Source organism: Eschscholzia californica, unplaced genomic scaffold, assembly GCF_041429995.1.
Source record: "Eschscholzia californica isolate CP2 unplaced genomic scaffold, dmEscCali1.0.p SCAF_1, whole genome shotgun sequence".
In the NCBI taxonomy this organism is placed as follows: Eukaryota; Viridiplantae; Streptophyta; class Magnoliopsida; order Ranunculales; family Papaveraceae; genus Eschscholzia; species Eschscholzia californica.
Window position 1 is genome coordinate 63,837,575 of NW_028238198.1, and position 62,235 is coordinate 63,899,809.

The 62,235-nt window shown below is 37.4% G+C and overlaps 2 protein-coding genes and 2 long non-coding RNA genes across 9 annotated transcripts; 1 reads left to right on the forward strand and 3 right to left on the reverse strand.

The window, feature by feature from the left end:
- Nucleotides 1–14,995: 14,995 nt before the first annotated feature.
- On the reverse strand, nt 14,996–18,373 carry LOC147568175 (uncharacterized). Of its 2 annotated transcripts, XR_015238130.1 has the most exons (9): nt 18,289–18,373; nt 17,964–18,000; nt 17,091–17,234; nt 16,928–16,967; nt 16,715–16,821; nt 16,256–16,317; nt 16,033–16,130; nt 15,788–15,882; nt 14,996–15,154 (listed from the first exon to the last, which is right to left on the reverse strand). It is a non-coding gene; the product is annotated as an uncharacterized LOC147568175 (long non-coding RNA). The 2 variants fall into 2 exon arrangements; XR_015238129.1 differs by having other exon boundaries at nt 15,788–16,130.
- A 15,157-nt stretch (nt 18,374–33,530) lies between these two features.
- Nucleotides 33,531–44,953, reverse strand: LOC147568176 (uncharacterized). Of its 2 annotated transcripts, XM_086654604.1 has the most exons (6): nt 44,811–44,953; nt 38,687–38,768; nt 38,549–38,608; nt 36,969–37,073; nt 35,874–36,115; nt 33,531–34,570 (listed from the first exon to the last, which is right to left on the reverse strand). In XM_086654604.1, exons 4-5 carry the CDS (start codon nt 37,063–37,065, stop codon nt 35,892–35,894), a joined length of 321 nt encoding a protein of 106 aa, XP_086510730.1. In that variant the 5' UTR covers nt 37,066–37,073; nt 38,549–38,608; nt 38,687–38,768; nt 44,811–44,953; the 3' UTR covers nt 33,531–34,570; nt 35,874–35,891. The 2 variants fall into 2 exon arrangements, with proteins under 2 accessions (XP_086510730.1, XP_086510729.1); XM_086654603.1 differs by lacking the exon at nt 38,549–38,608 and having other exon boundaries at nt 38,661–38,768.
- A 1,162-nt stretch (nt 44,954–46,115) lies between these two features.
- Nucleotides 46,116–48,175, reverse strand: LOC147568177 (B3 domain-containing transcription factor VRN1-like). Of its 2 annotated transcripts, none has more exons than XM_086670668.1 (4): nt 47,950–48,175; nt 47,393–47,696; nt 47,083–47,306; nt 46,116–46,714 (listed from the first exon to the last, which is right to left on the reverse strand). In XM_086670668.1, the coding sequence occupies exons 1-4, from the start codon at nt 48,043–48,045 to the stop codon at nt 46,316–46,318; spliced, it is 1,023 nt and encodes a 340-aa protein (XP_086526794.1). In that variant the 5' UTR covers nt 48,046–48,175; the 3' UTR covers nt 46,116–46,315. The 2 variants fall into 2 exon arrangements, with proteins under 2 accessions (XP_086526794.1, XP_086526802.1); XM_086670676.1 differs by having other exon boundaries at nt 47,083–47,294; nt 47,950–48,132.
- Nucleotides 48,176–55,004: 6,829 nt separating this feature from the next.
- Nucleotides 55,005–58,506, forward strand: LOC147568178 (uncharacterized). 3 transcript variants are annotated; one of them, XR_015238136.1, is made up of 5 exons: nt 55,005–55,334; nt 55,520–55,607; nt 55,847–55,883; nt 56,369–56,771; nt 58,073–58,506. It is a non-coding gene; the product is annotated as an uncharacterized LOC147568178 (long non-coding RNA). The 3 variants fall into 3 exon arrangements; XR_015238135.1 differs by lacking the exon at nt 55,005–55,334 and adding an exon at nt 55,341–55,409; XR_015238134.1 differs by lacking the exon at nt 55,005–55,334 and having other exon boundaries at nt 55,416–55,607.
- Nucleotides 58,507–62,235: the final 3,729 nt, after the last annotated feature.

A 62,235-nucleotide genomic window follows, 5' to 3' on the forward strand; every position in this document is an offset into this window, starting at 1 on the left:
TCGGCCGAGGTCTAGGACGCGTCCTGGCCGCAACCAGGACGTGTGGCCTGGGTCCGGACGCTTCTAGATGCGTCTGGACCTCAGGCCGAGCCATATGTGTGTCTCGGGCGGTGACCGGGACACCCTAAGCCGTCCCAGATGCAACTGGCCCCTTTGGCCGCAACTCCTCTCTACTTGATGTGGTAGAGTAAGAAAGCTCTAAAAGAAATTCCACACCTTATTCTCTGCCCTAAGAGTCTTTATATAGAACTCCTAATAAGAATCCACCTCCAATTAGGTTTCCTAAAAGACCCTTTAGAATAAGATTTAAGGAAATTGCCGAAAATAGCAACTAGTTAATATTTTCTCAATTACTTGAGGAGGTGACGCCCAAACCCATCCAAAATTGGCAGATTTAGTGTTCCTTAGGAACCAACCTTCCAAAAATCAGCCCAATACGAGCCCTAAAAGTGCTCCAATCGTTTTAGGCCCAAAACCCCGTTTTCGGGCCTTTTTGCTATTTTTTGCCTAAATTCTCTTCAGGCCTATGAGATATGTTTATAGGACACTCTCATGGTTATATCTCACTCCCATTAGTCATATCATCCGATTAAATACCCATTCTTATGTGTAACCTGTTGTAGGATCCGATCGAAGTTAGCCGCGAATTACTTCGTAATTTGACGATCGTAGTTGGTTTCTAGTTAAACACTGCGACCCCTAAATCAATCGGAATTGATGATCTTATTTATCAATTTTCCTAGCCGAAAAATTGCTCGCGTTGCAATCTTGATCGAAGGACATCTCCTTCAGTTCTCGGTTCTTCGTTTTCCGATCTTCCTTCTTCTCCTTTTTGCTGACCTATTAGTGTCTTTTCTTTTTAGAACTATCAGGCTAGTCGTGATGTCGCGTCCTATTTGTATACGATCGAGCGTCTGGAGGCCCCGCTTTAGAAAGCTAAGCGGGAGGTCCTGTCCTATAAGGCTGAGGCAGAAATCTTGACTAATGACCTGCAGATAATCTCCGCCGAACGAGACTCGTGGAAGCTGGAGGCAGAACAATCTAAAGCCAATCTACACTTCAGTATTCTCAGTTTGACGTTCGTGTTTCTGTTTTGGAAAAGCGACTCAAGGCCCTCTAGGAGAAGGATGCTGCTTTGGTTCTTCAGAGAGAAAAAGACAAAGTCGTTTTGCAAGTCGCGCGTTGGGATTCCAGGTTGCCTGGGAAGCGGCTCGTCGTTTTTATACTCCCAAGGATTCTTCCCCTTTGCGCCACATTGACAAGGATCGAGTTACCATGTTTGTCAATGCCGTGTCCGTCGATCGAGGTATGCAGAAGGACTTTGCTTTTAGTGATGATGAATGGGATCTTGAGGCCGCTACCTCCATGATTCAGGTGGGTGATGATTCTGATGAGGGCTCTGCTTTCTCTGTCCCTGAGCTTGGCCCCGACGATCGTCGCGATCCTACCCCCTCTGGCGAAGAACTATAACTTGCCTCTCCTTTCGTTTCTCTTTTGTTTCGTGGATGTTATCTTCATTCCCTTTTACTTGTTCGAACTGTGGTCTTGTTATGATGACCTAGGCTTATTATTTCTTTCTGCAAAATAGAAACCAAGTTAGCCATGTGTAAAAGTTTCGAATATTTCGTGAATCTGAGTTCCACCCCTGGTCGTGGCTTTCGCTATCAGCGCTGGCTTCGTTGGACTAGGCACAACTAGTTTAGCTAGGACTTCTCGTTGGACCCCTGGTCGTTGCTTACGCTATCAGGGCTGGTTCCGTCGGCTTGAGCTCGACTAGTTCTGCTAGGACTTTTCCTTAGACCCCTGGTCGTCGCTTTCGCTATCAAGGTTGGTTTCGTTGTCTTGGACACAACCTGTTTAGCTAGGACTTCCCCTTAGACGCCTGGTCGTCGCTTTCGCCATCAGGGTTGGTTTCGTTGACTTGAGCACAACTAGTTTTTACCGGGACTCCTCCCGTGCCCCTGGTCGTTGCTTTCGCTACCAGGGTTGTTTTCTCAGCCTAAGCATGAATAGTTTCGCAAGGACTTCTCCTTATACCCACGGTCACCTTCGCCAGGGTTGTAGTTTAACTAGGACTTTTCCTTAGGATCCTCAATGGGGACCACGTTTTACTCGAGTAAAGTTTCAGTTTAACTAGTACTGCTCCTTTGGGCCCTCGATCGTGGCTGTAGCTATCGAGTGTAGGATTATGTGTGTATCTAATACACCTATCTAGTGTTCTAAGCGGAATCTCAAACATCATATGTTAACACTAGAATACCCAGAATCATAAGCATGAACTAGAAGTGGGATAAATACCTTGAACGCGTTTTTCCCTCGAACCTTTCTAATCGCGTATGAAGATAGAGAGCTCCAATTGTCGCTCCTCTACTTGAGACACTGAGTGGGTTGACTTGAACTCCCTTCCTTTCAGACTGCTAGGACTTATTAGAAGGTTGAGAAAAACTCTTCTTCTTGACTAGATTGATAGAACGGGAACTTTTTCTCTACAAACCTCTCTCTCTACTAGCTGTATATTGAGAGAGAGAGAGCTGTATATTGAGAGAGAGAGAAAAATCCACACCTTTTATGTTCTTTAATGACCCTATATATAGAGAAACCCTAATTAGAATCATATTCAAATTAGGTCTTTCTATTTTCGGGTCACAGAAAAGATAATTACCAAAATACCCTTTTACGGTAAGGGTATTTTGGCTATCCCCTTTAGTGTGGCCGGCCAGGGCAGCCCACTAAGGGCTTTATATGGCCGGCCAAAAAAGCCTTACTCCGGGCACCCCTTTTAGGCCCGGTTCTTTCTATCTTGTTCCGAATCTCCATTCGAACCTTTTCGGCCTTTTTAGTTGGATCCAATCCATCTTTAGCCTGTTCCCGTCTAGTCAAGTCTCTCCGATCAAGTTACCACTCTTATGTGTAACCCGTTGTAGGATCCGGTCTATGTTAGCCGCGAATAACCGAATTGATCCGATGATCGTAGTTGGCTTCTACCAAAGCATTACGACCCCTAATTGGACCGGACTGGATGATCTTCACAGTATAGTCATCGTTATCCTAGCTGACAAATTGATCGCATTGCCTGTAGGGTTTTGTGTATCTCATACACTACCTAGTGTTGTAAGCGGAATCTCAAACATCTCATGTTTAACACTAGATTGCCCAGGATCTATATGCATAAACTAATCAATAAACTAGAGAGGGATAAATACCTTAACGCGTTTTTCACTCGAACCATTCCAATCGCATGCAAAGATCGAGAGCTCCAACTGTAGCTCCTCTACTTGAGACACCGAGTGAATAGACTTGATCTCCCTTCCTTTCAGACTGCTAGGACTTAGTAGAAGGTTGAGAAGAACTCTTCTTCTTGACTAGATTGATAGAATGGGAACTTTTTCTCTATATTCCTCTCTCTCCAATAGCTGTATATTCAGAGAGAGAGAAAGCTGTATAATTTTCCTTAGAGAAAAACCCACACCTTTTCTGTTCTCAACTGACCCAATATATAGACAAACCCTAATTAGAATCTCATTCAGATTAGGTTTTCTATTTTCTGGGTCACAGAAAAGATAATTACCAAAATACCCTTTTTGGGGTATTTTGATAATCCCCTTAAGTGTGGCCGGCCAGGGCAGCCCACTATGGGCCTTATATGGCCGGCCCACTTACTCTGGTCGGCCATCTCATGGCCGGCCCAAAGAGCCTCCTTTCTATCTTGTCCCGAATCTCCATTCGGACCCTTTTGGCCTTTCCAGTTGAATCCCATCCAACTTTAGCCAGTTCCCGTCTAGTCAAATCTCTCCGATCAAGTTACCACTCTTATGTGTAACCCGTTGTAGGATCCGGTCTATGTTAGCCTCGAATCAACTCCTTGATCCGATGATCGTAGTTGGCTTCTAGCAAAGCATTACGACCCCTAATTGGACCGGACTGGATGATCTTTACGTGTGGTCATCGTTATCCTAACTGACAAATTGATCGCATTGCCACCTTGGTCGAAGGACACTCCTTCGGAAGGACATCTCCTTCAGACCGAACGGATAAATCCTTCAGTCTCCCACTTGTACTTAGAACAAGTGCAATGCTCGATTCCCATGTCGCTTAGTATCCCATCTGACACGTCACACGTTTCAGACTTTCTTGATCCAGAGAACAACTGTCAATTCAAATGATTAACTCTTAATCCATTTGAGTGCGGCCACACATTTCACAGTTGCTTCTCCTCAAGTGGCCCGGAGATACTTATTCCTAACTTAATAGGAGGACATCATCCAGTCTTGCACTCCCACTTAACTTCATGTCTATTCTGTCTCCCCCAGTATGCTGCCTTTATAACCTCCTTTTACGGCGCGGCGTTTGACAGTACCAAAGCTCGACATTCCTTACATAAGATGAGTGGAGCACTCATGTTTACGGAATCTCTCCAATCTTGCCTATGAGAGTTTGTGACGCCTTTTTCAACTTCTTGAAAAAACTCTCATCTTTGGGTTAATCCAATGTAGATTCCCCAATCTACATCCATGTAATTGACTTAAATACCATATTCCTATAGCCCATGGAACTGCGCTATCAGTCAATTCCCATGCTAGTCTTCTTGAGTCATTGTTGTCCATGCAATGACCTGGACTAGGGACTCAATAATGAATCTATTCCATGTTCACTTAGTAGGGTTCCATTTACCAGATCACGTATCTGATAAACCTACCTGGAATTCCTCATTATTTTGGACCGTCATTAAACACTAAACCATTATTTAACGACAGAAATAAACTCCTCTATTTCTTTTTATTGAATGTAGCTAATTGATTACATGAAAACCCCTTTTCATTAATCCAATTACAACCTAAAGCCATTCATCGATGCGCTTTATACCTATGCCCCTTCTATGACTCTCATACTTGGGCTGAGGCAGTGGTTTAGTTAACGGATCGGCAACGTTGTCGTCCGTATCGACTTTGCAAATGACCACATCCTTTCGCTCAGTGATTTCCCTAATCACGTGGTACTTCCTTAGGATATGTTTGGATTTCTGGTGCGCCCTTGGTTCCTTAGCCTGGGCGATAGCTCCATTGTTGTCACAATACAGAGTAACCCCATTTTCTATGCTAGGAACTACACCAAGTTCGGAGATAAACTTCTTTATCCAAACTCCTTCCTTCGCTGCTTCCGAAGCGGCAAGGTATTCTGCTTCTGTGGTAGAGTCTGCTACAGTAGTCTGCTTTGAGCTCTTCCAGCTTACTGCTCCTCCGTTTAGACAAAAGACATAACCCGACTGCGATCGGAAATCATCTCTGTCCGTTTGGAAGCTCGCATCCACATGGCCTTCCACGATTAGTTCGTCTTTCCCGCCATACACCAAGAAGTGATCCTTAGTCCTTCTCAAGTACTTCAGGATATTTTTGGCTGCGGTCCAGTGTTTCTCCCCTGGATTAGATTGGTAACGACTACACATACTCAAAGCATATGAGACGTCTGGGCGAGTGCAGACCATGGCGTACATGATAGATCCTATTGCCGAAGCATAAGGCACCTTCTTCATGCGTGCTAGCTCATCAGGATCTCGGGGACACTGAGTCTTGCTAAGGGTCGTACCATGTGTCATGGGTAGGAATCCTCTCTTAGAGTCTTCCATCTTGAACCTCCCAAGAACCTTATCTATATAAGTCTCTTGACTAAGTCCAATCATCCTCCTCGATCTATCTCTATAGATCTTGATGCCCAATATATATTCTGCATCTCCTAGGTCTTTCATTGAAAAACACTTCCTAAGCCACTCTTTCACGGAGTCAAGCATAGGAATGTTATTTCCAACGATCAGTATGTCATCCACATACAGGACCAAGAAAACTAGGTTGCTCCCACTAACCTTCTTGTATACACAAGATTCCTCTTCATTCTTCAGAAAACCAAACTCTTTGATTTTCTCGTCGAATCGAAGATTCCAGCTCCGACTTGCTTGCTTCAACCCGTAGATGGACCTTTGAAGCTTGCAAACCTTTCCAGCATTCCCGGAATCCTCAAAACCCTCAGGCTGTGTCATGTACACATCCTCTTCCAGCTTACCGTTCAGGAAGGCGGTTTTGACATCCATTTGCCAAATCTCATAATCGTAATGAGCTGCAATTGCTAGAATAATCCTAATGGACTTAAGCATCGCGACAGGGGAAAAGGTTTCTTCGTAGTCTATACCCTGGACTTGTCTGTAACCTTTTGCCACCAGTCTAGCTTTGAAAACGCTCACGTTTCCATCCTTGTCTGTTTTCATCTTGAAAATCCATTTGCATCCTATGGGTTTTACTCCATCGGGCAAATCAACCAAGTTCCAAACTTGATTTTCAGACATGGATTCCATTTCGGATTTCATGGCTCCCAGCCATTTTTCGGAGTCTGGGCTCGTCATAGCTTCTTCGTAGGTGCTGGGTTCGTTATCCTCTACCAACAACAACTCTTGTCGTTGAGACAACTCAATCAGCCTTGCGGACCTACGCGGGGCTTGAACAACAGGTGAGACACTCTCAACTCCTTGAGGGTTCTCCTGCGAATCACATTCGCTCTGCGCGGGAGGATCTCCGAGATCTACCATCTCATCCCCTCTTTCCTCTTCTATCGGCTCATAATAGTTAGGAATCGCGACTTCTGACATCGGTGCAACGGTGCCAGTTTGTTGCTCAGATCGAACCTCTTCGATCTCTATATTTCTCCCACTTGTCTTCTTGGAAAGGAACTCCTTTTCAAGGAAGACACCATCACGAGCAACAAACACTTTGTTCTCTGACGGGTTGTAGAAGTAATACCCCTTTGTCTCTTTCGGATAACCGACGAAGAGACACTTGTCTGATCTTGGTGCTAGTTTATCTCCTTGTAAACGCTTTACATAAACATCGCAACCCCAGACTTTGAGAAAAGACAACTTTGGAACCTTTCCAGTCCACATCTCATGTGGCGTCTTTTCTACAGCTTTTGACGGAGCTCGGTTAAGTGTGAAAGCAGCCGTTTCTAGAGCATACCCCCAGAAAGTGTTAGGAAGATCGGCTAAGTTCATCATCGATCGAACCATGTCCATCAATGTTCGATTCCTCCTCTCGGACACACCGTTCATCTGAGGTGTTCCTGGAGGAGTGAGTTGTGAAACTATTCCACAACTCCGAAGATGATCCTCAAACTCTTGACTCAAATACTCACCACCTCGATCCGATCGAATGGCTTTTATTTTCTTGCCAAGCTGATTCTCCACTTCATTCTGGAATTGTTTGAACACTTCAAACGATTCCGACTTATGCTTCATTAGATACACGTAACCATATCTAGTGAAGTCATCAGTGAACGTTATGAAGTAGCCATAGTTACCTCTTGCAAGTGTACTCATAGGTCCGCATACATCCGTATGTATCAGTCCTAAGGGTTCACTCACCCGATCTCCTTTCCCCTTGAAGGACGATCTTGTCATCTTGCCCACTAAGCATGGCTCACATGTATCGTACGATTCCAAATCACACGATCCCAGAAGTCCATCTGCATGAAGCTTCTGCATGCGTTTCATGTTAATGTGACCCAAACGACAATGCCAGAGATAACTTTGGTTAGAATCATGAGTACGAAGCCGTTTCGTGTCTATGTTCAGGATTTCGTCTTCTATGTTCACAACATAAAGACCATTACGCAGCTTAGCACTGGTGTAGAACATCTCACCCTTGTATAAAGAACAACTCTTGTCCTTTATTATAGCGTGATATCCCTCTTTGTCTAACACCGACGCAGAGAGATTATGTTCCTTGATATAGTCGGTACGTAATAGCAATTACGTAGCACTAATATCAACCCAGTCTCTAAACTGAGCTCGAAAGTTCCTACAGCCACAGCAGCAACTCTTGCCTTGTTTGCGACTCGTAGAACCATCTCGCTCTTTGTCAGATACCTGACCTCCTTGAGCTCATCTAATTCTGAAATTATATGAGCTCCACATCCGGTATCATATACCCATGAGGGAGAGTCAGCCATATCTGCCAAATTGACCTCTATAACATAGGCACCGACTTCCACTTCCCTTTCTGGAAGCTCTATTACGCTTTCTTTCTTTGAAGCATCGAGAACTCTTCTCTGATCTTCCTCCCAATCTAGAAAGTCGTATAGATCTCTATCTAAACGTGAACTAATCCTATTTGCCATCTCTACTCTACAGAAACAAAATAAGGATTTTGCTAAGTACTACATTCAATGTTTACGCAAAAACACTTTTTGCCATATTATTCAACGAAAAAACGTCCCCCTATGAATAATACGATTCCAAGACCCCATTCCTGTGAAGCTAAGCGTACTTTGGCACTGCCCTTAACTTCACCCTCCTGGGTGAGTAACTCCTTACTGATCATATCTCATATGACTCTTGGTTGATGAACAACACTTATGTGTTAAATTCATCCTTTTGCCTCGAAATCCAAAACTCTTTTGCTGACTCGTTGAGAATAACCATTTAGACATGTAGACCTCTTCATAGGTCTACCCGTATTGTCCCGAGGTAAAAGATGGCACCCTGCTTTGGCATGACCCACCATCGATGAACAAGGGCGCAACAGGTGTCTTAATCTGGGTAGGCATTACTCAAAATTCCTTTTGGGGACTCTTACGTTTTTGTTTGCATGCATTACTGTGAACTCTAACATAATCATACATCACACAAAACGTAAATAAGTAAATGCGCGCGAGAAAATAAATCAAGCAGATATGATCCTAGTATGGCCCCTAACCTAAAAGATCTAATCTTCTTAGGTTCTTTGCTTGTTTAGCCTCCGTTCGCCTGGATCTCCATCCTCGAACATCCATTGAATTCTCCCACTCGAACCACGATCTCATCCTTTGGCTCTTCAATGGACTCAATTGTACCCTTAAACTCTAATTACAAGACTCAACGATTCGCAGATCGTATAAAACTTGAAATTAAATTAATTACAACGGGCACCCATCCGTGCTTAAAAACAAGATAGAACGATTCTATGGCCATACTAGAACCCGCATTCACATCCATACACACATAATAATATGACATTCATAAAACACCCAAGTATGTATGAGATTCGCTTACTCAGGTCGAATCTAGGTTTGCTATGTTCTAGATAGCTATTCGGGAGATACTACCGACATCTCTATGTCTAACGTGCCTTAAGTCTAATTATCTCATAATTCTGACTAATGGCTCGTTCTGGTTTTATCCTAAAAGATTTTGAAATTATTTTGGAAAAACTCCGATTTGGGCTTTGGTGGGCCCGGGTCGCTTTCGGAAAAATTATGGTCAAAGTTGGCAGAAGAAAATAACCTCCCACTTAAGTCAAGGCCCAAAAGACCCGAGTCTAACTCCAAAGACTTAAGTCAAACTTGGTCAAGGGACCCTTTGACTTGACCCAGTCAAGTCTCGGTCAAGGTCTGAACCAAGGTCAGACCCGGACTGGCACGTTCCAGACCGTGCCATGTCCCTCGGGTGGTCGCGTCCTGGCCCTAGGCCAGACGCTTCCAGCCCAGCAGACGCGTCCCAGACGCTCTGCCCAAGTCTGTGCTCCTCGGACTCCCAGTCCGAGGTAGCTTCTGGTCTCACCAGACGCGTCCCAGACGCTATATAGAAGGTCTGTCCTGGTCGCTTTCGGATTCTCAATCCGAGACGCGTCCGGACATGTCTCTGTGGTCGCGTCTGGAAGACGCGACCTCACGTGCTGGACGCGGATCCTTCGGGATCCCTGTCCGAGACGCTCTCGGACTCCCAGTCCGAGACGCTCTCGGACGCGTCCTCTGTCCGAGAAACTCTCGGACGCGTCCTAATCCGAGACGCTCTCGGATTCCCAGTCCGGGAAGGACTGGGACGCGTCCTGAGCGTCCGCGACTGGCCAGACGCGTCCTGGGACGCGTCCTGGTCAGTCCGGTCTCTGGACAGCACCCAATTTTCTTCCAAATTTCTCAAAAATTCCAACTTTTTGCTGTTTTTGATGAACTCTTCATCCAAAAATCAGCAATTTTGAAAACTCTTTTCAAAAAACCATCTGCTTTAAAATTTTATTTTGAAAACTCTTTTCAAAAACACCAAATTTTAAAGTCTTCCCATTGAAACTCTTTCAATTTTCTATCAGATTATGTCTAAATCTAATTTAAACTAATCAATTCTATGTCTAAATCCCTATTTAAACATAAAATAATCTAATCAATCAAGCTCGAATCTAATTCGACTAGTCAGAGATAGTTTCATGCAACCGGCTCGTGATGCCACTGTAGGGTTTTGTGTATCTCATACACTACCTAGTGTTGTAAGCGGAATCTCAAACATCTCATGTTTAACACTAGATTGCCCAGGATCTATATGCATAAACTAATCAATAAACTAGAGAGGGATAAATACCTTAACGCGTTTTTCCCTCGAACCATTCCAATCGCATGCAAAGATCGAGAGCTCCAACTGTAGCTCCTCTACTTGAGACACCGAGTGAATAGACTTGATCTCCCTTCCTTTCAGACTGCTAGGACTTAGTAGAAGGTTGAGAAGAACTCTTCTTCTTGACTAGATTGATAGAATGGGAACTTTTTCTCTATATTCCTCTCTCTCCAATAGCTGTATATTCAGAGAGAGAGAGAGCTTATAATTTTCCTTAGAGAAAAATCCACACCTTTTCTGTTCTCAACTGACCCAATATATAGACAAACCCTAATTAGAATCTCATTCAGATTAGGTTTTCTATTTTCTGGGTCACAGAAAAGATAATTACCAAAATACCCTTTTTGGGGTATTTTGATAATCCCCTTAAGTGTGGCCGGCCAGGGCAGCCCACTATGGGCCTTATATGGCCGGCCCACTTACTCTGGTCGGCCATCTCATGGCCGGCCCAAAGAGCCTCCTTTCTATCTTGTCCCGAATCTCCATTCGGACCCTTTTGGCCTTTCCAGTTGAATCCCATCCAACTTTAGCCAGTTCCCGTCTAGTCAAATCTCTCCGATCAAGTTACCACTCTTATGTGTAACCCGTTGTAGGATCCGGTCTATGTTAGCCTCGAATCAACTCCTTGATCCGATGATCGTAGTTGGCTTCTAGCAAAGCATTACGACCCCTAATTGGACCGGACTGGATGATCTTTACGTGTGGTCATCGTTATCCTAACTGACAAATTGATCGCATTGCCACCTTGGTCGAAGGACACTCCTTCGGAAGGACATCTCCTTCAGACCGAACGGATAAATCCTTCATTGCCATCTTGGTCGAAGAACACTCCTTCGGAAGGACATCTCCTTCAGACCGAACAAATATATCCTTCAGTCTCCCACTTGTACTTAGAACAAGTGCAATGCTTGATTCTCTTGTCTCTTCGTATCTCATCTGATACGTCATATGTTTCAGACTTTCTTGATACGGAGAACAACTGTCAAAACAAATGATTAACCATTAATCCATTTGAGTTTGGCCACACATTTTCAGTTGCTTCTCCTCAAGTGGCCTGGAGATACTTATCTTATCTTAATAGGAGGACATCATTCAGTCTTGTACTCCCACTTAACTTCATGTCTATCCTGTCTCCCCCAGTAATCCGTCTTTAGATCCTCCTTTTACGGCATGGCGTTTGACGGTACCAAAGTTCGACATTCCTTACATAAGATGAGTGGAGTACTCATGTTTAAGGAATCTCTTCAATCTTGCCTATGAGCGTTCATGACGTTTTTCAACTTTTGAAGAACTCTCATGTTCGGGTTATCCAGTGTATATTCCCCAATCATACACCCATGTCATTGACTTAAATACTATATTCCTATAGCCCATAAAACTGCGCTATCAGTCAATTTCCCATGCTAGTCTTCATGAGTCATTGTTGTCCATGCAATGACCTGGACTAGGGACTTAATAATGAATCTATTCCAAGTTCACTTAGTAAGGTTTCATTTACCAGATCACGCATCTGATAAACCTACTTGGAATGTTTCACTATTTTTGGAATGTCGATTAAATACTAAACCATGATTTAAGGCGAAATAATTAACTTATTTGTGATAATAAGAGTTTGTAATATTGAGCCTTCCCGTGTAACTCTTACACCCTCAATCTTACTAGTTTAAGCTTAAAGCTTAATGTCTATGACCTTAGTATTACTTCCATACTTAGTTGAAGGTGACAGTATAGTTAATAGATTAAATCTATATGGATTTTGCTTGTTATCATCCGATGATAATCTTTAGTATTACCGTACTAAATTAAAACTTCCCAAGTTTTAACTACTTTCTTTTATTTGTAAAGCTTGCAACAGTCTCTGCCTGGAACCTTTCCAGCTTACTATTCTTCCAAGTCAAGATTGTCATCTTATTCTGGAAGTTTAAAACATATGACTTTTCAACCTTTTATTTTCATACCGAGATCTCACAAGTTCTTCTCAAGTACATTATGTGATCCAGATCAGCTCATCTGGATTTGATTGGTGACGACCATAAATACTCCAAGTACTTTGCAACGTCGAGGCGAATGTTAATCATGTCTCACATGACCGATCTTATGCCTTTTGCATAACCATCTTTCTCATGCGTGCTTGCTCATCAGAATCCTTCAAGTTCCGAATGTTGCTAAGCTGTGTGCCATGAGACTTGGGTAGAAATACTCCGTTTGAGTGTTTCACATTGGACTTTTCAAGACCTTTTCTTGAACAAGTCTTATCACCTTCTCGATCTATCTCTGTAGATCTTTGGTCCCCAAAAGCATTTCACCTTTATGTGTAGTCCTTTCATTGAGTCAGTTGTAAACTGTTTTTCAACATCATAATGTTGTACTCAATTTCTAGTATGTCGTCTACATACCGGACCGAAGAAAATTGGGTCACTCCCACTAACCTTCTTGAACTTCTTAAATTCAAGATTTTTCTTCATTCCCAAAGAAAACAACTCTTGTATACTTTGCTGAATCAAAGATTTCAACTCCTATTTGCTCGCTTTAATCCCTCGATGGATTTTGAAGCTTGCATTTTCACTAGCTTTAGAAGAATTAACTTCCTCCTGAATGTGTCATGTACACATTCTTTTGCTAGTAATGGATCATTATGGTCTTTGAGCATTGTGACACGAGGGCCGGTCTTTCCTGGTCCATACCACGAATTTTGTGACCTTTAGTCATGCTTAAGGAAACACCAATGTTTCCATCCTTGTCTGTTTTTCACTTTGAAAAACCTATTTGAACTTAACAGGAACCCTTCCTTTAAGTAAATAGACCAAGTTCCAAACTTGATTTCAGACATGAATTCCATTCTGATCATATGGCTCCAAGCCATGTTTCGGAGTGATTCCATCACAGCTTCTGTGTAGATCTCATTTTCTTCTTCAGCCGGATCTCCATCCTCTGAGACAGATTTATGAGCTTTCAAGGTCTATAAGGGGTTTGAACAACTTTGAGATGTTCTCAACTCTTTGAGAGTTCTCCTGCGAATCTAATTCGCTTTATGCGGGAGGATCTTCGAGATCTTCCATCTCTACCTCTCTTTCCATGTCTATTGGCTCTGAATAGATAGGAACCGAAATTTCTGACATTTGTACATCACTGTCAGTTTTGTTGCTCAGATCGAATTTCTTCGACATCTAATATTTCTCCCACTTGTCTTCTTGAAATAACTCTTATTTCAAGGAAGACACCACTATGAGCAACAACCACTTTGTTCTCTGATTGCTTGAGGAAGAATCCCCAATATTTCTTTACCCCGGAAAGAAATATTTTGTCTGATATGTAAACTTGGTTCTCAGAAACCATTTACGTTAATTTCATATCATTGGACCTTTAAGAAAAGACCACTTTGAAACCATTCCAAACTCATACTCTTATGGTGTCTTTTCAGCATTTGACAGAATTTGGTTAGCTAGGAAGAACGACCGTGTTTGAGAATATATCCTAGAAAGTGTTCGGAAGATTGGTTTATACCCATCATCGATCGACTAATATCTAACATGTTCGATTACTTCCACTGGACTCATCGCCCATATGATGTGTTTGTGGAGCAAGGTGAGAAACTATTTCTCAACTTCTTTTGATGGTCATCAAATTCTCGATTCAAATATTCATCATTTCGATCCAATCGAATGATTTATATTTTGTCAAGTGGATTCAGGTTGACTCTAGTTAGTGTACCAATAGTTTCACATACATCCGTATGTATGAAGACTATTAGTTCACTAGCCATTTCTCCCTTTCGAAAAGGTGACTTAGTCAAATAGCACTTTTGAACAAAATTCACATATGTCTTATGATTCTAAAATCATTCAGACTCAGAAGTCCATACCATTGGATCCTCTTTCATGTGTATTATGTCAATTCTTCCAATGACAAAACCGGAGTTGAACCTCTTTTAATCCTTTGATTATAGCCCATAGTATCATTGTTAATGCTCTTGGTTCTCTAAGAACCTCTTTGTCAATTTAGCACTGTTTTAAAACATTTGATGTTTCTAGGCGAACATAATAACGCTTATTAAGTTCCACCTAGATTAGTGTCTAAAAGAAGACTTTGACCCCTTTCAGCATCCTTAGCAACACTTTGCTTCTGCTCTCTCTTGGATCTTTCTCCTTTTAGTCAAGTAAATAATTTCCTTGGGCCACTACAAAAAATATGGCCATTAGGGACGGTAGAAAACTGTCCCAGAAATGTGAAAACCGTCCCCATTAGTTTATTGGGGATAGTTTTTGTCCGTCCCAGCAAGTGGCGTCCCAAATAGTATTCGGGACACATGTAGCGACGGATAGGACCTGTCCCCAATAATTCTTTGGGGACGATGTATATCTGTGCCTATAGCTACAATTATTCGGGACAGAGATAAACTGTCCTTAAATATGTGACTGAAATTTTCTCTCATTTACTGTGGGGACAATGAACATGTGTCCCAGAAAATTTGGTGGGAACTTCTCTTGCTTGTTTTTGTGAATGTTCATAGGCATCATTTAATATATACAGATTCTTTATTTAAAGGTAATTCACATCCTGCTTAAAACAAACTTTTAAAAGTAAATTTCCATACATTGATTACTTAACTAATAATGTTTAACAAAAGATTCTTTCTTGTTACAACATCAACTAATTAAAGCATATAAACAAAATACATTCACAACCATGCCACATGTTGAATCGCTACCAGAAAACACTATTGCCATTAGCGCATCAAAGATTTTATACTCCCTGAAACGAAACAAAATGAATCCTGTCAAATCACATACACTACATATACACATAAAGAAAACAAACCCAAAATTTATGATGTATAGGAAATCAGCTTTAGCAAAGAAAAACTAATAAGACAATTGAAGTTGTAAATTAAATGGTTGAATAAGTATTAACAAAAGATAAATGTTCTTAAACAAGCCCAATCGGTTTGATCTTACGAATACTAACATGTATAATATCTGGGTATCAACTATCAAGTACAAACAAGTTAGACTTAAAGGGTGAGTAAAACTGAAAAACTTTTGTTGTAACAGTTTGGAGTCATAAACATCAAGAGATTAAACGATCTAAATAACTCAACTTAAGAAGTAAATTAGACAAAAATAATCGGAATTATGATTTTGGGATCGTTAAAAATAAGTTAGCACCTAAATTTTCTTTATTCTCATGTTCAAATTAGAACTACTGCTAACATCTATACCTATTGGAAATGACAAATTCACCTAAAATTAAGATATTTTGACATTCGGTATTCTAATGTAATGGTGATACTATACGATAATAAATAGGAAAAAAATTACCTTATTTTCATATTAAGCTTTATCAACCTTCAAAAAGTAGAACAGAAAAGATGAATCAAAAGTGTACCATATTTAGCAAACAAATAGCAAGGTTCTCAATATCTTCCGTCGATGCCATCTCTTGGCATTGTTGATTTTTAGATGATGTGGTGCTGCTTTCAGCTGTTTTGAACAGAAGAAAATTATGAGTTAGTAACATATGTAAGTAAAGCAACCACTAATAAGCTAGATAGGTGAATAGATGTTTCCTCTTCACTAGAAATCCTTGATGTTGTAAAGATAGTTGATAATGATATCTATAAGTCGAGAAACCTCAGTCTGGAACTCTAACTTCTCTGAATTGATGTGGATAGATCTCCTTGACATTGACTATGTCCCCCCTGAATCAATAGATTCACATTTCCAAAAATCTGGTTCAATAGTTCATTCATTAGAATGAAAGAGGTAATTTTTAGCTGAGCAAAAATAAGAACCTTTTAGCAACAACAGAATTTGTAAACAACCGATGAGGAAAAGGATCAATCTTATCTTCAACCTTTGGTGGATTTACTGGCTCGTCTGATTCACTTCCATCGACATTAGCTTGTATCTTATGGCCTGCAATAACAATTATCAAGATCTATAAACACTAAATGCATATACTAGCTAGACTAAGAGGACTAAGGAAGATTGTGGATCCTTGATTGAGCGGATAAAGATTAACAAAGTCATCAAAGTGTTAATAATAAGAAATCGATTTAAGTTTCAAGAAGCACAAAAATAAGAAAAATTTCATCTGACCCGTAAGATTGTCACAACATAATAATGTTAGAACCATTAATCTAGATCTAAACGAATCTTAGAAGCAAAATCCTTATTGGGTCCAAATTAATAATCATCTTCTTTGATCTCAAACAAACCATGCTCTTTTTTCAACAAAAAAAACAAAGATGTGGTCATTACTGCTAGCCCTGATATTGGTATTGTGATGGAGCTAAAAATCAGGAATTCTCACCACAGTAACAACTAGTTACTCTTCTAGAAGATCTTCTATAAGAACTGGGCCTTTTCCGGAGCTTCCACGATTTAGTCCGTAGTTCCCATCATCATTAGCTTTTGACCCTGGTGTAACCCAAGAATTTTAAGCACCGGCTTGCGCAGTTGCACTAAAAAATCAAAATCACGGATATACCAGAATAAGGTTCAGAAAGTTTCATTGAGAAACTACCTCTTTTACTCCTATATAAAGTCGACCAATCAACATCATCCTGCACAGGTAAGGTTCATGAGAAATAAATTAAATGAAATAGAGTGATATAACAACCAGGTTAAAACAACAAAAAAATTTGTTACTAAATGCCTTAGAATATTGTAAAGAACTCTCTTGTTACCTTTAGTAAGCCACCTTAAACCATAATCTTCTACCCTTTAGGAGGCATTCCAGTTAGATCATACAACTAAAATTTAAATAATAAATGGGGCAAACTTGTGTCGATTTCAACTCCATTAAACAACTCCTTTTGGCATTTCACACACTGGAAAAGAAAGAGACAGACGCAACCAAGGCGATTTTTGAAATAGGTAAGAGAACATTAGCATTTATAGTAAAACAAGTCAATAGGGGAATGCTACTTATATAATACTGAGCCACAAAGATATATACAACTTCATGGTGATTTTCTTTATCAAGTTAAAACGGTCTACTAGTTTATATATCCTAACATTGAGCTTTTTAATGTTTAATACAACCTCTAATGCCCAAATCTAGGATTTTATTTTTTCCAGAAAGAATAAGAATCAGACTCTGGTATCTCTACTTGAGACACAAACATGTTACTACTTACTACTTAATTAAATCGAGCTCCATAACCAAATATAGGATCTTTATAACCAAAAAACAACTGAAATTAGTTACACATGACATGTTTGCCAAATATACTAGACCAATTCAAGCAAGAGCCTTCTGCCTAACAAAAACCTAAGTAACCCAACTCTTGTATGAACCCTTAATCCATCACGACTTAATGAAGATGGTTCACACACACACACACACAAGACTTAGTAGATGAAGTTAACTTAGCTCTATATAGGAAATAGGAAAAGGGAAAAAAAGGAACAACCTTTATCTCTTTTTAAAGTAAATTCAAACAAGTAGCAGCTAATTGAAACCTACCCATTAGCTACCCATAAGCAAAAACATCAAAATTATGGTGTTAAAATGAATCTAATACTCAATCAAAGAAAAAGAAACAAGAAAAGGTTACCTCTCTATCTCTGTCTACTTTTTCTCTTTGCTCGAACCTACCCAAAATCAACATACATCAGCTATTTAAGATGGGTCAAAAAAATCATAATAAAATAAACATCCTGAAATTGGAACAGTTAGAGTTATATAAACTCCCAAATTGAAATTTACAGCCAAATAAAGTTATATAAACTCTTAATTGGAAGAAGAAGAAGAGGAAGAACACAACAAACCTGGTAACAACTGAGTTATGTAAACTCTGAAACTGAAAAATTTGCTTCTAAAGCAAATTAGGGTTTCATGTTATAAAGCTTTATCTAAAGAAGAGAAGGAGAACAACAAACCTGGTGGCAGGAGATGCAAACGAACTGTGATGCCGCCAGAAAAAAAACAAGAAGAAGAAGACGAACCAATTGCAGAGGAGAGAGAGAGAGATCGAAGAAGATGAAATCGAGGACGAGCACGAGAACAAGAAGAAGAAGATGAAATCGAGCACTAAAATGAGAAGATGATGAAATCGAGCCCTAGTACGAGAAGAAGATGAAATCGTGCCCTAGTACGAGAAGAAGATGAAATCCAACCCTAGACCGAGAAGAAGAAGATGAAATCGTGCCCTAGAGCAAGAAAAAGGAAATCGTGTACAGAAGAGGAAAAAGAGGAGAGAGAGAGAAGAAAAGAAAATTAGGGATATTGGCGTACTAATTTGCGCCATTTTTTTGTCCAAAACTTTTTCGCGCTAAATTATTTTTTAAAAGCCGTTCCCAAAACCAATTTATTTAGTTCCTCTTCTAAATTTTATAGGGACAAATGTTACAAAATTGTCCCTATTTTGAATATATTTGGGACATATGTAAAAACCTTTGTCCCTATTGACCGTCTTTTTTGTAGTGGGCTCCCACTGAGCCGCACATCCGGTCTTAAACACTTGATGAAGGGAGTCTACAATACTTGCTAGATTAACCTAGTTAACAAAGATATAAGAATCGGAATTCATAATTCCCTTTCTTTTGTCTTCCAGGTACTTAGGGTAGTTTCCTTGAATGACCTAGCCATTTCTTTAGAAACCTTTACGTCGACCCTTTAACCTTTTGAATTATAAGAATTCTTCTTATATTCTTTTGGTAACTGAATCTTAAGAATGTTTCTTAGATTCACTTTTCCTCAATATTCTTTTCAAGACGACTTTCTTAGAGGCACCGTCCTCTCCATTCACGACTTCTAGTGGAACTCTTCCTTTAGTTGTCGAATGGTTGTGTATGCATCCATATTATTAATCCCTTCGAGAGAGAAGAATTCTATGGATGTTCACAAAACAATTTATGGATAATCATATCCTAAGTCGTTTGAAGTGGTAGTGAACATCGGGAATGGGATATTCTTGGACGTTTCCTTTGTTACGAATTCGAGAGCGTTTCTCGGATTCTTTACCAATCGTGAAAATAATTTCGTTTAATTCCTTCTGAAAGAATTAACGAAGGTTGGAAAACTATTTTTCTAGTTGTCATATATACTCTACATTAAGCAAAATCCTAAAACTTATTATCATTGCAAAAACACAGTTTTTGCCACATTATTCAAAATCGTCCCCGGTTGAATAATATGATTCCAAGATCCCATTCCTATGGAGTTAAGCGTACTTTGGCACTGCCCTTAACTCCACCCTCCTGGGTGAGTAACTCTTTACTGATCATACTCCTATGACTCTTGGTTGATGAATAGCACTTATGTGTTAAGTTCATCCTTTTGCCTCGAAATCCAAAACCCTTTTGCTGACTCGTTGGGAATAACCATTTAGACGTGTAGACCTCTTCATAGATCTACCCGTATTGTCCCAAGGTAAAAGATGGCACCCTGCTTTGGCATGACCCACCATTGATGAACAAGGGCTCAACAGGTGTCTTATCTGGGTAGACATTACTCAAAATTCTTTTTGGGAACTTTTACGTTTTTAGCATGCATGCATTACTGTGAACTCTAACATAATCATACACGACATAAAACGTAAATAAGTAAATGCGCGCGAGAAAATAAATCAAGCAGACATGATCCTATTATGGCCCATAACCTAAAATATCTAATCTTCTTAGGTTCTTGCTTGTTTCGCCTTTGTTCGCCTGGATCTCCATCCTCGAACCTCCATTGAATTCTCCCACTCGAACCACAATCTCATCCTTTGGCTCTTCAATGGACTCTATTGGATCCTTAACTCTAATTACAAGACTCAACGTTTCGTAGATCGTATAAAACTTGAAATTAAATTAATTACATCTGGCACCCATCCGTGCTTAAAAACAAGAATAGAACAATTCTATGGTCATACTAGAACCCGCATTCACATTTATACATACATAATAATATGACATTCATAAAACACCCAAGTATATATGAGATTCGCTTCCTTAGGTCGAATCTATGTTCTAAGTAGCTATTCGGGAGATACTATCGACATCTATATGTCTAACGTGCCTTAAGTCTAATTTTAGTAAAATTCGGACTAATGGCTCGTTCGGTTTTATCCTAAAATATTTTGAAATCGTTTTGGAAAAACTCCGTTTTGGGCTTTTGGTTGGCCCGGGTCGCTTTCGGAAAAAAATTATGGTTAAAGTCGGAAGAAGAAAAGTCGAAACCTCCCACTTAAGTCAAGGCCCAAAAGACCCGAGTCAAACTCTAAAGACTTAAGTCAAACTTGGTCAAGGTCCAGCCAAGGTCGGACCCGGATTGGCACGTGGCAGGTCCCTCGGGTGGACGCGTCCTGGCCTTAGGCCAGACGCGTCCCAAAACCTCAGACGCGTCCTAGACGCTCTGTCCAAGTTTATACATCTCGGACAAGAAGTCCGAGATGATCGGGATATGCCAAACGCGTCCTGGGACGCGTCTGACCTAGGATGCATCCTAGGTCATCTCGGACTCCAAGTCCGAGATGGCTCTGGTTTCTCCAGACGCGTCCTAGATGCGTCTGGAAGGGATAGTGTCAGCCGCGTCAGTCCGAGACGCTTTTGGACTATGCTGGTCGCGTCTGCTGACGCGACCTTACGCGCTAGGACGCGGATCTCTCGGGATCCCAGTCCGAGACAAACTCGGACGCGTCTGCTGACCGAGATATTCTCGGACGCGTCTCTGTCCGAGAGGGACTGGGACGCGTCCTGGTCAGTCCGGCTCTTGGACAACAGCTTCTCCCTTCCTATTTTTCTGTTCTTACCAACTTTAGCTGTTTTGAAAACTCTTTTCAAAAAATCATCATCTTTTAAAACTTCTTTTTGAAAACACTTTTCAAAAACTCGAAATTTTAAAGTTCTCCACATTGAAACACTTTCAATTTCTATCCGATTACGTCTAAATCTAATTTAAACTAATCAATTTCATGTCTAAATCAAAATCTAAATATAAAATTATCTAATCAATCAAGTTCGAATCTAATTCGACTAATCAAAGATAGTTTCATACAACCGGCTCGTGATGCCACTGTAGGATTATGTGTGTATCTAATACACCTATCTAATGTTCTAAGCGGAATCTCAAACATCATATGTTAACACTAGAATACCCAGAATTATAAGCATGAACTAATCAATGAACTAGAAAAGGGATAAATACCTTGAACGCGTTTTTCCCTCGAACCTTTCCAATCGCGTGTGAAGATCGAGAGCTCCAATTGTCGCTCCTGTACTTGAGACACCGAGTGGGTTGACTTGATCTCCCTTCCTTTCAGACTGCTAGGACATATTAGAAGGTTGAGAAGAACTCTTCTTCTTGACTAGATTGATAGACCGGGAGCTTTTTCTCTACAAACCTCTCTCTCCACTAGCTGTATATTGAGAGAGAGAGAGAGAGAGAGAGAGAGCTTTATATTTTTCTTCCAGAAAAAAATCTACACCTTTTCTGTTCTCTAATGACCCTATATATAGAGAAACCCCAATTAGAATCATATTCAAATTAGGTCATTCTATTTTCGGGTCACAGAAAAGATAATTACCAAAGGGTATTTTGGCTATCCCATTTAGTGTGGCCGGCCAAGGCAGCCCACTATGGGATTTATATGGCCGGCCCACTTACCTTGGTCGGCCATCATGGCCGGCCCAAAAAGCCTTACTCCGAGCACCCCTTTTAGGCCCGGTTCTTTCTATCTTGTTCCGAATCTCCATTCGAACCTTTTCGGCCTTTTTAGTTGGATCCAATCCATCTTTAGCCTGTTCCTGTCTAGTCAAGTCTCTCCGATCAAGTTACCACTCTTATGTGCAACCCGTTGTAGGATCCGGTCTATGTTAGCCGCAAATCACCGAATTGATCAGACGATCATAGTTTGCTTCTAGCAAAGCATTACGACCCCTAATTGGACCGGACTGGATGATCTTCATAGTATGGTCATCGTTATCCTAGCTAAAAAATTGATCGCATTGCCATCTTGGTCGAAGGACACTCCTTCGGAAGGACATCTCCCTCAGACCGAACGGATATATCTTTCATCGAGGCCATCCTGTCCCTGGTCGTGGCTTTCGCTATCAGGGTTATTTTTATCTTAGAGCCCTTGGTCGTTGCTCTCGCTACCAAGGCTACGTTCGGGGTCCCCTGGTTGTTGCTTTCGCTATCAGGGCGACCTGCTCGACCAGAGCGAAATGAGTTTAACTAGGGCTCCTTCTTTTATAGCGCTTCTTGCTAAAATATTTTGTTTTATAATACAATATGTAACTTGTAGCACTACTTCTCCGGCCTAACGGCTTTTATTCATAAAATAATTTGAATGAGGTTAAAGGCGATGCTGACCTTGGTGGCGTTATTCCTGCATGTCTGTCGCGCATCCGAGGTCAGTGACTTCTCTATTGCTCGTGAGCGTTGGGACCATTGCCTGTCGTCGGCAATGTCGAGCTGAAACCGCGTAGCATTCTCTGGCGGCTGCCTGATCTCCCTTTATCGTGCCCACGCGGTTTGTTCCCGGGATTGGGAACTTCATCGTCAGATGGTTCAGCGAGATCATGACCCTTGATTCTTTTAAGAAATTTCTTCCCAAGATGATGTTATACGCATGCAATTCGTCGATGATTACGAAGTTTAGCATGAATGCCCTGTTGCACGTTCTCTCCCCAATAAGTATGGGCAGGGTGATCATCCCCCCGACCTGCACTCGGTCCTGCCCAAAAACCCGTTAGGTAGCGTTCATAAGTTTTGGTGTGATGTGCCCTCACCTGGAGCTTCTGGAGGCAGGATCGGCTTATGATTTCGGCGGAGCTGGCGGTGTCAATGAGAATGCGTCTTATTCTCCAATTAGCCACCAATGCTGTTATCACCAGAGGGTCCGCGTGAAGCGTGATTATTCCTTTCAAGTCTTCGTCCGTGAAGACTATAGGAGGTGTTGTTGCGTGGTGTATCGTCATGATCTTGTTGTTTCTCCGACGTCGTTTGTTACCCCTGTCTTCTTCACGGGTTGGCCCGCCGGATATGACGTTGATGTTTTCCTCGCTTTCGGACTCGTATTCTGCCTCTTCCCCTGTGAGTTCTTTCGTCAAAGTTTCCAACACGTTATTGAAATATTTCGCCAGTTCTGAAAGGTGTCTGGCTGTTGTCTTAGCGAGTGTCATCTTTTAGGGCGTTCGCTTGTCGATCTGACTTTCCTGGCTCGGGTTAATAGTTCCTTTATCGGCTGGTTTCCCAAAAGCTTTAAGAAAGATCTGGGTGAGTTCCGCAAAGGTTCCTATAGATCCTGACGTCAGTGATCGATACCATTCCCTAGCAGGCCCTCGTAGCGCGGTAGCGAAGGATGAGCACCAGTCACCCATGTTGGTTTTGTGGAGGCTCATTATCGCGACGTAGTTGTGGATAAACTCCCATGGGTCTTCAGCTCCTGAGTATAACCCTATGCCTGTGATCGGGGGTCCTACTAGATCGTCTGCTTCTATGGGATTTTCCCTGAGCAGGGATCCAAGTGTTGCTTCTGCGATGTTCAAATCCCTTTGAAGCCTCGTTATTTTCTCCTCCTGCTGCCTTCTTTCGGCCTTAAGTCGTTCGAGGGCAGCCATGAGTACTATGAGGTTGAGGGACCTTTCCCGGTTCTCGCCGGGTGTGTGGTCCTCTGTCAACATGTTTGCCTGAGGGGCTCAGGGAAATAGTTAGTTCTGAAAATAGTATTGAGTGAGGTTCGGGTTACCGAATCTGATGATTTGCTGGAGAGAACCCGTCTTCTAGCGCCAAATGCTGATGTCGAAAAATGGTCTTCCGTTAGACCAGCATGAAAAAGGGAGTTGATGCATGACAACCTCCGTTATGATGGTATATTCTGTTATGAGGGGTGAGATTCCCCCGATCAGTTCTGCTTCCACCTCTTGTTTCTTCTTTTCTCCTCTGTTCCAGCTCCTCGCTCCTTGCTCCTTACTCCTTGCTCCTTGCTTTTTGTTCATGTTCCTGTTCATCTGTTCCTAAGGGGGAAAAACCTACAAAGGGTTCGAAAACCGTTCCGACGCTCAAGACAGTCAGGGTGCTCTTTGCAGTAAAAGAATGAATATTGATCGATCCTTTTGGGGGGCGAGTTATGGGAACTCTTGGTGTTTTGTGATCTTTTTAGGGTAAAGAGATCGTGTCCTGTGAAGGATGATGTGGGGGGCCTTTTATAGGCGATGATAGGCCGGCTATGATTAGTGGCGGTGGCGAGGCGGTTGCCATCAAACCGTAAGGGAAGTTTCCTCTTTTCCGTATCTAGGGTTTATGTTCGAGTCTATCCCGGATCTTTGATAAGTGAAAGTTCCTAATTTTAAGGATACTTCGTAAATATCTATCCTGAGTGATAGACGCTAAAGGAGACGTTTCCTCCTTTAGATACGTACAATCCAATCGGGCTTAAACACTTCGAGATATGTGGTCGACTGAGATCTTTCTGGAAAATTCGGGATTAAGTCGGTAGGTCACTTAGGGCTGCTATCTCCCCAGTTTTGGGCGTAAGACATTGGCCGAACATGTGTAGACCCCCTTTATTCCTTTTAAGATCCCAGGGCTGATTTGTTCATGTTAAGGGCGTTCCGCAGAGCTGGTTTCTCCCGGCCGACCTCCCATTTAGGGGAATACTTGGTGGACCATCAGGTGTTCAACTGTCCTGCTGCCTTAAGCCGAATTGACTCAAGAGACTTCAGGTCTGATCTTGATTCTTCAGACGTTAGTCAACGCCTGGAAATTTTTTGCATCATCACATGCATCGAGATGGAGGCAGTGGTGGTGGCGGCAAACCACAGGCCTGGTGGTGGAAATAATGGAACTAGAAGAAGAAACTCCTCTGGAAATCGAGATGCAAGAAATGAATGAAATTCAAATGATCAATGCATACCAGAATTTAACATCAGTGGTAGCACAAAAAAGCACGAGAGGTGATCGAAAAATGTTTGTACGAAAAGAAATATGAGAGCCCGACTGTAAGAGAGTAGAGGTTAAAGCAGCATAGACAGCCGTGTACCTCTCGGCAAACATGACTAAGTCGGCTCACATTCGAGCCTTAGAAGCAGAGGTCACACAGTTGGGCTACGTTCTATCAGAAGCAGAGTAGCAAGAAAAAAAATATATTACAGAGACTGGTTGGCCAATCTGGTGTCAGTTCCCAAGAAAAATAACACGTGGACAATGTGTATTGACCACACCAACCTGGACAAGGCTTTTTGAAAAGAAAGTTTCACTTTGCCATCAATAGATCAGTTAGTAGACTTCATAGTTGGACATGTTTTACTCATGTTTATGGATGCTTTGGCTGACTATCGCTAGATAGACATGCACCTAAGTTTGAGGAGCACACAACATTGAGAAATGACAGGGGGGCATTTATCTTCCGTAGTATAACTAGTTTTTGTGATGTTTGAAAATACTACTCAATTTTTTTCTTAAGTAATAATGTTTCGTTAGTACACACAATGCAGAGCCGTGCTTGGGCCCGTGCCGGCAGGGCGACCGCACAGGATCCCCCATCGACAAGGGTTCATTTGCAATAATAATCTTATAGCTATTGTTTAAAAAATATAGATACAAGCATATCCATAAAACATCTCTTAGCCGGGCTGGTTGGAAGTGACTAAATCTACCCATTTGACGAGGGTTTGAAACCCACTGCTTGCAAATTAATTTTGCTCTTTAGCCAGTTTTGTAATTAATGTTGATGGTACATTGCTAATTGACCCTTTATTTTTTTTACTTTGTTACACTTCTTTTTACCATTTTGTTACGTGTTTGGGTTCGTTTTTTGAAGTATTTTTAGAAATAGATATCTAAAATTCGTAAAAAAAAACTCGAAGGTATGTATGTGAAAATCATGATACAAAAATTCTACATCCAAAAACCCACTTTTAGATTCTATACTATATCTTGTACAAAGAAAGAATACATTTTAACAAAGAAATTATACTTTATTCAAATTTTGGTTGTAATTTTGGTGGTGTAAAGAAGGTGTATAGGAGGTGTAAATGTAATTTTGGTTGTGTTGTGTTTAGGCTTAAGTAGAGTCGGCTACACTATATCATGACTCCACAACTGCCTAACCAACTCTAACAACTTTCCTAACCAACTCTAACAAACTCTATCTCTCTATATAAGTTGTAATTCTTCATTTCATCAATACAAGCTTTCATTAGTTCGAATATGGTATCAGAGCTCTAGAAGCTCATACGAGCAAAATTGATCCTTCTCTCTCCTCTCTCTTTTTCTTCTATTTTCTCTCTCTAGGTTTTCGATTACTGTCTTCATCTTCTTCTTTCTTCTGCAACTTTCTCTCACTACGAATCAAGCAAACTTAGCTTCAAATCATGGAAAATCCTAAAATCAGTTTTGTTCTAGTGAATTCAATGGCAAATGCGATACCTATCAAGCTTCAAGGAGACAACTACATCGCTTGGAAATCTCTATTCCTTCATATACTTAAAAAGTATAAAGATCTTGATATAATCGAAGGTACAAGAGCTTGTCCTTCTCAATTTGATGGTGATGATGATCAATCAGTGAATCAATCATATCTTGATTGGATCGAAGAGGATCAATCTCTTCTAATTTGGTTGAATTCAACACTTTCAGATTCTATTATTCCATATGTTGTTGGTATAAATTCTTCTCGAGATTTATGGCTAACTCTTGAAGAAAATTTTGCTGCGTCTTTTACCACTCATATTCTTCAATTACAAAACAAATTAAGAGATATAACGAAAGGAAATCAATCTGTCCAAGAATATTTAGGTCAAATAAAAAAGATTACTGATAGCTTAGCCGCAGCTGGTTCACCTTGTTCTAAAAATGAGGTTATGATCACCATATTAAGAGGTCTTCCATCTGAATATGATGCCTTTTCTGCAGCAATCAGAGTTCGTCATCCTCCAGTAACCATTAATGAACTTCATAACCTCCTGGTTAGTGAAGAGATCACTGTTTCTGATAAGATTAAACAAACTTCTTCAATTGTTACTCAAGCATTTCTTGCTCCTTCTCGAAATACCTCAAATAGGGGTAATTATGATAACAAAAGGTCTTATGGAAGAGGAGGTGGTCGTTCCTCATATCAATCATCTTCTACTCATCAATCTCGACCAATTCAATCAAATTCTAATTCAAATCAATACAAAAATCAGCCTAACTCGGGCAATTCAGTGCATTCTTTCTCAGATAGACCACCTACAAGATGTCAAATTTGTAACAAATTAGGTCACAGTGCCTATGAGTGTTACCATCGAATGAATTTCTCTATCCAAGGAAAGAATCCTCCTAGGAATCTATCAGCAATGCTTGCTTCTGCTAATATAAATGGGTTTAACCCTTGATTTGCTGATACTGGGGCTTCTGAGCACATTACCCATGATTTGTCTAATGTTGCTTCCACTTCATCATACAATGGCAATGCCACAGTGAATACTGCTAGTGGTCAAGGTATGTATATCTCTCACATTGGTAATTCTTCATTTCAAGTCAATAAGCACAATTTTAATTTAAAAGGTATACTTCATGTTCCACAAGCATCACACAATTTACTTTCCATTTATAAATTCACAAAGGATAACAATGTTTCTGTCACTTTTGACCCTACTAAATTTCTTGTAAAGGATCTTCATTCACAGAAGATGCTCTTCCAAGTACCAGTTGAGGATGGTCTCTACCCAATCCCTATTAAAATTTCACAATCTCCTGCTGTCTCAGCACTTCACACTACTACTGCTTCTTCTACTTTGTGGCACAAGAGACTTGGCCACCCATCCTTTCAGTCTATGCAAAGAATAAAACACATTTTACCTTTTTCTGATGCTTGTAATAAACCTATGTTCTGTGGTGATTGTCAATTAGGAAGAAGTACTAAGCTTCCTTTTTCTATGTCAAACACTTCTTCTTCTAGAGCTTTTCAATTACTACACATGGATGTATGGGGTCCTACTAATGAACCTTCTATTTCTGGTTTCAAATATTATGTCAATGTGATTGATGATTGGAGTAAGTTTTGTTGGGTTTTTCCTCTTACTACCAAGTCTGAGTTTAGACATGTTTTTCTTCAATTCAAGGCAAGAATTGAAAACCATTTTAAATGTACTATTGATACTATTAGAACAGACAATGGTGGTGAGTTTCTTCATGGTGAATTACAATTTTTGTTAGCATCTCATGGCATCCTTCATCAAACCTCCTGTCCTCATACACCAGAACAAAATGGTGTTGCTGAGGTTAAACACATACACCTTATTGATGTTACAAGAACTCTCCTTATTCAGGCTTCTCTTCCATCTTCTTTTTGGTGTGAAGCTCTTCTTACTGCCAACTACCTAATAAACAGACTCCCTACCAGGTCTATTTCCTTTCTAAGTCCTCTAGAGAAACTATATGGTGTTATTCCTGATTACTCTACACTCAGAAATTTTGGTTGTGCCTGCTACCCATGGCTAAAACCTTATGCTCCTCATAAGTTGGCTCCAAGGAGTGCTCAATGTGTCTTCTTGGGGTATTGTCCGACTCAAAAAGGTTATAAGTGTTGCGATCCTAAAACTAATAGGATGTATACTTCTAGACATGTTGTTTTTGATGAATCCTATTACCCTATGGCCAACTCTGCTCCATCCACCTCTAAGTCCAATGACTCCTCTATCAATACTATTCCCTTACCCCCAATTCCTATTTTTACACATTCTTCTCCTGTTTCTTCAGCTCAGCCATCACAAACACCTATTACCCAAACACCTATTACCCAAACACCTATTACCCAATCACCTATTACCCAAACACCTATTACCCAAACACCTATGACCCAAACACCTATTACCCAAACATCTATTTCTCATCTCTTAGAACCTACTTCTTCTGCTTCATCCTCACCTATTATTCCTTCTCCACCTCCTGAGTCAACTCTCAATGCTCATCCTATGGTTACCAGATCAAAATCTGGTATATTCAAACCCAAAATTCTTCAAGCTAGCAAACATCCTATTCCTCTAGCATTATTATCAACTTCCTTACCAGCTACACCTACTTGTTTTACACAAGCCAATAAGGTCCCTCATTGGAAAGAGGCTATGCAAACTGAGTTTAATGCTCTCCAAAAAGCTAGTACATGGACTCTTGTTCCTCCAAATGATTCTCACAATTTGGTAGGTTGTAAGTGGGTTTTCAAGATAAAACAACACTCAGATGGGTCTATTGAGAGATATAAGGCTAGACTTGTAGCCAAGGGTTTTCATCAAAAGGAAGGTATTGATTTCTCTGAGACATTTAGCCCAGTAGCTAAACCTACAACAATTAGAGTGATTCTTTCTCTAGCAGTTCAAAATGATTGGCCAATTAGACAGTTAGATGTTAGTAATGCTTTCCTGCATGGTAATCTCAAAGAAGAAGTCTATATGGTTCAACCATCTGGATTTCAAGACCCTATTCATCCTTCTTATGTATGCAAACTTCACAAGTCCTTGTATGGTCTTAAACAGGCTCCTAGAGCCTGGTATGAAGCTCTAATGGATGCTTTATTGGGTCTTGGTTTCACTACATCTCAATCAGACTCTTCTTTGTTTGTCAGCTTTTCTCAAGGTATAATAACCATTGTTCTCATTTATGTTGATGATATACTTGTCACTGGCTCATCCCCTGCTGCTTGTAGAACTCTTATTGATCAACTTGGTACTTCATTTTCCATGAAAGATCTTGGAGATTTACATTACTTTCTGGGGTTAGAAGTTAAGAAAAATGCTTCAACTTTAAGTCTTACTCAGACCAAATACACTTTGGACTTGTTGAAGAAAAGTGATATGTTAGGTGCTAAACCATGTAATTCTCCTGCTGCTGTTGGTTCTAGACTTACTTCTAATGATAGTCCTCTACTTTCAGATCCTACATCATATAGATCTTTAGTGGGGGGCTCTACAATATTTAACTTGGACAAGGCCTGATATTTGTTATGCTGTGAGTCAAGTTTGTCAGCATATGCACTCTCCAACTGAGCTCCATCTAGCTGTTGCAGGCCCGTGTGGTGAGGAGTGCGGGCCGTGCGCCCGCACTGGGCCCCCCACCACAAGGGGCCCATCTTTTCATTCTCTCTCGTACCATACTAAGAACTTTTGAGTTCCTTTTTTAAGCATTCAAGTTTTAACAGCCTAGCTGGTTTGGGGCCTGGTGAGTTGCGTGTGTGAGCCGGGTTCAAGTCCGGGAAGATGCATTCCTTTTTTCTTTTTTCCCTCTAGTAAGTATGGCATTTGACAATTGACACAGTACATGCAATTAAGGATATTACACATCATAAATATTAAAAAGTCCCACGTTAAATAACATTTTTTCTCTTTTTCTCATAAGAGATGGCAATACTTCGAGTTTTTTTTGTTGAGTAACTGATACTTTATGTTAGTTTAAATTTCTTCAGAGGAATATTTGAATAGTATAATTTGATAGTAGACCAATTTGACATAATATATGCAATTAGTTTAGGCACTGCAATTCATAAATATCAATAAGTCCCACACGAAACAAATTATTTCTTCTACAAATATTTTGATAGATAGCCTGACAGTCCGACATAGTATTTGCATTTCAATTAGACGTTATGATCAAAAATTTAAATCTTGTCATTTTCAAGCAAATAATATAGGAAGATATAAGTCAAAACGCTAATATAGATAAGATCTCATTGAGAAGGCGAAAACATACTCCAAAAACCTTACCAAAGAATAAAGACAGGAAGGATGAGTAAGAAACGATAGGGGTGGGAGGAGATGAAGACGTTTTGTTACGCAAAAGTTGTCCCTTCAAAATTTTGTACTTCCAGATTTTTTTTTTCCAACATTTTATGGAAAGTTATTAATGAAAGAACCTACATATGAAAAAATCTTAGCTTAGCGATATAAAGAGGTCATACATAGAGCTCGCATTGAACTCCAATTTAATATAGTAGTTATTTTTTTAATTTAGATTTCGTTCCTTTGGGTAAAAAAAAGATTACGAAATATTTTTGTACAAAGGGCCTCGACTAAAGTTTAGCACTGGGCCCCTGAATTGTCAGGCACGGCCCTGAGCTGCTGTCAAGAGAATCCTAAGATATCTCAAAGGTACTTTACATCATGGATTAACCTTTAGCAAAGGTTCAACATCTCTAACTGGTTATTCAGATGCTGAGTGGGCTGGGGATCTTTCCACAAGTAAATCAACTGGTGGTTATATTTTGTATCTTGGTCCCAACCCAGTGGCTTAGTCAGCTAAGAAGCAGTAGAGTGTCTCTAGGTCCTCTACTGAGGCTGAATATCGCAGCTTAGCTCAGTGTGCTGCTGAGTCTGTCTAGTTATGCACTCTTCTTCATGAGCTTCATGTGTTTCTTAAGGATCCACTTGTTCTTTGGTGTGACAATATTTTGGCTATCTCTCTTGCTTCTAATCCTATTTTCCACTCTAAAATGAAGCACCTTGCCATTGACTATCATTTCATTCGAGAATTAGTTTCCAATGGTCGTCTCAAGGTTCACTACATCACCTCTCTTGATCAACCTGCTGATGTATTCACCAAGTCTTTAGCTTCTCCAAGATTTCAAAGTCTAAAAGGCAAGCTGAAAGTTCAACAATGTCCCTTTCATCTTGAGGGGGAGTAATAGTCGAGAGTGTATGAGTGGTGTAAAGAAGGTGTATAGGAGGTGTAAATGTAATTTTGGTTGTGTTGTGTTTAGGCTTAAGTAGAGTCGGCTACACTATATCATGACTCCACAACTGCCTAACCAACTCTAACAACTTTCCTAACCAACTCTAACAAACTCTATCTCTCTATATAAGTTGTAATTCTTCATTTCATCAATACAAGCTTTCATTAGTTCGAATAGATTAAGTTGAAATTTGTTGAAATACATTGACTCTTGTTGTGAATGTTATGTATAATTTTACAGTAAAACTAATTCTAATTTACCTATTCAATGATTATGTTTCTACAAAGTTAAAACTTACTCGTGCTACATGCAAAAAAAACTGCTAATTGGTATTATTAGCCTTTACATAATGTTATGCCATAAGCTCATCCAAGCTAGAAGGTTATTAAAGAAAATTCATCAAACTTCATTTACTTCCTTTAATGAGGTACAACTGAAAACCAGATAAAACAAGAAATTCATCAAACTTCATTTACTTCCTTTAACGAGGTACAATTGAAAACCAGATAAAACAAGAACGGGAACAGAGTGTTCGAAAAATGTAGGGATTCGATTTCGATTTTTAAAAAGTAGCTGATCTCATTGGACAAAAAAAAAGAGATAATTTAAATAATATAGAAAATAAGTAAAAAACATATCATTTCAAAATTATTATTAAGGTCAAAAAATAACAAATACTAAAATGTTGTAAAGCAATCCCACATTGGTGGGAGACAGGAGTGTGGTGCTCCTCTTAAGAGGTTAAGCACCCTTCCCTAGTGAGGCCTTTTAAAACCGTGAGGCCCAGGTGTGCCAAAGCGGACAGTATCACTAGCAGTCCGGAAGGCTGGTCCGCACCATCCTATAACACGTTATCAGCACGATTCGCTCTACTATGATGTGGTCTTGGGAGGGTGTGTTGTAAAGCAATCCCACATTGGTGGGAGACAGGAGTGTGGTGCTCCTCTTAAGAGGTTAAGCACCCTTCCCTAGTGAGGCCTTTTAAAACCGTGAGGCCCAGGTGTGCCAAAGCAGACAGTATCACTAGCAGTCCGGAAGGCTGGTCCGCACCATCCTATAACATAAAATACTTTTTTTTTGTATTTTTGTGTAACTAAATTCTTTTATTTTTCTTTAAAATTTAAATCGATAACTTTTGTTCTAGATGTCGGATTCCTATAAAAATTATATATCTAGAAATGATTTTTCATTAGCTTTCTAACAAGATCCACTTTCAATACGTTTTTTCAAAAAAAAAAAACTAGAAAAAAAAAACGGCATCTTTTCCTTTACATTTTTCTGCAAACACGCGTTTGCAACAATCTGTTTTCCAAACAAGTGTTTGCAAGTAAGTTTTTCAAACAACTGTTTGCAAATAAGTTCTGCGCACATGTGTTCGCAAACAAGTCTTGCAAATATGTGTTTGCAAAAGAATCTTGGGAGTCATAAAAAATAAATATAGATGACCCAACTGTTGGAATCTCGAGGCCTAATATGAGGCAGAACAACATGTACAAGAAATAGGAGAAACCAAATTCATAATCAAATAGTGACAATTTTTGCAATTTGAAGCTAACAAAGAAAATACAACTATACATAGTCAAAATAGATCGAAGAAACGAGAGAACTCTTGCAGGTTTACACTTTCCTCTTTTGTCTATCTCTTAGATTGAAAATGCCTTGGATTAATCATCTAGAGATGAGTACATAAAAACGAGAAATGTTCAATTCAAATTGATACCGACGTTTTCTATGACCCTTTCCGAAGATAAAGAAAATGAGAGAAAATAATAAGAACTTGGTGAAGTAGGAGTAGACATTTCTAAGATCCTAGCAGCACATATAGTCGAAGCCGCCAAAACAATCCCAAACACTAGAACAAAGAAACCTCCTGCTAGTTTCAATAGTATCCCGCCCATAATATCACTTGAAGAAGCCAAAACTAAATGAAAGTAGTTGTTTTCTTCACCGTCTTTTGGATTTACCTATATATATATATATATATATATATATATATGCAGAGGAAATGATAACTGGTTATTACTCCTACCATTCACATACTAGTATACTACAAATTGTTATGATACGGGACATTTTACACAACATGATAGATTTAAGTAGTTTTCTTGGCCATCATAAATTAGATACCTCACCAGTCACCACCCACAATCTGCTTATCCTGGCTCCGCCCCTTACCGCCGCACATATAGTAGGTGAAAATGATGGTATACCAACATATGCTTAATATAGTAGTATATATTGGCTTCCCTGGCCGTGTATTCATTAGTCCAAATGCAACAACAATTCTTTCACTATGATATCTCACTGCATTCTCCTTTTCTTCTTCTATGTCATGGAACACATGAGACATATCAGCTTCATGCCAGCCACCCTTAATTCCTTAGCAATCTTATCTAAAAATGCATTGATCTGTACAACTCGTGGATGTGAAGTATCACCAGCTGCAAATTCATGTACTATGTTATCCACCTCAACCTAGCTGCAACCTGGTGTTTTGTGAACAGTGAACACCCTTCTCTATAATTAACGTCCTGCATTTATCAACAGCAAAACCAATTCTAGTAACACTCAAGTTCTTATACAGTGAAAATTAAATTTCATCTACTTGTTACTTTAAGGTGCAAACCATAGCATCCTTCTGCAGTATTATCTTGGGAACTGCACTAAGTTCGTAAATGAAATTTATACATTAGGTTTAGAAGCTAATAATATGATAATGCATCAGTACCCATTATTATCCCATTTCCTTGTCTGTTTTCAATCTATTTCAACTTTTTTCCTCTGTTTATCTCTGAAAATGCATCAGTACCCATTATTTTCTCGGCTTTTTTCAATCTTGGTAGAAAAATAAACACCATTGTTGAATCAAGTGCAGAAGTGTTGTTCATTTTGGAAAAATCCAAACAACAAAAGTATCAACATCTAATCAGAGAGATGGATTAACTCCCTTCTACCCATGGTGAACTCCTTCCTCTTACGACAGCTAGGGTTTAGATAGAAATTGAGTTGTATCTCTGAAAAATTGGGGTTAAGGGTTAAGGTTATTATGAATTTATATAAGGTTTCTATTTGTGTCGATTGATGCTTTCTTCCCATACAACTTTGAAAGTTGTTCTTGATAAGATCTATATGAAGATGATGATGGCGGAGAGGATCTGGAGGAAGATGGTGACGACGAAGAAGAAGATCAGAACAAAGATGATGATGCCTTTGTGTCGTGTTCTATCTCTGTGTGAAGATGATGATATGATGGTGATTGATGTTTTCTTCTCTGTCTCTACTTTGTCGAAGAAGAAGAAAAGGAAAACCTAAAAAATTTTGGTATGTTGAGAGAAACTACTTTAAACAAATAAGGGCATTTTAGGAATGTAAAAAATAGAAAACGACCTTAATAGCAATTAGTCATATTATTTTACACTTTACGCCTCATTAGTCGTAATATTCTGACAACTTTTAGTCAATTCAAAAGAATATAGATTTTTTTTCGTTATTATAATATTTTTCTCACCCCAATCTATCATTTCCCAAAAAAAAAAACTCCTTACCTAAAACTACTCTCTTCCTTAAAAAATGTCCTCCAAATACTAAAAAGTGCTCCTCTGTACCAGTCACTATAAACAAAATGACCAAAAACTTCGCCATATTTGGTTGATATTCATTTAGCATACAAAATTTAACATTGTCTGAGCATTTTACATATTGAAATCTCTACTCCTAACACAATGACCTGATTACTTTTTTAGCCATGGGTTTAGTCCAGACTGTCTCAGGACCTGGACCTTCGTCCAATCTCGAAATAAAAAAACAGACTAACTAGTAATCAGAGATGCTAACCTGGTACAACGTATTCTTCTACTCGTGTTTCTCGCGAGCTTCCTGCGAATTTTCGCTTTCCCCTGATACCGGTTGTTTGATACTGGCTTTGGCTTCAGCCAGAAATGAAGGATCAGGCTCGTATTTATGTATCGGTTCTTTCATTGCCATCCATATGTAGAACCCAATGACGATATTGACAGAGACAACAGCAAGTAATCCACTCACAATTGTTTGCGATGATGAAGACAACTGACTTAATCCTGTAAGAGGAGACCAGAATATACATACAAGTTGTTTTCTGATAATTTGTACTAGTAGCTCTATCCTGCAACTCAATACAAATAGAAACATTTCTGATTTTATAGAAGTGCATTGGAAAGCAAAACAATTCTAGATGTAAGCAGCTGTGAGTGGGGATTGGCTCAAGATCGGCCAAGTCTAAAATGATCCCTGAGTTTGAAGATTGGCTCAAGATCGGCCAAGTCTAAAATGATCCCTGAGTTTGAACCAAGTCCGCAACTTTCAATATTGACCACTTGCCTCCATGGTCCATTCGGTTTCAACACATATCACTAAATGGTGTTTCTTTGTTTCCCATTGTTTGAATCTGGCTTGTTTGTATATAAATTGTCCCACTTAAATAAATTCAAAATCAGCCGACATCAGCCATTTAGGTGAGTCGGACAAAAACAAACATTCTGGAATCTGACTCTAGTCAATTCAGACCTCTAGTTAGGTTTCCGATCTGACTAAAAACGAACACTACCTCACTCTTGGCAATCAATTAGACCAATAATGCAGAAAAATTCATTGATTACGCTTTTAGGAAATAGGTTACTTGGCACAATCCTGCAAGACATGTTAATGAATTTATATACATGGAGTTCACTTGTGAGAAGTCAAGATCAAGTTTTGAATTAATTTTAGTATTTAATGTAACTTAATAGTGGTTTTCACTATATCATAGATCATCGGTTTTCCTTTATCCTCGAAAAGCAAACGTAAAATTGGCAAACAAAGGATTATCCATAAAAGAACTAGTTTAGCTAGTTTAGTAAGCTCCTCTTTAACCAGAAGAGAGAAAACTAGGGCACAATGTTGAGAGAATCTCACCAGGTAATAGATTATTGTTAAAACCATATAAAATAGCAATTGGAGCAATCCACATTAACATTGATGCAGTGAAGAACTTCCTCACAACACCCGCCATTTATATACCTGAAGAAAAATAAATAGCCATAACGTTAAAGAAACTAGGTGAACCCCGTGCAGATAGCCACGTAGGGCATGGACAGTTCACAGTTCTATCAAATACATTATGCGAGGTTGTACATAGAACGTTTTTTCATAACAATGTAAATTCACAGCGGCTTGCTTTGAGCTTATTCGTTATATAGCATTTACTATGGTCAACTACATATTCAAGAAATAAAAAGAAGTAAACCACCCTATATTTAACAAACACAGAAATGAAAGGAAGAAAATAATTAGGATAGCTTTGAGTGTCCACTGAATCATTATTTCTATGCTGGAAAAAACGGAAAATGGAACTGGGCGGCAAACTCTATATATATATATATATATATATATATATATATATATATATGTATAAAATTATGATATATGGATCAAGAGTGACTCATAAGTTGGAATGTCTATGTTTATTAACTTTTGTAGTTGAATCTTTGTATGGAAAATCTTTGATTGTTTGTCATGACTTTACTTTTCTAGTTAGAATGATATTGTTCATATATATATATATATGAACAAGACCCGATATAATTTCAAAATTGTATCTAGAATGACTGGAAAAGTGGAAACAAGACCCGATATAATTTGGTCGTTATGATCAAACCCAAAATCTTTGGAGATAGAACCAATCATTAGTTCCCAACCATGGGGCGAGTGGAATCCGATACATAAATCAGTTAATAAAAGAATAGAAAAAGCTTTTATTGTGTCCCTTAAGTTATAGAAGAATTCCTGAACCCAAGAATTAAGAATGACATATATGAACAATAGCATTCTAACTAGAAAAGTAAAGTCATGACAAACAATCAAAGATTTTCCATACAAAGATTCAACTACAAAAGTTAATAAACATAGACATTCCAACTTATGAGTCACTCTTGATCCATATATCATAATTTTATATAGATTAGTGAACAAAATATGAAGTATAAATTAGAAAAACTATAAAAATTGGAGAAAGAAACTTAAAGAAGATGAAAATAACAGTGAAGATACAGTAAGCCAAGAACTAGAGAGGGAAAATCGAGTAGAGACTAGAGAAGAAGAGGAAGAAGAGGAAGAAGAAAGATTACCTATCTAATTCACAGTGAAGATACGTGTGCGTAGAGCTATCTATCTAATTCACAGTAACGACTAACGAGGCAAAGATATTTACAAGATCCCACCAAAAAACGGTACACGGATACCAACAAATTTCCCACCAAAAAACCCTAATTTCAATTTCACAAACTTTATGTGAATTTTGCATAAACCATAATTTCAGTTGGTTTGTGTTCACATCAAATTTGAATATTTGATAACCCTAGTTCAAAAAAATTAAACCCTAATTTCAATTTCTCATCAATTTCAAACTAATTACCTTACCCTAGCTCATAATACACATCAATTTCAGGAGGTTTGAGTAGTTTGAATGGATTACAAGAGAGAGAGAAAGAGAGCACCTGTTGATTACAAGAGAGAGAGAGAGCACCTGTTGATTACAAGAGAGATGGAGAGAGCACCTTCGAGATTCAAACTCGGTTTGAATAATTGGTATTGCTGCTCGTTTTTTGCTGGGATGGAGATGATAGAGAGAGCACCTTCGAGATTCAAACTTGAGTAACCCTAACTTGATTATCCACCGACATTCAAACCTCTGAACCCCCCCCCCCCCCCGGTAGACTACCGTAGGTCATTTGCGCCCCACGTTTTTGCTCGAAGGCGCCCAGTTTTTTGGTTTCAGAAAGGCTGGGCTTGTTTAACCAATGGGCACCACTCCGTTTAATCTGACGGAAATCACCAAGTAATTATAAATAAAAGGTGGATGTTTCACTAATGTGTATTATGATAAATAAAAGGTGGATGTTTCACTAATGTGTATTATGAAAAGGTAGGGGTTTCAGTAATTGTCCCAAAACTATGGTCTTCCCTAACCGAGTTAGGTGGCGCCTAACTCGACTTGGCCCAGTCTACTTGCTAGGCGCCGGCTAACTCGTTTTGGAAAACGAGTTGGGTCCCGTCGCTAGGCGCATCTGCCGGGTGCCGACTGCGACTTAATGGCACCTCGGCGCCAATTTTCCTTGCATAAAATGTTTTTTTTTTCTAGTTTCTTTTTTTTTTTGTGGAAGGTTTTATTTTATTTTATTTTAAAATGTTTTATTTTCTAGTTATACACATTGTTTTGACAATCCAAACAAAACGAACAGAAGACAACTTCCAAGCAAGTGGTTATTACACACCAAGTAAAGAAAGAACACATTGTTACAGTAACAAAGTGATGGATGATAATAATATTGCAGATAAATTTCATTTCGCAAGTAATAAAGAATTTTATCAATAAAGGATTGATTGTGTTTCACAGGATACTTGACCCAAGTCACATAACTCTACGTTTTCATACAGGTTTAGAAGTCTTTCTAATGCTTTCCAGATAACTATTTTAGCTGAAAATTAATAAAGCAAATACAAATCGTTTCACTGGACAACAACATTAATGAAAGTCGCCAACTTTCAGTGGTACAAACAAGAATATCATACATTTATAAGAATGCAAGAGATACTAAAATATTATAATGCTTGGTGACATATAACTATATAAGTGGTAATATAAAAGAAGAAGGTTCATTTAATTTATGAAAGCAAATAATTTTCTTTGAATACATATGATACTCACAATAAACTACAACCAAGGGCATCTCTAACTAATGACAAAGTGTGGTCTTAATACATTCTTATGGAATACAGGTTTCGACTACCAATTAAGTTATGAAAGGATCCAATCCAGTCCACACTATATTTGATAATCACTTCGAGTCCATTCAGACCTCAAGGCATAATTCAGATCTAATCCAATCAATTAGGTGGTGGTAAGTGTTATTAAAATAGTATTAAAAATCGAATTGGAAAAGGAAATTAGTAATGAGCAATAAACAGAAAAGTAAATAAGTGACTTATCTTTTGCAGTGCTGAAATTCTAGTGTTAATCGAACCAACCAGAAAGAATGAACCTGCAATAAACCGTAGTAAAGTAAAGGTGGAACAGAGGCACAAGTTGGACTCGCTTTCCTGAAGACTTTAAACGCCCCTGCTACCGTAGAATTAGGTATTGCTTTGCAGTCTGTGAACGTAGTCCCCTAGGATTCAACTATTCCTTATCAAAATTGAAGAAGCAAACTTCAATTTCGATCTACTGATCTTGACAGAATTCGAAACAGAGAAGTAAACAGAGAACTGAGAGAGAGAGAGATAGAAGACGAAATAAATCTTTCTGTGTCTTTCCTTCTGGGAGTTTATCCCTATTTATAGAGTACGAATTTAGATCATAAGACTTGGGTAGTTTTGATCCAACGGTGGAGAAAAAATAGCCAGTAGAGGAAGAATAGGACTGAGAAACTTAAGGAAGTGGACTCTTTCCACTAGCCAGTAGTGGAAGAACAAGTCAGTAGTGGACTCTTTCCACTAGCCAGTAAGGGAGGAAAAAAGTCAGAGAAAAAATTAGGGCATTTCTCTGGTAGACCAAGACCAAGACCTAGACCTAGACCAAGACCGAGACCGAGACCTAGACCTAGACCGAGACCGAGACCGAGACCTAGACTTAGACCTAGACCTAGACCGAGACCAAGTCCGAGTCCGAGTCCGAGTCCGAGTCCGGGTCCGGGTCCGGGTCCTGGTCCGGGTCCGGGTCCGGGTCCGGATCCGGGTCCGGGTCCGGGTTCCGAGTCCGGGTCCGGGTTCCGGGTTCCGGGTCCCGGGTTCCGGGTCGGGTCGGGTCGGTGACCCGACCCGCGAAGGTGTGAATGGTATAAATTAAAGTGTGCCTAAGGTGAGGGTGCCTCTAAAAAGTGATGGGTCTCTCCTCCGGAGAGCACTATTGTAACCCCAAGGGCCACACCCCTTTACACCCAACTTTATCCTTATAAACACAAGTTTGTTTTTCTCTTGGAGAGATGTGGGACTAAAGTAATTTGTGTTGTGAAAGTCTCTTTAGCTCAATAGAAGTAGTTTTTAGATTTTATTCAAATCCTACTACTAACAATCCCCCACATGAATAAAATTAGAAGAGCTGATTGGAAGAGAAGAGTGCGAGGCTTTGTGTATCAGCGAAGGTGTCGTTTATGACTTGAACCTTTGCTTTGTGATGGTTAGTTGGGACTACCAGTCGTTCAGTGAACATAATGTTCTTGAACTGAACTTCTGTTATGTAGACTCGGTCAAAAAACCTCACACACAAGTCCTCTGATTTCTGTCAAGATCATTCGGTTGTGCTCGTTATCGGCCATGAGCATATCCTAGTATTCATGAGCGCTCTAGAGAATAGCCCAATTCTCATAGGAAGCGGCCCCACTTCCACACTCATATAGGTGAGTCCATCAAGGGTGTCCTGTTCCACCCCACTTGGTATACCCAAGCTATAGATCTCATCCCCCACATTGAACAGGTACACTCGCTTTGTCATAGGGATGGGTAGGAGATTTCTCCCTTGAGTGTTTATAAGCTCTCATTTACAACTTAGTTGTCCCATTGAACCAAGGTCATGGGATCTCCAATTCCAAGGTTGGGTATCCGTCATAAATGATTTACTCTGATATGGGCTTTAGCCCCATCCCCCTCGACGTTACATTTACAACATCTCTTGATAATCCTTTCGTCAAAGGATCTGCCAAGTTTTCCTTAGATCTCACAAAATCTATGGAAATTACTCCATTAGCCAACAATTGCTTAATCGAGTTATGCCTGCGGCGAATATGTCTAGACTTTCCGTTGTAGATGTTGTTTTTAGCTTTAGCTATTGCAGCCGTGGAGTCACAGTGAATCAGAATTGAAGGCATTGGTTTAGGCCAAATTGGAATATCATCCAAGAAGCTTCGTATCCATTCAGCTTCTTCAGCGGCTTTATCAAGTGCGATGAATTCTGATTCCATAGTTGACCTTGCTATGCAGGTTTGCTTGGATGATTTCCAAGCAACTGCAGCCCCTCCTAATGTAAAAACAAACCCACTCGTGGATTTGGATTCTTCAGAGTCTGAAATCCAGTTTGCATCTGTGTATCCTTCTAGAACCGCAGGATACCGTGAATAATGTAAACTGTGTGATAATGTGTATTTAAGGTATCTGAGTACCTTAATTAGTGCATCCCAGTGGGTCTATCCAGGATTACATGTGTACCTGCTCAGTCTGCTTACCGCGTAAGCAATGTCTGGTCTGGTGCAGTTCATTATGTACATAAGACTTCCTATCACCCTAGAGTACTCTAGTTGGGATACTGCCTCACCCTTGTTCTTCTTTAAGACTAAGGAATGGTCAAAGGGTACTCTTGCAGGTGAGGAGTCAAATTGATTAAACTTCCTTAGTACAGACTCGATATAGTGTGTTTGACTCAAGATAATCCCTTCAGGTTTTCTTATTACTTTTATCCCTAGAATTACATCTGCTTGTCCTAGGTCTTTCATTTCAAAGTTTTTAATCAGAAGTTCCTTGGTTTGGTTTATTATCTCTAAGGAAGTGCCTAGGATTAACATGTCATCTACATATAGACATATAATCACATAACACCCATTTTCACATTTAGTGTACACACATTTATCTGACTCATTAATCTTGAACCCATTCTCCAATACTATTTGATCAAATTTTTCATGCCATTGTTTTGGTGCTTGTTTAAGACCATATAGGGATTTAATGAGTTTGCAGACTTTGTTCTCTAGCCCCTTGACCTCAAACCCTTCTGGTTGGTCCATGTAGATCTCTTCTTCTAATTCACCATTTAGAAAGGCAGTTTTTACATCCATTTGATGTATCTCTAGGTTGTAAATTGCTGCGATTGCTATTAGAATTCTAATCGAAGTGATCCTTGTGACAGGAGAATAGGTGTCAAAAAAGTCACGTCCTTCTTTCTGTCTGAACCCTTTGGCTACTAACCTAGCTTTGTATTTTTCTACAGTGCCATCTGGTTTTCGTTTCCTCTTAAAGATCCATTTACTTCCTATGGTTTTAGAACCTGGAGGTAAATCAACGAGTTTCCAAGTGTTGTTTTGTATTATGGAGTCCATCTCACTTACTACCGCTTCTTTCCAAAATGGTGCATCTGGAGAAGTCATTGCCTGACTGTATGTTTGGGGTTCATCTTCAGTCAGGTAAGTGAGGAAGTCAGGACCGAAACTGTGTTCTGTCCTAGCTCTCTTACTCCTTCTAGGTTCATCATCTGAGAGTTGAGTATCTGAGCTAGTAGAAGGTCGACTAGACTCAGGATCTTTCCTTTTAAGAGTCTCACTCTTTCTAGGGAAAGTGTTTTCAAAAAACTCAGCATCTCTTGATTCTAGAATCGTGTTTGAGTTTATGCTGTCGACGGAAGAATTTATCACTAGAAAACGATAGGCACTACTGTTCTGTGCATACCCTATGAATACATAATCAATAGTTTTTGGGCCTATCTTAGATCTTTTAGGTAAAGGTATTGCCACCTTTGCCAGACACCCCCACACTTTTAAGTGTTTAAAGCTAGGCTTTCTACCCTTCCATAGTTCATATGGAGTTTTATCTTGTGTTTTAGAGGGTACTCTGTTAAGCACATAACAGGCAGACAGAATAGCCTCTCCCCACAAGTTAAAAGGTAACCCTGAGCTTACTAGCATAGAGTTCATCATTTCTTTTAGTGTTCTGTTTTTCCTTTCTGCTACCCCATTGGATTGAGGTGAGTAAGGAGCAGTTGTTTGATGTATTATGCCGTGATTCCTACAGAATTGAGTGAAGAGATCTCCTACGTATTCTCCCCCTCTATCTGATCTAAGGATTTTTATCTTTTTATTTAGTTGATTTTCTACTTCTAGTTTGTAGGTTTTAAAACTTTCTAAGGCTTCATCTTTGCTATTTAGAAGGTAGATGTTACAAAATCTAGAGTGATCGTCAATAAAAGTTATGTAGAAGCGTTTGCCTCCTCTCGAAGGAGTTGCTTTTAGGTCTCCTAGATCAGAGTGAACTAATTCTAGCGGTTCATTAGTTGTTCTTTCTACGGTTTTAAAAGGTTTCTTTTTAAGTTTTGTTTCTACACAAATTTCACATTTGTCTTCTTTTTGTTGTTTATTTGTAGGAATGTATCCTTGTTTCCTAAGTCGTTCTAAAGTGGAGACACTAAGGTGTCCTAACCTACCATGCCAGACATCTGAATTACTAGTAGGATTATGCACAATCGAGTAAGCAGAAGAAAATTCTTTATTTAATTCAGAATCAGAAACAACATTTAACTTAAATAGACTCTCAGTACAATACCCTTTCCCCACATAGACCCCCCCCTTTGGACAGAATGACCTCGTCACTTTCAATCACAATTTTAAACCCTTTCTTGTTTAGTACCGAAACAGAGATTAAGTTTTTCCTAATTTCAGGAACGTGAAGCACATCATTCAAAGTCATAGTTTTTCCAGAAGTCATATTTAGAACAATCCGAGTCCGGGTCCGGGTTCCGGGTCGGGTCGGGTCGCGAAGGTGTGAATGGTATAAATTAAAGTGTGCCTAAGGTGAGGGTGCCTCTAAAAAGTGATGGGTCTCTCCTCCGGAGAGCACTATTGTAACCCCAAGGGCCACACCCCTTTACACCCAACTTTATCCTTATAAACACAAGTTTGTTTTTCTCTTGGAGAGATGTGGGACTAAAGTAATTTGTGTTGTGAAAGTCTCTTTAGCTCAATAGAAGTAGTTTTTAGATTTTATTCAAATCCTACTACTAACGGTAAGATCACAAGAGTAGAAGTGAAACAATTGAAAAGAGGCACAACCAAAAACAGGCAAAGATTTCATATTGGATATCGGATCCATTAAGATATTCATTCCAGTTTTTGAGAATTACACTGACTCACCAACTCACAAGTCACAATCATAAATCATAGTCACTTTCATTATTTATATTTTAGGTTTAAATATTAGCATATGAAATTTGAGCTGTAAGTTAGATCTTGAGAGTAAATCAGCCAAAAAATTTCACTGAAATTTTTTGTTTTCTTCAATTTTGATAATCAGAGTTTGAATCTAAAAGAGGATATTTGAAACTATGCATGATGTTGAAATTGATAGATTTGTTCAAGTTGAATTATTAGTAGCTCTATTAGATTCTAAATTTTGCTGATTCCAGTATATCGAAGGTGAATAATTCGAACCGATTTGAATACAGAAACTTAGTATAACTAAACCCTAGTTGATCTTTTGCTTAATTCAGAAGACTTCTTTCTTCATTCTTCAACAACAAAAGTGAATATATATGTGAATTAAAGACATTTATCTTCTTTTTATAGTTAAATAATTCGAAGTTCTTCATTATTTACCACATTTATATTGAAAAAAAAAATAAAAGAATATTTATATTTTACGAATTGTTGTATGAAGGGCCCATATTAGAACTTGACACTGGCTCCTAAAATCTCAGGCACGACTTTGATTTAAGGTAGTTAATATACGAAGATCAAGCCTTCCGCTAAGCCCATCACTAGTAATCCCATGGATTCACCTATATAAACCGCGGCTAAAGTTGCAAAAATAAGAGCTTGAATACCACTTGTAAATAATCCAAGGAACATGACAGGTATAGGAACCACTAAAGGTACTAAAGAAACAAGAACAACAATTACCAATTCATATGTAAATTTATTGACGTTTACCTTATCCTTTAAGACTAGTTAGCATCTTCTTGAGGTAGCTCTATTGTAATGAGGCTCTGGTTGAGCCAACTTCTATGTAAATTTCTTGACGTTTACCTTATCCTTTAAGACTAGTTAGCATGTTCTTGAGCTAGCTCTATTGTAATGAGGCTCTGGTTGAGCCAACTTCTTCGGATATTCGGACACCTCTAATATATTTTGTTCTTTCTTGGTGGAATTTAGTGTGTTACTGATTTTTGCTTGATCTACATGATGGTTGAAGGAATATGACCGACCAGTTTCCTTGTCATTCTGACGTCTCCAATCTCTCCCTCTCTCTCTCTCTCAAACATCACTTTCCCTTTTTTTATTAACTTCATTATCCTCTAAAGAAAAAAGATCGAAGTTCATTTGTTGGCAAAACAAAGAAGCAATTATAGTCTCCCATGGTTTCTGGCCTTGTCATTTGACAAACAAAACTTTCGCAAAAACGTTGATACAGAGAACTTACATAAAGGCAGATTTAGTATATACATAACTCGCTCTCAATTACTCATGCACCAACCCCATTGTTATCTTCTTCTTCTTCATTATTGCTTTAGCTCAGCCTTTCCTTAAGCTTCTATTCTGTGGATTTCGACTTGGGTATCGTTGTATTCTTCTTTTCACTGATAGAGTCGTGCAACTTTCAGCTTGCTTCTTCTTAATCATCCCAACCGTGACCTTTTTCAGTGGAACCAACTTATTTACAACTCGAAATATTTGAACATTCAATACGAATGTTCTGTTAATCTTTCGAGCAGCACGTTCGAATAAACACACATCTCCCACTTCCAAGTTGTTTTCTTGTACAAATTTAATCCATGCTGCGCCACAAATAGCTGCCCTTGACTTGAATTTGTAGTAATAGTATCTAACAGTCCATTTTTTGCCTTCAAAATTAAGGATGATATCTTCGCTTACGCTAGAAAGATACTTGCTAGCAATGTCAAATGGAACTATCTGCAAGAGATCAAATCAAGATGATGGAGATCAATTTGTATTTCTATTTATAATATATCAAATGGGTCTCTTCTTTTAGCTTGGATCGGTGTGACTTGGTCGAGAGTTGGCTTGAGCATGCAAAGTCAATTCACATCACTTTTACCCCTAATCAAGGTTCGATTTTAGTACAAACTTGGTACAAGTCATGATTCAACATGCAAGGTCAAGTCAGTGTTTACCCAAAACCTATATCCCCTTGTTTCTTGCATTCGGAATTCTGAATCATTTAGACAACAGTAATATAGCTAAATATACCAAACAAAAACTGTAATCTATCGAGATTTGGAGCTTAGAAACGAGAAAATTAAACGAGTTAAGACACTTACCAGGTAGAAACAGTGGGAAACATTTGAGGCTGACATGACTGTAAAAAAATGTGGCCTTTCACAAGAAGCAGCTGCACTTGAAGCCAGTTCATATGCTATATTTTTCTCTGCATCAATGACTTTTCTTCTCTTCGATACAAAATGCATTCGATGCCTACTGTCTATATGATCATCATCATCGTCGTCTTCATCATTTATTTCTATTGTATCATCTGTACCATTTTCTTGATCAATAAACAAAACAATTAGTCATCCTCAAAAGTAAAACTATCTCATATCTTCAAACTTCAAATCAAGATCTCCAACTTACCCGCTTTACGTTTCTTAATTTCGGGCACTACAAGCTCCTTGTCACAGTTAATGACATCCTTTTCACAGCCAGTTCTCCCATAGATTTTGACTTTAAACTTCGAACTTCTGCAGTATTTAAAAACCACGAAATCCCCAAATTCTAACGAATTGTCATTCACAAAGGTTTGCCAGCCATCATAGAACCACAAGTCTTTTCCAATTCTTTTTACTTGTATTGTCCATGATCTTCCATTAGGGCATGCAAGGATTGATTCGACGGGTAAATTCTCATCGAAATGTTCAATAAAACTCTGTGGTATTCGCTATTCGATATAAAAGCAAAATTTCAGTTTAATCATCACAATAACTTAATACATAATTAAAACATCTAAAATATAACCTAATTGTTCCTATCCTCTCTAAACATCTAAATGAATAGATCATTAACTAAGTAGTATTAGTAGTTATTTTACAAGATTTATATCAAACAAGTCAAAATATTCAAGATTTTAAAACTTGGGTAAAACTACAAAAATATAAAAATAGAAAAACTTGAAAAAGGGTAATTGGTTTTACCAGTTTTTCATCAAAATCAGCAGCAATCAAGACCTTAAAGAAAGATGGACTTCTTGAGTTGTTGATTGTGGACTTCACCTTACTTCTTGTCATCATTCCCTACTTCTTAATTTTGCAGAGTTAAGACTTGAAAGACTAGCTTTTCTATTTTAGGGTTTTATATGCCTAAAAAGTGATTGGCACAGTGAGTGTCCATTAATAAGAACTAATAATAATAATTTAAAGTGAAGTTTTTTTTTTGTTGAAACAATTTAAAGTGAAGTTGGAAAGTTTTTTTTTTTTTTTTAAAGAAGTTGGAAAGTTGTATCATGAAATACTGAAACTCCCAATTAGAGAGTCCGTTTGAAAGTCCTAATGTGCCCTCTTAATTATAAAGGCTTGGCGCACTTCCCAACTAACTATCGTACGGTAGGGTCCTATAACGACTTCAAACGTCATAGTGGGACTCCAGGGGCATATTCCATCCTACACTTCTCTTCTCTAATAAGGTGGCCAATACGTGGACAACCGTTTTTCTTATATGAACAATTATCTTATGTGGACAACTAAAATAATTACTCTCTCAGTCCCAAAATGAATGACCTAATTTCTATTTTGGACTGTCCCATTTTAGTGTCTTATTTCTAAAAATAAAGAAAGAAACTTTTTGCTCTTTCCAATAATACCTATTACTATAAATTTAATGACAACTTTATTTAAAGGTAGGTTCAACTTTTTCATTGTAAATTATAATAGTTAATGAGGATACAATTGGAAAAATCATGTTATTTTTTAAAGTCAAACACCAATTAATAATGTTCCCTTAATAAGTTGAGTTTTCAAAATAGGTCATTCTTTTTGGGACAGAGGGAGTAATTTTTTTATATGGACACCAGTTTATAAGGGGACAACTCTCAATTATTTTCACTCAAGTCCTCTTAGAATTAGATGTATTATTTTAATACCTCCCTCTTTTCTCATAAACCCTAAGTAAGTTTGGTCCTCTTCTACTACTTCATCTTCATCATCAACCCAAAATTCTAGAGAGAGAAGTTTTTTTGGAGAAGATTATGACATCAAACAAAGGGAAGAGAATTGTTGAAGGATATTCCTAACCAGAAAGATCAGATTTAAAAACCTTAAAACCCGTTAAACTTTTAAAACTTAGAAATAAAAAATTTCAAAACCCTAGATTTTTTTACAAACAAGTAGAGTTGCTCGTGCTTCGTGGAAAATCGACAAACACGAGATATCTTAATTTCTGAGTTTTTGAAAAAAAAAAATCTGACTTGCCAATTTCGGAGATTTCCTACGAAAATTTGGCAAGACAGAAGGAAACTTGCCACGAAAATCTAACATGTTTTCGTAGATTTCCCACGAAATTCTGGGAATTTCTTCTTCACTTCGATTTTTTGTCTTGAAATCGTTTTGTATTCTTTCAAACTACCCAAACGAAAATACAAAATAAAATTAGAAAAGTTAGAGTTTTACCTCATCAATGTAGGGTTTGATTAAAACCCATCTAGGGTTTGATAAAAAATAAACAAAGGGAAGTAGTAGAAACTATAGTTCACTAAAAAACAAAGAGAAGTGGTGGAAACTATAGTTTACTAAAAAATAAGAGAAGTGGAGATTGATGAGTTTTATCTTCTTTCATATCTAAGGTTTGATAAAAAAAACAAAAGGAAGAGGTAGAAACTATAGTTTACTTTTAGTAGCAGTACAAGAATAAGAATAAGACTAGGAAGAAGGAAGAAGAAGAAGATGATGAAGAAGATGATGGAGAAGAAGACAACTTAGGTTTTCAATTTTGAACTATTATTTTGTTAATGGTCCACAAGTTAGTAACTGTTAGTATTTAAGACTTTATTAAGTTGTCCCCTTATTAAATCTAAGTCAACTAAGTCAAGCATAATTGACTCGCACCGGGTCCAAAAACATTTGTACATATAAAAAAAACAGTTGTCCACGTATTAGCCACCTCTAATAAAACTGGAGATATTTTGTAGGGGTGAACATCGGTTGGATAATCGATTTTTTGAGCTTATCTATAGTCCAATCAAAAGAGTTTGGTTATTGTAAATCTCAATCTGAACCGATCTGTTCATAGTTACCGAACCAAACTATGTCCGAACAGTTTGGTTCAGTTAAATAACCAAATAGAATGTCAAAATTTTGCTAAGAAAAACTTTCGAAATTTCAAATTTAAAACGTGCTACAATTATGCTTAGAACGTGTTAAAAAGTAGTATTGTCACAAACCCTTAAGTCTATATATACGTGATTAATTCGACATAGTTTATTAACATTCGAGGAAAATAAAAAAATGATAAAAACTGAATCATATAATCTCACATATATAATAGTACTAGGTATAGCCCGTGTCTCCGACACGACACACACATTTCGTTGATCGCAATAAAAATGCAGTGTCATAAGTTGTTTTTGTTGTTGAAAGGTGTCATTTGAAAGATGTCATTTGAAAGGTGCCATCGAGTTCATACGGTTGAATCCATTACGACCTAACGAACTATATTTGTGGAATTTGATCCAGTTTAATTTGCAGTTTAAACATAGACATCAACACACAAATTGCCATATAGATTTTCTTTTCATCACAATTTTTTCTTTATTAAATGGTTAATTTCCTATTATCAAAACCACAAAATTAACATATTTATATTTTTCTCGTCGATAATTTGATGTTCTTAGAGCGAGTATGAAATTCTGCGAACAAAGTAGACAATAATCAATATTCTAGAAACAAAAAATCAATTACTTTCTATTGCAAAGATTCGAGCGGTAAATACGAAAATTAGTTTGAACAGATTTCACATTCATTTTCAAACAACTTAAAGAAACAAGTGAACAAAATAAACATGGGAAACATTATTGAACCCCACTGTTGAAGAATTTGGTTGTGGACAAAAAATATTACACAACCATTATAGAGTCTAATAAAATTTAAATAATAACAGTCTTTACAATTTAAGATCCCACTTTTTTGGTTCTCAATCCACTCTCTCTATAGATTAAGCCGTCATTTTCATCTGATTAAAGAAACAAAAGAATTTTTTTGTGATCAATTATAGACATTAAAGCAACAAAAGAGTTTAAGAGATTATAGATATAATAAAAAAGTATCTCTGTTCAACAATATCATTGACGTTACAACTATAAAATTTTAGTACAGTTAAATCACTATCAGTTCATAGTTGCTTATGAACCCACCTTTTAAATCAAAACATATCTATATAACAAAACACAATGTTTTGTGCTGACTGGGACAAGTCGAAAGACAAATCCGATCGTTCGTTGTATTTTCGGTTGCATCTCCACCCTTTGATCTATCACCCACCCTAAAAATTACAAATTTAGTCACCCACTCAGTGCAAGAAAGTAACGAAACCCAATCTCCCTCCCAATAATTATTTCTCTTTTTAAGGACATTAATTATTTCTTTTATGGGGTCATTATTGTGTCAAACGTTTCTGTTTCCTCTGGCTCACTTTCCTGTGATCCAACTTATTTCCCACCGTTACACTCTCCACCATCTTCATCTTCATTGCTCCCTCTCTATCTTCCTTTCTCCTTAAATCGAGAAACCTAAAGAGTGAACCCCAAACGTTGAAACCCTATAGTAATGAGTACTCTATAGCGTTTCAATAACCCTAATCGACACAACAGTTTATGAGTGCTCTACCTGCATGGAACCCTTGACTACTCCCATCTTTCAGGTATGATCTTTTCTATTTCTATTTAGGTTTTCATATGCTTTTGGAATTGAGGTTTCGATCAATTTATGGAGTAATAGTTTGATTTCATTTTCGTCATATTTTCTGGGAATTTTGTCTAATTGATTTCTCTAATGTGATTGTCTTCAGCTATTTGCTTGTTAATTGAATTTGTGCAGGCATGAAACCCTTCACTACACCCATCTCTTATGTATGATTTTTCTATTTGAATTTGGGTTTATTATTTTGTCCATCTTTCTCAAGTCACATGGATAGTCCAATTTCAATGTCCCATTGATATTTTCCAATTGTATTTCTTTTTTACTAACGTTTAGAGTTACTACTGCAATTATTCACTACACTACTTGCAAGGTAAAATTAGAAGAAAAGCCATCAATCATCCAATTGTATGTCCGTTTTGGTACCTTAACTGTTTGATAAAAGGTCTCTATAATATCTTTTTGGATGTTTGATTGTATATTCATGCTTTAATCTTTGTTATTCATACGCAATGGGCGTTTCATCAATTTAAGATTCTTATTATTGTCGAATTTGGTATGGTAAAATCTATATCTGAGTATCAAAACAAAATTCGGGTGAGTTTCATAATTTAATTTTATAAACTTACGTCTCTCATTTTTTTCATCAAAATTGGCTAATTGACTTGATTAGATTTTCATCAAATTTGTTGCATTCCAAAACTACGTTATGTTTAAAGAAATCAAACCCATTTCTCATGTTAGTCCTAGATTTTAAGTCCAGCTCGCGCAGATTTGGTTTCAATGTTATAATATATTTTGGAAAAGTTGAGTAAAAAACTCAGACTTGAAGGTGCTAAGTAGCATAATAACATCTCATAAAAAAAATAGCATAATAACATATCATGTGTTTCGGTTGCGTAGTGTTGAAGATGCAACTTCTTTTTGGAACTATGTTTTATATGGATATCCTATTGGTTGGTTGTTCCTTATTCAATTGCAGGACTGCAAGTCTTGGAAGAGTTTAATGTGTCGCTCAACCTTTTGGAATTGATGTCACACTCCATTGGTTTGATGCAAGCAGGCTCTTAGTGTTAGCATGTCTCATTACAGGTTGTGACTACCTTACCCTTTTAAATACTGTTAAGTTTGAATTTATTATTAATTAGCTAAGGTAGTGATTTCAATGATAGATCATTGTAGAGCATGATTGAAGCTAACAAACATCGACAAACGTCGTTAAGAGCATGATTTAAGCTAACAACAGACATGCTATAATGAGGTGGTTGACTCAAATTACCTCATGGCTGAGTAGTTGGGTTTCCGTTTGTATCTGAGGATGTTATGAGAATCTTGAGATCAAGAGGAAATGATTCGAAATACAATTATCTTGACCAACCATTACGATTTCTTGTCCTTCGATCCCTACTCTGATTTGATAAGACTTCTGTTTTTGGATAAAGGATTTTGACACCAGACTTGGGTATGAAACCATGACATTTAGGGGTGTGCAAAAATAGACCGAACCAATCAAATCAAACCGATCCAAACCGGTCCAGTCGGTTTTCTAACCAAACCAAACAACGAGTGGTTTGGTATGGTTGTAGATTTTCAAAAACCAACTGGTTTGGTTCGGTAAATGGATGTAATTTTTAGGAACCATTAAAACCAAACCGAACCAGTTAAGTTCAATTAATATTTATAATTGTATATTTACATATTTTTTCTAAAATATATATATATATATATATATATATATATATATATATATATATATATATATATCATATCTCCATAATTTCATACAAATACAATAACAACACTACAATATAATGTTACTAGCTAATATTATATTAAAACAATTCATGTATCGATAATATTCCTAGCTACTACATAATATTTCGGTCGGTGGCCTGCACATGTCTTTAATGTTTCAAATGTTTTTCGACGTATTATGTTAGTTTGATTGTTTCTCCTCATTTTTAAAGAGTGTTTTCTTGATTTTATACGTCAGTGTATGAAGAAAGTAACTCGATTCGCCAATTTTCATGGAGAACAAATTGTTTTATGGATGGTTTGGTATCCAGTAGTATCCAAACCGCTTATGATGGTTTGGTTAATTACCGAACCAAACCATGAACGGTTTGGTAATGGTTTGAAAAATACTAACCAAACCATGAGCAGTTTGGTAACGGATGATACCAAATTACCGGATACCGAACCAACGAACACCCTTAATGACATTCATTTGAGTGCACTTTTCTTTCTTTTAAGTTCCTTGTATTTTATAAACTTTGTAGGTTGAATAGATTAATGCTTTCATTATAAACTTTTTTTTGATTTTGCCCTAATTTCATGAAGTGATAGTTTCATCTTTTTGTACTTAAACTAATTAGTTTTGAGAGATTGATTAGTATCAAGTAATTGGGATAATTTAGATCGATTCCGTGTTATTGCTTTCATTTCTATTATATGTAACTTCAGTGTTACTTCTTCTGGTGTTTTTCTCTTGAATTGTTATTTAAATGGTACTAATGTTGATTTTCAATCTCTAACACAAACTTTTAATTGCTAACTTTCGTTCTATATAATGGCAAATGGAAATGATAATTCTTTTACAGATATAGTATGTTGAATAATCTTATGCGAAGACAATTTTCTTGAAGTTTCCAACAATATGTGAAGAACTTCCTGTAAAATTAACATAGTAAAACTTTTCATTGTTTTTACTTTTTCCATTATTTCTCATTCAATAATTCGTTAAGTTCTTTTTTATGTAGTCACATCCCTCTTATTGCTCTCTTTATTTTTAAGAGTTTTTTTTTGTTGAAAGTATTTTTAAGAGATTGAAATGTATTGAAGAAGTACTAAATGTAATGATGCAAAGACCTTGTTTGATATGGATAAGCAAGGTATTGGAAAATAGTGATAATGCAAAGAGAACCAATGAAGTGAAGCCTAATATGGTGAAGATTGAAATTGTCAAAGGAAAACTTAAATAACGATGATCGGATAAACTCATATATGTCATTTGACTATTAATAATTGGCGAAGCGTAGTTATGTTCATGTTTTTATTTGATTGTATGCTAGACTTTGGTCTTCAAACAAAGTTGTTTTTGATCCTTTAAAAATTTCATGTGTTCTAGCCAAAAAAAATTTAAGTTATATAATTGTACAAGATTTGTGATATGATAAAAGAACGTACCCGTGCCCTATGGGCACGGGCTATACCTAGTCTATATAACAAAACACAATGTTTTGTGCTGACTGGGACAAGCCAAAAGACAAATCCGGCCGTCCGTTGCGAATTTGATAGGTTTCTCACCTTTAGATCTATTACCCACCTTGATTTATTGACCTACTCAAAGAAGAAAGTGATTAAACCCTTTGATGTGGTCGGTTATATTCCCTGGCGCCTTATCCCTCTTTCCCTTCCCGCGTTACAACTCTCCAAACGTTCCAACATTGATGAAGAAATTGATGACCTGATGTTACAAAACATTGATGAAGAAATTGATGACCTGATGGAATTCCTTATCTTCTTATCTTCTCCTTCACTCTTCTTCCATTTCTTCATCAATTTCTTTTATGGATTTAGGGTTTTGTTCATTTCTTTTTAATGGTTTCCTTTTCAGGTTCAGGTGTTTTGATGAATCATGGCAGAGGATTTCCAAATCGAAATGGTGTTGTAGGGTTCGTGTTCATTGGTTCTTTGTTACAGTGATCTTGTAACTACCTAGACCAAATCGAAATGGTTTTATTTTCATGGTGGATGGGTTCTTCGTCAATTCTTTTTCTTCATCACTTTCTTTTCAAATTCTCTTCAATTTATTTGATTCAGGGTTTTCTTCCTTTCTTTTTAATGGGTTTCTTTTCAGGTTAAGGTGTTTTGATGAATCATTGCAGAGGATTTCCAAATCGAAATGGTGTTTAGGGTTCGTTTTCATTGTTACAGTGAGTGATCTTGTAAGTACTTAAACCAAATCGAAACAGTTTTATTTTCAATACTTAATATGGTGGATGAGTTCTTCTAAAATGAAATTCTTGTAAGTACAATATACCTAATTTGATCGAAATGGTTTTATTTTCAATAAAATGGTTTTATTTTCAATACTTATATATGGTGGATGGGTTCTTCATCAATTTCTTTTCAATTTCTTTGATTTTGGGTTTTCTTCCTTTCTTTTTAATGGGTTTCTTTTCAGGTTCAGGTGTTTTGATGAATCATGGAAGAATGATCTTGTAAGTATCTAAACCAAATTGAAATGGTTTTATTTTCAATATTTATATATGGTGGAGGAGTTCTTCTAAAATGCAAGTCTTGTAAGTACAATATACCTAATTTGATCGAAATAGTTTTATTTTCAATACTTATATATAATGGACGAGTTCTTCTAAAATGAAAGTCCTGTAAGTACAATACACCTAATTTGATCTTGAATAGACGAAGATCCTTCGATGATAAGTATTGAAAATAAATTACAGGTTATTCAACCTCTTGGTTTAGGGATTTAGGGATTTGTTCGATTTAGGTTTAGGAATCTAGGGTTTTGTTCATTTGTTTTTAATAGTTTTCTAATGATTTAGGGATTTGTTCGATTTGGTTGGTAGTTCGATTTAGATTTAGAGAAATTGATTAAGAATTGTAGCCTCTTGGTTCTGGGATTTAGAGTTTTATTCATTTCTTTTTAATGGTGTTCTCATGATTTTTATGGATTTCTTTTCAGGTTAAGGTGTTTAGGTTTTTGATGAATCATGGCAGAATATTTGCAAATGGAAATGGTGCTTAGGGTTCGTGGTCATTGGTTCATTGTTATTCAATTACAATGAGTGATGTTATTTATTTTCATCCTCTAGGTTCAGGGATTTAGGGTTTTGTTCGATTTGGTTGGTAGTTAGATTTAGGTTTAGAGATCTAGCTGCAAAATTATCTACTTTTCTGATATTACTTCGATTTCATTTTCTCTCTCTCTCTCTCTCTCTCTCTCTCTCTCTCTCTCTTTAGATTATGGTTTTATTGTTTCAATCTTTACAGGTATATAATACTGCGCATTTCTTTGTTTCAATCTTTACAGGTGTATAATATTTTCACCGTTTAAGAGTAGATTTATTGGATGCTCCTAGAAAATGGTAAGACCTTTTCATCTCTCTAATTATCATTTATCTTTAAGTGTTTTACTGTTTCATTCTTTACAGGTATACACACTCTCTCTTTCTGTGTAAATTTTTTAAGGTTTTATTTATTCTGATTCACCGAGGATAACTTTGATGTTGCTGACTGATAACTCTAATATGATTTAGATTTTTCTTCTCTGTTCTCTTTTTAATTGTGCTTAGATAAATTGAGACCTACAATATTTACCATTGACACACACTAAGTGTTCGACAAATTTCCTAAATGAATTCATTACATTATCCTGTTCCTTCAATTTGGTGGCTTAAGGTGAATATTAAAAGCGGGGCTTACGATAAATTGAGGTGTATTTTAGCTATTTCCCTAAAACTGTAGCTTCTAATTTCTTCTCTACCTTTAAATTGGTAGTAACAAATTTCATGCAAAAATTCTACCATATCTTCATTAGTTGTGAAATCTCTTTCTTTTACGTTAAATCTTCTTTGTTGCAGTCTCTATTTCTGGCTCTCCTTCGAAATTTATAGTTAGGTTTCTTATAGTTACCTAACATATATATGCTACTGCTTTTTATATCTAAAAATATCGTTCTATGTGGATTTGTCAACTTTTTATTTTATACATGTGATTCTTAAGAAATTTTGCGCTCCTTAGGTTTCTTCCCATGAACCATGCTTAGATACAACGAATTTAATTCGTTATTGTTTTTGTTATTAAGTTGTATGTTGATGGAGTGAGTTCAGTGTTATATCTCATTGTTTTTAACTTCACGTTAGTTTGGTGTTTTTTTATGAGCTGAGCTCTGAATTCAAATCTTCTTGGCGGATCACCCATTTTTGTAGCCCAATCTGCTCATATAATTAGGTGCCATTACTATATTGCATACAATCTGTTTGAGTTTTTATGCATGTAAAAAGGAAATGTTGATACCTATAATTCAGGGATCCGAGATTCACATAAAATGGTAGACATCAATTTGTTGAATCATGATAGATCATCTGACTTGCGTTGGAGGTTACAATTTCTACTAAATCTATTTAAATAGGGAATTATTGGGTTTGTGTTCAAATGTTCCATTCAGTTATTTGAATCATGATAGATTATTTGACTTGCGTTGGAGGTTACAATTTCTACTACGTCTATTTAAATAGCGAATTATTGGATTTGTGTTCAAATGTTTCATTCAATTAGTTGAATCATGATAGATTATCTAATTTGTGTGGGAGGTTATAATTTCTACTACTTCTATTCAAATAGGAGAATTATTGGGCTACCGCAACACATATTTTATGGAATGCAGGTTTTATTCTATATGAGATGCTTTATGGTTGTACATCTTTAAGGGAAAAGACATACTAAAATCAAGCCTCTGATTTTGGATTTGGATTTGTGTTCTGCGTATCTTCTTATCATATAATAGCATAAGATACAAGTAAGTTAGTCTCACTGATTCTTCTATTATGCTCACCTATGTTTTAGTTTCATTTTGTTTTTCTTTCTAGACTTAGTTGCAGACAACATCCTTTTCAGGAAAAACAATGAATTAAATTTCTGTAACTTTTGTGCTACATGAATCACTTTTGAGGAATTACTTTTGAGGGATCATCTTTTTCCAAAAAATGTAAAATTTTAGTATTTAAGAATTGTAAGCTTGTTTGCGTCAAACTGGATATTTTGGTTATAAGTATCGAAAACTAACTCTTTGATAAATATGTTGTTAATATTTCTTCCTACCACTTCAGAGTATTTTTATAGAATTTATGTTCATTTAGATTTCAATTTTGATATGTATTATTGTCTTTTTTATTTTAAATAACTTAAATCATTGGTGAAGTTTTATACTCCTATTTCTTATTGTTTTCAATAGGTTTGACGTCTATTACTTGGAGAATTATGTCCCCACTTATCAGTTATTGTCAATTTTACAATTTTTCAGTTAAAAAAGAGTTCGACTCTTCGCGATATTCATTTCATGATGCTGAATTCATTTCGCGATGTAGGTTATGCCATCTGATTCTGCAAAAGCCCCAAATGACTAGATATAGATAACTTACCTTCGGTAATCCCGTAATATATAGTTGAATTCTCCTCTTAAGTGCTTTTGGAGAACCTATCTCTGCCTATTCGATGCACATCCCGTGTTCGCTTCCGATGATGAATTCACCTTAGGAGCACAAAAGATACCATAATTCATAATAAAAATGAAACTGGTGTAGAGTTTTGACTACTTCATTATTGTGTTTGAATACCTTCATTAGTAGCAGAAACTCTACATTTTTGTCTGACATGGTATTTCTTCAAGAGATTTTGAATAAAGTCTATTTTTCTTTTTTTTGTCACTGTAAGTTTCTACTAATATTGTTTACCGTAACCTTTTTACTTTTCTTATTGTTCTTGCTTCAACAATTTTTTTAAGCTAGAAAAGACCCTATACGTCTAAAATTTCATTGTTGCTCGAATTGGCTTCACTTTATTTCTTGTGTGTTTTTATCATTTTTTGCTTTCAATGGGTATCAATACACTCTCTACCGTAACCTTTTTCGTATTTTTTCTTTTTGCAGGTTTACGAATTATGAGTAATCTCGTACAAAGTCAACTGAAAGTTTGTTTTACATCTCATTTCATGTTAATATTGAAGTTTCAGTCCTTGATGTTATTTGTCAAAATCTGCATGGAATGTAATGTAACTTTTATGATCTCCTCTCCGAATGGGTATTTAGAACATTTTACAATTTGGTCAAAAGGTATTTTATGTTTATTTTTAAATGACATGAATTTATGGTATTGCCTAATTTTCATTTTGGATTTTTATATCATTATCATTTTCTATATACAATTTACCATTGTGTTTGACGATATTTGCCAGTGCCCTTGGGCACGGGTTATACCTAGTCTATTATATAAAACAGGATGTTGAGTGCTGACTGGGACAAAACAAAGACAAACTAAAGATAAATCTAGCCGTCCGTTATCCCATGATAAATCTTGACCCTCTATTTATTTAAGATTAACAAAACAAATAATACGTGCATAGCTCTTATTTATTGTTGACTGGGTCAAACATTGGGATAAATCCAACCGTCCGTCGCAGATCAACACTAATATCAACTTTTAGATCCTTCCAATTATGATTCACGTTAAAAAGTCATTAATTTGGCCGTTACAAACTAAATTTCTTCCTATTTAATCAACCTCTCACATTTTCTATTTAATCTAATTAAATGATTTTCAGTTACAAACTAAATGATGGGAGTTTTAGTTGAAAATCTTATGGAGGGAAGTTGGACAACAATCTATATAATACATTTGCTTGATTTCATCTTCACCTCCATCTTCATATGTAATTTATACAGTTTCTCTTTCTAAATTTTTAGCATATTTGTCTCTATTTTAATTTGGTTTTGAATAACACTAATTTGGAGTTGATTGGAAATCGATGGAGGGAAGTTGGACAACAATCTATATAATACATTTGCTTGGTTTGGAATAACACTAATTTGAAGTTGATTCAAAATCGACCATAGAATATTTTTCTAAATTTTTTTTTTTAGTTGCCACTAAATAATGTGGACCTTATTTTAACATTTCATTTCTTGATTGATTTGATGTTGGTTCAGCCTAGAGAGTTGAATTCATAGTGCGAGTATTAATGTTTGTGTTTCTTTCTTCATCAAAGTTGTTTCAAGGTTTATGAATCTGATAGTACAATTTCTTCATTGATTTGAAGATGGTTCATCCTCGCAGAATTCATTTGAAGGTGTCTATACCCATTCTACTTATAGTCCAGTGTTTATGTTTCTTTTGTGTTCAATGTTTTTGTTTCTCTTATTCAATATTTGTTTATAAACCAGAAAATATAGCGTAAAGATGTGAAAGAGGCAAATCAGTTGATTTTCGTCCTGCATTCCTAACGAACCATGGTAACTACAATTTCACAATGTTACGAAATTTATTGTTATATTTTATAGTGCGAGTATAAAATAGGCCTCGAGTAGCGATTAATGTGGACCTAATCTTAACATTTTTTTTGATTAATTTGATGTTGGTTCATCCTAGAGATTTGAATTCAAGGTGCAAATATTAATTGTATTTAGAGCCCAATGTCTGTGTTTCTTTCTTCATCAAAGTTGTTTCAAGGTTTGTGAATCTAATAGTACAGTTTCTTGGTTGATTTGAAGATGGTTCAACCTTGCAAAATTCATTTTATTCCATTTATAGTCCAATGTTTATGTTTCTTTTGTGTTCAATGTTTTTGTTTCTCATCTTCAATATTTGTTTATAAACCAGAAAATATGGCATAAAGATGTGAAAGAGGAACATCAGTTGATTTTTGTTCTACATTTCTACCAACCATGGTAACTACAGTTTCACAATTTATTTGTCTTCATCTTAGCTATTATATTGGTAAATTTTGATGTAGGTTTTTTTAACTTTCTTCACTTTAATTGTGCTAAAAAATATTGGGTTCTTTTAGCCTTATTTGGAAAAACATAGAACAAAGAATGCAAAGCAACAAAACAAAAATAATATCACCAGGGAACCCATAATATAGAACTGGCAAAAGGGATCACAAATCCGGTAAGTTTGTCATGTGGATGAGCTTTCAGAAAACGTATTGAGAATAATTGTTTGTTGTAAAGGATTTTGGATTGCGGTTCGTTTCTGTTTTCTTTATGTGATTTTCATGGTTGCTGGAAGATCAACGAAAAGAAGGGTTCCAAATTGAACTAAAAAACTAACTACGTTTTTCCCAGATCAAGTTTACATCAGCCTTGGAAAAGTTATCTTAGGAAGTCTCGACATCTGATGGAAAACTAAAAAGCTAAAAAAATAAATAAACATAAAGGAGAAAGAGTTTTCCAACTTTATGATATTATTGGAAGTCTTATTAGAGAATGATTCTGCAGTGTGTTGGACTAATGTAATTAAAACTTGAAATCCTAATTCGTTCTATTTGGAATACTATAGGTTGACAAGTAGTTTCTTTACTTTTTGTTTGAGGTTATATGGTTCATATATCTAAATTTTGAATTTTGTTGTTTGATTATACGATCAGTTTCTAAAATTCTCTCTGATTTTGGTATGAAACCTCAAACTTTGCTTTAAAATTTGACAAAACACAAAATGTATTGAGACAAAAGTTAGTATAGACCATAGTTCGTTTCATTCAACTTTGGGTCTAGCCTTTAAATTTTATCTCCCGTCATTAAATTTATTAATTGTCACATTGATTGATTTATATAAATCACATATTTTACCTTTTAATTTCTCTCGACAACTTTTCCATTTCCTATGGAAACCTTTAGAATTCTCATACGTAACGTTTTCTGCTATCTTTATAACCACACAACCTTTCTTCTTTTCTTCATCATGTCCATAATTTTATCTCTCTAAATTAAATAACTACAAAATGACTTCATCTTTTTTCTCATACTTTTTCTTTCTACCAACCTTTTTATCTCT

What these genes read in the sequence shown, in the direction of transcription:
- LOC147568177 (XM_086670668.1), bottom strand. Translation starts at nt 48,045, where the DNA reads ATGATGACAAGAAGTAAGGTGAAGTCCACAATCAACAACTCAAGAAGT. An exon ending in CTGATTTTGATGAAAAACTG is followed by an intron (nt 47,697 to 47,949) that starts GTAAAACCAATT and finishes TATATCGAATAG; the next exon opens with CGAATACCACAGAGTTTTAT. An exon ending in AATTAAGAAACGTAAAGCGG is followed by an intron (nt 47,307 to 47,392) that starts GTAAGTTGGAGA and finishes TTATTGATCAAG; the next exon opens with AAAATGGTACAGATGATACA.
- LOC147568176 (XM_086654604.1), bottom strand. Translation starts at nt 37,065, where the DNA reads ATGGCGGGTGTTGTGAGGAAGTTCTTCACTGCATCAATGTTAATGTGG. An exon ending in TAACAATAATCTATTACCTG is followed by an intron (nt 36,116 to 36,968) that starts GTGAGATTCTCT and finishes CTCCTCTTACAG; the next exon opens with GATTAAGTCAGTTGTCTTCA.